Genomic DNA, 72,089 nt, shown 5'->3' with positions numbered 1-72,089 from the left:
CATTTTTTTATTAAGGTTTTTACATTCAAGTTTTTTCAATGTTTTTTTTCCCCAAAAGTCTGGAGAGAGACAATTATTTAAACACCATGTCCCATCCTTTAAATTCCAATTAATTAATGTATTTAATACCCACATGTGGGTTTTCATGATGGTTCTTTGCCCTCTTTTTTCTTTTTTCTTTCAGGTTTTTGATTTTGTTCCCTTCAGTGGGATTTGTAGGGATAAAACATTTCACTCTAGTGTCTTTTGTTCTCTCTTCTCCATCATAAGTTATTTAATTTTTTTCTTTTTTATGTATTTTTTTATATATATATATATATATTTTCGTATTTTTAAATGATTTATTTTTCCTTTTTTATTTTCTTCAATTTTTTGTATCTGTTTTTTTTTGTTACTCTTCTCCATTTTTGCAAACGTTTTTGATGTTCTTTTCATAAGTGAATATATAACTCCTCTGACTGATTTAGGCCGTGCGGACTCAGAGTTCTCAAGTTTAGAATGTGTTGGGACTCTTTTTGCCGCAAAAGCTTCTCTCTGTCTCCTCCTCGAGTATTCCTTGGTATTGTTTCAATTCTGTAGAATTTCATTTGCTTCCAATCTCCATTGTGATATTGCTCCATATGCTTCGCAACAGCATTTGCTCTGTCCTTATGAATTGTTGCTCTCACATTATCCATTATGCGTTTTTTGAGCTCGCATATTGTACTTCCCACGTACAGCAGTGGGCATGGACATTCAATCACGTAGATTGTATATTGCATTTTACATGTAATCAATTGGCGTATCTCCCATCTTTTTTTGTTTAACAAAAATATATTTGGCATATGGTTTATCAAATTTGCTTTTTGGAATCAAATATAAGTGGATTTTTAAAGAAACTTTTTAACATGAATTTTAAATATTGTATTTATACTGATATTTATTTAAATTTCTATGTACAATGCCCGATGTACCTCTAAAAATGACGGGGTCATCAATTGCTACAAGTTAATAGTATTTTTTCCATGTCAATGTCTGCATGTGAATCTGATTAATGGGCATTTTGCACTTTAAATACTGGTCCATACTAACGCAACATGTCATGTGATCAAGCTTCAGGGGAAGCAAAACGCGTTATGGCGGACAGGCTAGGTGAAATAAAAGCACTCTAATTTGCACTATTCTTTGGGTCTGCTCTTCATCATTTGTTGGAGGTGAAGCAACGTTTTGAAGTAACAACTTACTTCATATCGGTGTACCGAACAGCTTCCAAGGTACGAGCAGAACCCCTCCTTGTGTTTTGGGCAGGGCGGCAGGAAGCCTCTTCCTTTCTGGTCACCCGGAACAGGAAATACAAAACTCCAGCTAGGAGCAAGCCGCAAGAGCCCCCGGACATCGCTGATTGAACTGCCTGCATGCTGGAGCCGGCGTGTTCCGTGTCGGCTGAAAGGATGCAACGCCGGTAGTCTGGCTAAGGCAGTTTCATGTGGAAGGTCCGGTAAGGAGTGTGCACGGCGGTTTGACAGTGGACATTTGCATTTGCAGCGTGTCAGTTGCCGTTTATTAAAGTGCCAATCTAGTATTGCTTACAGCCATATTGCCTAAATGTCCGCAAATGTGTTGCGAGACCGGGAGGAGGCGGCAGAAACTATGTTTTTGGACTCCCCAGCGGGGGGGGTCTTTACCCGCAATACACACAAGCACAGTTACTGGCAATCCCACCACTCAGGACCTGTCCAAGAAATTGGAGAAATTAATGCGCTCTGAACAGTCCAAGTCCTTGTCCCGATATCTGCAGGTTGGGAGACTGCCCCGGGGGCTACGAATCACCTTGGCTCCCAGTTATGATAAACCTGACCCAGCAATGTTTATAGAATGGGCGGAATCCAATCTCAATTCTTCTACAAGAGTAATGACGATTTTGATAAAGTATGCAGAGAGTGATCGAGCAAAAATCCAATTGGAAATAGAGTCATTAGAAGCAGAAATTGGGAAATGGAAATGAATGATCAATTGCATAAGTTAAGAGAAGATATGATGGCCAGATCGAAAAAGGATGAGGATGTCATCAAAAAGAGAAAAACTTTTAAGTTTGAGAGAGATCGTCTGGATTACTTAAATGGGCAAATTTTTCCATTTGCGCTTCGCTATGATGCGGTTAAAGCTAGAAACAGTAATTTACAACAGAGAGCCTCAAGGGAAACGACTACCTCATCCATTTCAGCTATAGACCTGAGCTCAGCAGCTTAAAGCGAACCTGAAGGGGAGGCTGCCACGTTACAACAGTTGGGGTTTACCAAGCTTTCACTGGCAGAGGAAGTCAATTGCCTCTGTCAGGATCAGAGAGATATCTTGCGCCCTCGGGTGCAGGCTGGAAACCAAGCCAAAGACAAAACTACAAACGTAGTGAAAGGCGCAGAAGGAGCAAAAGAAGGTGGAATCAGGGGAAAGAAACAGGCAAGAGGATGCTGGAACCGATTCCAAAATCGTTCCCTGGCCACAGTAGCAACCCCAATGCAATAATTAACCTAACGGATGTGAGTTTAAGTCCAGGAGAGAAATCTGTTCTGAACTTAGGACTTTCATATTGTCCCCCATGCAATTTTAATTATGCTGACACAAGAATGGACACCTTCAGGTTCATCAGGAAATTGAAATTAAGTAAATTTCATCGACAGGTGTCTAAGAAAAATATAACTCCGGAGGTTATAAAAAGTCAGTCGCTGTTAAATGTGGGTGACCGAGAAGCTTTTGAAGAGATTTGGCCACTACAAAATAAAAATGGGGAGAATAATCACGTAGCAGGTGACATGAGGATTGAAAAGATGAGCCGTTGTGCAACTCCATTTAAGCCTAAATCAGTTTTCCAGCCAGTAATGTTACATGATAACATTGATGTACATCAGGACTTGGTCATACAGGATCTCAAAAAATTGTATATCTCCACCAATAGAAAAATGTATGCCATCAGCAATCAAAATCGGTGCTATTCTCATCTGGTGGATAAGCTTGAGCAAAATTGTAATATTCTTGTGCGGCAAGCTGACAAGGGTGGAAATATAGTCTTATGGCCATGTCAACTGTATCTGGCAGAAGCTAACTTGCAATTGGGCAATTCCTCTTGTTACAGGAAAAGCAACATATTGATTGTTAAAGCCACGTGGGATGATCAACATGCTAAACTCCAGGCTTGGAGGAGTGGGGGTTTGATATCACAAGATGAATTCCGTTTTTAAAAAAAGAACACCTGGTGATCCCTACCTTTTATCTTATCCCCAAAATTCATAAAGACTCAAAAAATCCCCCTGGGAGACCCATAATCTCAGCCATCAATAGCTCATTAGAGAAAGTATCCAAGTATATTGATTTTTTCCTTCAGGACTGGGTTAGGGGACTGAGATCCTATGTGCAGGATACTTCAGATTTCATCCGGAAGATTGAACATGTGGTGTGGTGCCCAGGGATGTTTTTGATGACACTGGATGTGTCGGCCCTATATACATCTATCAGACATCATGATGGGCTGAAGGCCAATGAACATTTCCTTGACAGACGACCAATGAACTGTGCTGCGCATAACAGGATGTTACTGTCCATGATACAAATGTGCCTAGAAGAGAATTTCTTTATTTTTAACAACCAAATCTTCCAACAAATTAGAGGAGTTGCGATGGGGGCCTGTTTCTCCCCCAGTTACGCGTGCTTGCACATGGGACTGTGGGAGGAACAGGTCCTCATGCAGCAACTCAGGGGCACCATGAAGCAGGACATTGTCCTATACCTCCGTTATATAGATGATTTATTCTTTGTTTGGAGAGGGACGGAGGAGGGAGAAAGAGATTTTGGCAGGAAATTAAATATCAATGGTCTCAATTCGGAGTTTAAATCCAGCATTAATGCAACCTCCATTTGTTTTCTAGATATGCAGGTTTATGTGGATAATAACATCTTGGCCACTAAACTATATAGAAAACCAACGGCTGGGAACACGATCCTGCATGCGGCTAGCCATCATCCGCACCACCTGATTCTCAGCATCCCCTATGGGGAGATGCTGCGAATCAAGAGGATATGCAGGTGGGAGGCCGAATGTGCAGCTGCACAAGAGGCCTGTAGACTGAGATTTTTGATCAGGGGTTACTCTAATGACATTATAGAGTCTGCTATTATTCGGACTCGCAGTATGCCCCGACAACAAGCACTAACATCCAAATCTATGGATAAACGTAATGCCCACAATGCCCACAATAATGAGGATGTACATCACGCATGATTCTTTCTAGGTAGCACGCGGACTTGAGGAGAATTCTATATCGTGTGAGGTATGTTGGTAGTAACAGGTTACCCGTCCACAAACGGATACTCCAGCACATAAGGGCGATAACAGGCAAAGATCAAGCCTATCCGGTGGCCAGACACTTCGAAACAACTCATGAGGCCAATCCACCCCATCTCCAGTACTATGTGATAGATACTGTTTTACCCTTACGGCGTGGAGGAGACAGGGAAGCTAAGCTTCGTCTCCTCGAAACGCGTTATATATCAGAACTGGACAGTAAAAATCCTAATGGGCTAAATGCAAGTGAAGACTTTTACACTTGCTTGTAAATAGGCTAGAATAGAGAAGATTTAGGAGTTCCTTTTAATCTGTGTTTTATCAATGGGGCTGGATTATGTAACTGTGTAACAAATGAAGTAACAGAATGAACAATAATATTCGCAAGTAACTTGATTAATTGCGCCTCTGGGTACTTTTAGGAGTTTTTTAACAAACAAGATGTAATATGCACATACACTTAAATTGCATATTTTTGCACGAGCACTTAGGCACTTTTTTCATATTTAAGATTTCACTAATTGATCTCTTAGGACTGGTTATATTGGCATAGCTCTTTATCAGAGTACAGGATTATGACATTATGCTTTAGCCCACTTGGGCATTATTTACAAACTGGGCATTGAATTGTAAACTATCTACTAAGGCAGAAAACTGGAACAGTATATCTGAATTTTGCAGTAAATTTGCACTGTTCAGGGCGATACAATTCCGAGAGACAATAATATATGTGGCATATGGTTTATCAAATTGTTTTTTGGAATCAAATATAAGTGGTTTTTAATGAAACTTTTTAACATGAATTTTAAATATTGTATTTATACTGATATTTATTTAAATTTCTATGTACAAAGCCCGATGTACCTCTAAAAATGACAGGGTCATCAATTGCTACAAATTAATAGTATTTTTTCCATGTCAATATATATATATATATATATAAATATATTTAATCTTATGCATTATTATTGATAATGAATGTGCAATTTGTTTGCACATAAGTTTTTTCACCTTTTTCAAGACCCTATTTTTGATTGTATTAGGACTCTGACCTGTGATACTACTAATGAGTGCCACAGTGCACATGGCATTGGTAAAAACGGATTTCTCCCAATTGGTTTATTTAACGTTTCTGAAAAGTCACAGTGGATGATGCAAAAAATGCAACAATGGGATGACAGTTAAATGTCATATGTGCTGCAGTATGCAATTACACCACTCACATATATGTAAAAAAAGTTGTGTCTACCTGGAGCAATGCTATTCTTTTGCTGGGTTGCAATTAACAGGCACTGCAGCACCACATGTCAAAAAAACTACCTTCTCCATGTAGGAAAACCTATTTATATATATTAATCATCCACCCCTACAGCATACCGTGGAGGCCCACAATTCAAAGTGCCTAATATATAAAAAATGGCATACTATATTTTTTAAACATTTGTCTTCACAGTGACGTGACTGAAGACCTAAAAATGATCTCACTCTGTAGATTCAGCTCAGTTTCCAAATTGCAGGGCTAGGTCTGATTGAAATGTTCAATTCCATATCTCCATGTGGGAAAATGCTGTCAACGTATTTCAATGTTATCTTCAACTAATTTTAATAACCATGGCTCAAAGGACCATGGCCAGCCTCGGTGCTCTGTGACAGCATCGACTACTTAGCTGTGAGTGAACAGGAACAGTAGCCAGAACAAAGGATAGCCTTGCCTATTTTGACTTGGAGATACCAGGGAGGGTTTCTGGTGTTCATTCCCACAGACTAAGGGCCCACAATTTAGAGTTTGGTGGACAGGGTACTCTGTCACAAATGTAACCTGTCGGCAAAACTCTAGGATCATTTGCCCTATTTAGAGCCAGGCGTACTGACAATATTCCATCTCCATTGGTAGAAAGCTTACTCTGATGGCCTGACGGAGTTCTGGCTGTCAGAGTAGGGGCACCACACTACCTTCCCTAGTAAGGTTTGATGGTCTGATGTATTTTTTCAATGCAACACTGCCAGGTTTTGTCTGGCAGCGTTACATAGAAAAAGGGATATGAAAAGAAAACTTAAACTAAAGACACCAGCATCCAGGGACGAAAATTCCCCTGGTGTCAAGCGTCATTAGTTATTTACTTTATTGGAAAGCCAACAAAACAGACAGCCACAGTCAGATTACTTGCAGTGACAGTGGATCCTCTGAAGGTACAGAGATCACCACTTAGCTAAGTCTAAAGGTAAATACTTTGATCAGGGTGACACAGTTGGTTATCTGACATCCAATTCAAGGCATTTGGCCTGAAATCACAACTTGAGCCTGTCCAACCGTGATCTATAGTTTTCAATGCACAATATTTTTACTATGTGCCTTAAGATTCTTAAAAAGCATGTATCCATAACCAATCATCCAATTTTAGCGATCTTGGTGGCCTTTTGCTCAATAAATTAGTCTATATTTTTGTAAATTGGATTGGGAATTACTACTTTAAAATTGTTGATACTGCTTGAACGTAACATACACTTCTCTGGGGAATGCCTTCTGCTTGTGCCCTCACTACCAAGACTTGAGCAGAGATTCTATCAGAACTAAATTTTGCCATAAACAAGTTGAGTTTATTAAGTTGGTGGGGGTCACCCACTCTCAAATTAGTAAAACAATTGATAGCATATAGATACTGGGAAACAGCGTATGAAATTACAATTCCCCCGCAGAAGGGAGTTTCCGGAATTCAGTTGGGAGTTCAAGATTAACACACCAAGCAAATTGCAATAATTGAATAAAAATGTGTTTATCTCTGTTTAGTAATCTAGAAGTGCACGGCCCCTAGGTTATACTTAAGATCTGAAGGGTCTAGGTGCCATTGAGAAGAAACTATATTTTGCAGTACATTACTTCAACCAAAATTGCAAATTGTGGCCCCAAAGGAAAATAGCTAACAGAAAGACACCAACCCTCTTCTGAAAAGTCAACTGATCCTGTGGTAGGTCCACAGGACGTGCATGTGAACTTTACAAACTTTGGCACCATTGGGTGTTTTTAATACACCTTGAGGCATCTCAAAACCACAGATTTTTAAAAAGCACAAATTTGATACAACAAAAGGGGGAGGTCAAATTCACCCATAATAAAGAGGGCGTAGAGAGTGAAAATGGCATTGCAATAGGGTGAAAATGATTTAGAGCAGCAGACACTGTTATTTTAGTATGCTGGCAACAATTTCCAGCCACCAAAGTGAAACAACAGATAATCATCAAGTGCTATTGATGAAAACACTGTAACTAATGTACAAACTGCTGCAAAGTGAATAAATTCTATGTCTGCAAGGAACATTAATTCTTTACATTTACTTATTACCTTATCTCCTGTGCTAATTGTTTACTCTTTGATCTGTTTTGGAGGATGTCTTGTTTTGAGCAGGCATTCTGACTGTTCCACATTAGGGGGACATTTTCTTGAGTGGGCGGTCTAGCTGGTTGTCCCATGAATTCACGCACAAGCCCTCCTTTTTATAAAAACGGGGTTGATGGGTGGATGCTCAATAGACGTTGTGCAGGCAGTATGCCACTGGCTCACTGAAAGCAAGCACATTTGCAGTTGTCAACACCAGAACAGCTCCAGGGGTCATGGACTCTACCCTTTTTTACAGGGAACATATTCAGTAGACGGCTGAGCAGCTGCCTCTATGTCACTAAAGAAGGCAACGCTTTGCATGCACAGCATTAATTTTTCCAGTATGCCTGTTGGTTGTAATTAATTGCAATATTGGGCTTTAGATTTTGTGGGACTACACTGCCAGGTCAGCGGAGACAGAGAGAGCGAAGTTTCATCTGTTTTGCTTCATGTGCCGCTTTTTGGTCAGGCACAAATTGGAAATATTTTCATATGTTATCGATCACATCTCAGAGACCTGGTCTCTCCCTGAACTTTGTCTTCATAGAAATTTCAGCCCAGACATTTCTTATGCACTCCCTGAAGGTTACCTCTTTAGAAGATATGAATGTTTTGATCGCTGGGGAGACTCACGTCTGCCAATCAGGGGTGACATCACTCCCCCCTCCTCCTGCCACCCTTAACAACAGAAGAGTAAGAGAAAACACATACAGCATGGCAAAAGACAAAGAGCAATGACCGACCAGGCAGGGGAAAATAGACAAATATGTGAAGGTGATGGAAAATGCCCCAGATTCTGAAACGCCGCCGGTGTTCCCAGACAATGCAGCACTCCTGGATGCGATCCAGAAATCCAAATTGACCCTAGAAGTCAAAATAGGTGAAGTACGCTAGGAAGTGTCCCTGCTATGGCAAGATCTCTGAAATGTGGCAGAACGAGTGACAGAGGTTGAGGGATGAGTGGCCGAACTGGATGACAACACAAAATCTATGGGAACAGACACCAAAGAAATGCTAGCAGTCACGAAGGATTTGTTCTGGAGGGTTAATGATGCCGAAAAATGTGCAAGACATAACAACCTGTGGTTTATAGGCTTCTTAGATGAGTGAAGGGAACTGATGCAGTATGCTTTCAGAGAGAGTGGCTCAAAACAATGTTGAGGGAGGAACATTTCTCCGCCTGCTTTGTCATAGACGGAGCACACTGAGCACTGACAGCTCAGCTGCCGCAGGGGGTATTCCCCCAAGAGTGATCAATGTCCATCTCCTCAAGTTTCAAGACCACAACATGATACTCCAGGAAACAAGACAGGTAGGTATACTCAAACATGTATTATCATCTTCCCAGACTATTCCCCAGATGTACCAAATGTTGCATATAGAATATATGTTCCTCAATCCAGCCAAGGTGAAAGTGATCTACTGTTGCAGGGATTCAGCTCAGGAACAGAATTATACTTGGGACCATAGAACATCAGTAGGTAGGAACTGAGTCACCATATCACCACAGTACAATGAGTCAGACTAGCTATAGTGTCTCTCTTGCACTACTACTCATATCCATAGAAACAAGTGAATTGATACCCCAGAACGCAACACTCCCGACCCTCTCAGGGATCGCGGTAACAGGACACCCCTTTCCCTCACATACTCGTACTCATGCAAAATAAGATATGACAGAAACATGAAGGAAGGCTGAAATGTTTATTTAAGCTATAGTGCCCTAAAACGCAGTTTAAATGCCACTATCAGAAAACAACTTGTTAGACCTGGCATCTTTGGCGTGGTTTCCCCCTATCTTTTTGCCTCTACCTCCTCTATTTTTGATGCTGTGCTGGATTTCGTTTTTGCTGGTTTAGATGCTTTGGACACTCTGCCACTGCTGATCAGTGTCAGAGTGTAAGTGCTCCCTGTGTAAATTGTTATTATGATTGGATATACATGTTTGGCATATATGTATCACCAAGAAGTCCCTAGTAAAGTGCACTGGGTGTGCCAGGGCTGGTGATGACAAATGTTACTAGTGGGCCTGCAGCACTGATTGTGCCACCCACATGAGTAGCCCAAAAATGGTGTCTCAGGCCTGCCACCGCAGTGCCTGTATGCAGTCTGTGAACTGCCATGTCCTCCTGGTCAGTGTCCCCACTGACCAGGCCTAACCCTTCCCTTTCTGTGCTCATTGGTCACTTCTTTGGAAGGCCCAAGGTACCCCCTTGGGCAGGGTGCAGTGTATGTGAAAGGTAGAGCATGTACTTGTGCAGGTGACATGCTCTGGTAGTGAATTACAGCCATTTTCATTTTTCACTGCTGCAAGGCTATCTTGCTCCATAGGTTATCATGGGGGATGCTGGCTACAGTGGCTACCAGCATATATTCCAGTAGGAGCAAGATAGAACATAAAAGTCTAGTATCCCGGAACTCAGAATTTAATAACACATCTTTTAGGAAAGGTTGTTTTTAAATCCTGTGTATGAGAACAGCACTTCTAGAAAGTTGCTGTTCTCTTGTCTGACCTTTCTGTGTGCCTTGGACCATTTGTGAATTAACTGTCTGGTTTGAGAGTGACAGGGGCTGGGGATTCCCCAGGAGGCTGGCTGAGTCAGCCCTAGGCTGAATGACTGCATTTGCAACTTGAGTGGTAGGAGGAGATAGCACCTGCGCCTGAATACTGCTGTGCCTGCCTTCCACAATACTGGCTCCACCTCCTGCTGGGCGGCTGACGACCCTGCCCCTCAATCTGAAAGGAAAGGAGAAGCCAGGAAAACAAAGTGCTCAAGGAACATCCAGAACTGGTTCAGACTGGGCTCAGAGACCTCCTGCACAAAGAAAACAAAGACTTTTAGGGGTATAAGTACAGGACCCCTGACTACAGAAAATTAGATCATCCTGGAATCAAGAAGGAACCTCTGCCAAAGAGAAAGCTGAAACTGAAAAAGGAACACTGTCCTGCTGTTGCTCTGCTGGACTGACCTGCTGTTGCTTTGCTGCCAAGGAGAGGGGACGGACTTTGCTTTGTGCTGTGTCCCCTGTTTTGAAGGAATCTTCAACGGCCTGAGAAGAGCTGGCTCCCTGTTATGAAGTCCCAGGAACAAAAGGACTTCACCACCAGCTTTTCTGAACTCTATTGAGAGAGTTCTGTCCTTCCTGGAGTGCGTGGCCCATGTGTGGTGCCTCTGGAAGTTATACCTGTGTTGGGAAGCTGGAAACCAAGTTTTTAAAGACTTTCTTCAAGTTTTGTCGCATCACTCACTTGCGGAGCGCTTCCCCGACAGTGCGAGAAAATTCCTGCGGCTTCGAAGGTCGAGATAGTCGCAGCGCCTGTTGCCGCTGCCAGAGCCATCAAATCCTTAGTTTGCGAGACGCACCAGACCGGTGCGGGAAGATTACCATCGCTGCGAGTGTCGTCGCAGAGCCTGACATCGTTGGGTGAGATCGCCGCACCGCTTGCTTGCGGACCACATCACGTCGCTGCGAGTGTCATCGCAGAAGCCATTGCATCGAGGAGCTGCGAGAGAGAGATCACCGCTGGTCCATGCATCATCGCCCCGGAGATCGTCGCAACTCCAAAGATCATTGCATCGTGCCTTTGCGAGAAAAAACATCCTACGGAACCTACGCACCGGAATCCATACAAGTCCGCCTTCCTCCCCATACGGACAGTATTCGTCGCAACTCGCCCGCTGCTGCAGCGGGGTTGTCGCATCGCCTCCCCAGGGTCTCAGGAGCAACGCATCGCTTGTTTTCCACCGCACTAGCTTCTGCTTTGGAACTTTGTCGCATTTAAAAAGTACTGTTGACTAAATGTGACGCAATTGTGAACTTTTCACGCAACTGTGGATTATTTTATTGCAACCTTAAGAACTCTTTTGCAATCATATTCTTGGACTTTGTATGTTGGATTTTTGTTGTTTTGTTCTTGTGTAGTTTAGATTAAATACCTTTATTTTTCTAAACTGTTGTGGAGTCAGTTTGTGGTGTTTTCACTGTGTTACTGTGAGTGTTGGTACAAATACTTCACACATTGCTTTTGGATAAGCCTGACTGCTTGTGCCAAGCTACCATGGGGGTGAGCGGAGGTTCTCTAAAGAGTGTTTCCTCCTTACCCTAACTAGAAGCAAGGGTCCCTATTTGGACAGTGGTACCTACCTCTGCCAACTAGAGACCCCCAGTTCTAACACAACTGCCTAGCAAAAATACCATCAGCATTGTCCATAAACTGTATATTATGAAACACCCTGTCATATTATAAGACAGAAGAGCCTGACCCTCCTCCTCTTCTACAGAAGGAAACTGATTATACAGCGAATAACTCTGAGTTTAGTAGCAGACCACATAACTTCCTCTCAGATACAGCAGTGATCTTCTCTCAGAAAATATCTGTCTCTCTCCCTGTGTTACATTGCTGCGCATACCTATTTATTTATTTGAAAAGTTTCAAAAACCACGAACATGACCCGTAAGGGTATCAGAGCGCGGTACTAATGAGAGGAAGCAAAAGGAGGTAAAAGCATGAACACAACACCAAAGTACCTGAAACAAGCACAAGCAACAACCCATCTCGTGGTACATGTGAGTTACCAGAAAAGCAACAAGTCTTATGGAGCATGTGGAATACAAAAATTACAACATTAAACATAGGTAACAACCCATCTTGTGTAAAGAACCAGAAGATCAACAATTCTTATAGGGCGCATGGAGAGACAAAATCAAAACTTATGAACAGAGGTATCAAAGAGTGTCAACTAGAAATAAAAGTTAGTTAAGATGGCCTTGAGACTATTGCTGTAGATGGTCATTCAGACGTAACCATTTGACTTGTTTTTTCAATGAGGCGGTAGAGGGGTTTGATCTGATCTCAGGAGGAAGAGCGTTCCATATTCTTGGTGCAAGACCAGAAAATGCATGATTGTAGGTTCTTTTATTTTTGAATTTGGGAGGTTTCAACCGTAGGGTGTTAGACCTTCCTAGGGTCCAATTCGAACGTGATAGTTCAAGTTTTTTGCCAGGTAGATGGAGTTTTGTAGAGAATTTTTGGAGTTTTGGAGAATTACAGCTGGTTTGATGTGGTCATACTTTTTGATCCAGTGATGAGTCTGGCCGCAGAGTTCAGAGTGGCTCTTTGAGGTGCCAATCCAGCGTTAGGTAATCTAGCTAGGGTCACCATTCCATACTCCAAGAGTGAGATAACTAGGGATTGGACTGCAGACTGAATGTCCTCAGAAGGCAAGAATAGCTTGATTTTCCTAAATATGTTATGGTGATTATTGGCTCCCCTTGTAGTTGTACTGATGTGATCTTGCATATTCAGTTATTTGTCCAGAGTTATGCCTAAAGATCTTGCAGAGTCAACAACATGAGGGATGCAGTTGAGAGCTGTAAGTTGTTTGAGCAAGTCTTGAGTAGGTGCAGGGTGATTGTGGTAGGAAATCAGGAGGAATTCTATCTTGAGATTATTTATCAAAAGATGATTATGAGTTAACCATTGGTGAGTTTTTTACAGCGCATAGTTTAGAGGTGTTATGTCATACGGTGAGGACATTTTCAAATACAATTGAGTGTCATTTGCATACATATGGTATTGAATGTGAGAGGGGTTCAGATCTTTGGAGAGTGGTTCCATGAAAAGGTTGAAAAGTGTGGGCGACAATGTGGACCCTTAAGGCACTCCATCGAGACTGAGGTACTGGTTGCATGGGAGTGGTTAACTTTGATTCTTTGTGTTCTATTTTGTAGGAATGAGGCAAACCAATTTAAGTCAGGGCCTGATAGCCTCATCCTTTTTTGAAGAAGATCATCCAGGTTTTCATGTTTGACTGTGTCTAACGCTGTGGACAGATCAACAAGGATCAGTAGACGGTACATTTTAACCAAGAGATCTAAAGGTGCCATCAACGTTGTGTGTTAGGGCTGATCCAGTACTGTGACCCGCTCTGAAACCTATATGACAAGGTTTATATGGTCACAAATAACAGCTGCATTTCTGTGTTGTGTCTAGGTGTGAGTGCCTTGACAGAACAAAACAACAAGGGATATTGTTAATTGACCTTGTCTGCTGTTCAGACTAAATCCCAGGAAAGAACAGAACAAGAAAACAACTGCAGGTTACATGGTGTAGTTGCGCAACAAAGGGACTCATAAATATGTCCCTAAGAATATGAAGACCTCATACTCCCACCATTGAGCCAAATAATTGACCTTCTATAGTTCAATGTACTTCATTTGTTGAGAGCGCCATGCCATGGGTCTTCAACCTTATCTGCAGTGAGAGCTACGTCTGCTCAAGGAATGCCCTCCGGGGCTACTAGCAAATGTTATCACTGCAAAATAGTGACCACAGATATTGACATAACTAATTAAATATCCTAAGCAAGATTACCAGCAGTGACCACCTAAGCAATTCAGATCAGATTTCCAGCAGACATGGAGGAAACATGCTATCAATAATAAATGTCTCCACCTGACTAATGAAATAACAGCCAAAGCATCACATGCCCTCTGGAACAGCACTAGATTTCCCTCACTCAGCTTGAATTATCATTCAACAGTCAACTTCAAATGTGTTTTTTGAATTTCACTTTCGGCTTCATCAGCATATCAGTTTCTGAAAATATATCTTGTTTTCTATCAAAGTACCATTTTCTGTTTTAGAGAAGCAAACTCAACTGTTCAGAATCTTTTTATTTGTTGTAAAAACAGAATGTTTGGCTTCAAAATATCAGTTTTCATTATTACAAACAACACAGTCCTCACAGAATATTCACAGGTACAAATGGCTTACATGGACAGATTGTACTTCATATACCCTGTTAATAATGCCCACCATCATACCACAGCCACAATTTGTGCCACTGCTTGATAACATAATGAAAAAGATGCCCACCATATATCAGGCTTGGCCATTATTATGTGAGGGGTTACCAACATTATGTCAGGGATAGCTAAAAGTAGGACAATCATGCTTTTAATGTGTCAATGATGGCTGCAAGAATGCCACAACTAGGTCAAGAATGCCATGAAATAGTCAAGGTTGACAATTATTATGTCATTTGGCATTATCATGCCATAAAGGAACACAGTCATGACAGAGATGGGCCCCTTATGATGTGGAGGACGGTAACTTACACTACCAGGCATATCTTTCAGGAAGTGACACTGTTCATTAGGGAGGAATACAATGTCACACACATATAAATGTGCACAAATGCATAAACACACACACAGAGATTGATTCATAAGGTGCTCTGTCTCAAGCTCTGTGTCAATATCCTTTTCTCTTCACTTCTTTGAATGATCAGCCTCTTTCTTATGTACCTGCCAGCTGGTTTGGAAAACCTCTCTGCACCTATAGCTGCTGGTCCCCTGTTGAAAGGTTGTGCTGCCGTTGAAGCCCCTGGGCCACCCTGCCGCCCGTGAAGTACATTGAGGGCTAGAACTTGGGGAGGGACTACTTTTCCCAGTTAGCCGAGCGGCGCGCCTGCCATTGACGTCACCGCACGCGCCAGGAGGTGCTTAAGTGCCGGCAAGGGCTCCCGCAGTGAGGGAGCCTCTTTCTTATGTACCTGCCAACTGGTTTGGAAAAACTCTCTGCACCTATAGCTGCTGGTCCCCTGCTGGGAGATTGTGCTGCCGCTGAAGCCCCTAGGCCACCCCGCCGCCCGTGAAGTACATTGAGGGCGAGGACCAGGGAGGGATTACATTTCCCAGTGAGCTGAGCGGCGTGCCTGCCATTGACGTCATCGCACACGCCAGGAGGCACATAAGTGCCGGCAAGGACTCCCGCAGCACGGGCCACTCGTGGGTGCAAGCCTGGGCCAAGGCAGGCCCGTCTGCACCTGTCCACGACAGGTCAAAGCAGGGCTGGGCCACCCCCCTGACATCTGGGTGTCAAGGCAATTACGGAGTTGGACCCAGGCAGGACTTATAAGGTATTGTTTTGTGACACCCTTGTGCATAAGTTTGAGCGCAGAAAGAGTAAGCCCATGTTCTCTGGTGGGTGGCAGGGTTACGGGGACTTTGGATGCTTTTCTGACTAGAGCTGAATCATTGCTGACCAACCAGATTCAACTTACAGAAAAAAATGTTTTCCTGGATACCCTTGTGGCCCAAAAACGTTCATCTTTGGGTAGTATTGCAGTGACCAAATCCCCTAATGGAATGAACCATTCATGTTCGGCCAAGCTTGGTAGTAGCGTAAACAAGGAAAGAGCCATTCTTATCGCCTCGTCACCTTTGTCAGTATGCCCGTCACAAGAACTCATAGAGGCACAAACTGTTTGTATCAGCCTTCCTCTGAATGCTGCAGGGGACATGGACTTGGACACTCCAACAGGGGAGGGGGCAGGGGCCATAGCGTTGACCCGGGTACAACAAGTAATGCAAATGCACCATGCCCAGGTGGGGGGGAGGGTTACCCGCTCAAAGAGGGTCATTAAACTTTGCAGTGTCAGTACTAGTGTCAGTACCGCAAAGTCCTAAAACAGCGATAAGCCGCCAGCAAAGCAAACTAGGGGTGGGTGTCTCTCAAACAACACGTAATAAGAAACAAAAAACAAAGCCAGAGACTCAAGTAACTAGACCCTCTGATACAGCAGGCCTAGATGCCAGTCAAACGTCCCACAGTAGTGAATGTGTCAGTGTAGAGCTGGGGGCTGATCTCAAGTATTGGAAAAGAGCGGAAACATTGATAACTGTCCTTTTGGGGCCTTTATTAGGCAAACTAAGGTCAATAGAGGAAAAACTGTTGTTACTCCTGGCCCAGACTAGTGCACCCACCAATGACGCTAGCCAGTGTGTAGTGGAAGTTACTAAACCCCAAGTTGTACCCGCTGTAGCAGCGGGTGAGGGAGGGGAAAATGGGGCTAACGCACAGCCCACAGGAACACAAGATAGGGACACTAGAGCGCCAAACGCAGTTCCCCCGGCTGACAAACAGAAATAACATAAGTACTACTACCAGGGGACCCAGGGACTTGAAGGTGGGGACCACAGGCAACATCTTAGCAAAACAAACAGTCCCCATCAACAGAGTGGATAGAGCCACCCCACACCAACATCTGAGGGAGATGTCAATACAAAGTGCACAATGTACCATAGACCTGCCAGTTCTAGATTTACCCCCGCCTCATGCCCTTACACTGGTTCTGACGGGTGTCCCAGCCTGTACAAACGATAGAGAAGAATCTAACTTAAAGCTGATTAACAAGACAGCACATTGGTTGTGTAGGAACACAGGGTTCAATATCAATGATTATAGGCACATTCTCATGTCCAGAAGAGTATCTTGGATTGGCAGTACCAGGAAAACTTTCTCAGGGGACTGCATTATTGTGACTTTAAGGTACCCCGAGCTCATGCATAAGCTGCTCTCCCAGAGTGAGGGGCTCTTCCGAGATGAGGGGGGCTTAAGCATTAAAATGCTCCCACTGGGCTATTTTTACAGACACACGATGGTCTTGAATAACCAGCAGGAACGCAAGGGGCATCGGGTGGGAGAGTATGGGGAGGTTTCAGAATCCCAATATACAATTTTTACACCCCCCTTAGTAATGCTAGATATTTAAATGACATTGATTGACTGGGCTTGTCTGGGAAAGTTAAAGGTGTTTATGCCCACGTAATCATCATAGACAAGGGAAGGACAGAAGTGGCGAACACCGCTGGGGGAGTAGCAAGTCAAATCGGTCTAGACCCCAAAGCAGCACGATTACAAGAACATAGTGACCTAAATATGGTAGACCAAGGGCCCCGCACCCGCCTGACATTGGTCAGCGCAGATAGGCAATATGAGAGAGAATTTAAGTTAGTTTCCTGGAATATAGCAGGTTTATCCTCCAAATTTAAGAATGAAGATTGGGTATTTTATATAAAGAAATTTAAAATTTTCTGCTTACAGGAAACATGGGAAGTAGAGAATAGCTCCTTACATATAGAGGGTTACAAAATCTACTTTGTATCGGCCTGCAAGGCACCATCAGGGAGAGCTAGGAGAGGGATGGTCACAAACGTTGATCTCAGGTTACAGGGCAGATAGACTGACCTGGAATGGGATTCAGATATTGTGCAGGGGCTTAGGTTCTAAAACAAAGGTCAAAAGTAAATTTTTATACATTTTTATAATGTAATGCCATTGGGTCAGGGTACTGTCAGCTTGCAAGAGCTAGACAGCAGGCTCACTCACATACAAGAGCGAGGGGCAATGGCACCCCACCTGGTTTTAGCTGGCACTTCAATTGCCACCTATACCCAAATCTGAGAGTCAAGTGTGGGAACTGGTCTACTTGCACCCTGGAAGAGGGCCCGCATATGGAACACACTAAGGAGGGAAAGGCACTAAGTGAACTATCAAATGCACATGCCCTCACACACACCATGGATCTGAAGTTGGTAAGGATAAGAGGATCCACCCCACATTTAAAGGCAGAGGATGCGCTTCATTTATTGATTTTATTTTTGTCTCCATGGCAAATTGGGTGTTAGATTTTAGAATTTGTTTGAGTTTTTTTAGCGACCATAACCCTCTTGTCCTGTCTCTTGCAGAGTTAAATCCCTGTAAGAATCCACCAAATGGAGGGGGGGTACGGTAAGTGCCACAGATCAAGGTAGAAGGTTGAGATAGTCACAGGCCAAAGAGGAAGTCTTTTATAGAACACTCTTGAAAGACGGTGAACAAGCCATTTCAAGCTGCTTAGACCCAGATGTGGAGGGGGTTGAACTAGTCAGGGCCTTTAAGGGTGTCGCCCAATTAATTGACGGTCTGCTTAGATCTTCATCACATAAAGCTAGATCAGAAGAACCAAGGTGGTTTGACCAACAATGCTCCCGCGCCTCGAGAGAGCTGAAAGCTGCTCTAAAATCTACCCCAAGAGATAAGGGTAGGGTGACCCTTTGCAGGGCAGACTATCAGTTAGCTGTTAAAGGCCGCAAAATACAATTTTAACATCAAGCCAGGGAGGATCTAAGAGACGCGATGGAGTTAAAAGATTTTCAACTGCCTTTTGGAAAGTCATAAACAATCCCTGTTTCCAAGAGGCAAATACACCTAAGATAGCCAACAACATTCTGCCAGGGCAATGGCGAGAGCACTTCTTTGGGCTTTACAATCACTGCATAGACAAGACTCAGTCGGAGGGCAACAGGGGGGAACGGAACATCACCGAGATAGGATTTTCCTTGGGTGAGATCAAGGCAGGGATTGAAGGTTTGACCCGAAATAAGGCCCCGGGTCCCGATGGGATTCCACCTGATCTCTTTCTGAGCAAGGTAGGTCTATGGGCGCCCATCCTCACAAGAGTCATCAATGCAGCAGTTGATACAGTAATCTTGGTCCACAGCCACGATTTTCCCCATTTTTAAAAAAGGAAACAAATATAGCCCGCTGTGTTACAGACCAATCTCCCTAATTAATCTGTCAGGAAAGATTTTAGGGAGGGCTATCCTCAGCCGATTAAGGGATTGGGCTGAGGATCAGCACATTATAACTGACACTCAATTTGGTTTTTGGACTGGGAAGTCAACAACCGATCAATGTCTTAATTTATATCTGCTCTCAGCCAAGTATACCATTGCCAGCAAAGGTACTGTGTACCTGGCATTTATGGACTTGATGGCTGCCTTTGACCATGTTAACTGAGGGAATTTAAGGGCAATCATGGGTGACCTTGGTGTGGATTTGGGACTTATTAACAATTTAAAATCCTTGGATGGGAACACCGCTGCCATGGTCAGATATAATCTGGAGGGAAATACTACAGAACCCTTTGCATGTTCCAGTGGGGTCAGGCAAGGCTGCATTCTGGCCCCTTTTTTGATTACATTGTATATAAATAAAATTAATCAGGCACTTAGCACTTTAAAGGTTGACACACCCAGGATTGGCTCTTGAGGGATCCCTGTCCTGCTTTACTCGGCCGATGCGGTCCTCCTGGCCCGTACATATAAATGGCTACAAATGTTGATAGATCGTTTTGTTCTTTTTATTGAGAATTTAGATGTGTCTCCCAACCTGTCAAAATCATATGTTATGGAAGTGGGCACAAAAACAAGTAAAACGTACAATTATACGATTGGTGAACATCGACTGGGCAAATTACATTCTTTCTCTTATCTGGGGATTTTATTTGATGGCCGTCTAAATTTTAGAATCCTACTAGAGGAGAAATGCCTTATTTTACCTAATTGCTCTGGGTGGATCATGAATTTTGCACAAAGGTTAGGTCGTTGATCACCTGAGCAAATTTAGAGATTATATACCTCAATATGCTGCGCCAAAGTCTTGGATGGGGTTTTATTGATGTGAAGCAACTTCAAATAGAGGAAAATACGTATTTTTGGTGTTTGCTCAAAGTACCACAGAGCATGCTTTCCTATATCGTCCATGAAGAACTTGGCGCTCACTACATCAGTGACAGGCTGGGAGTTTAACTCCTAGTCTGCTGGGTCAAAATTTGGGCAAACACGGAGGCATCATTCAGTAGGCAGATCTTAGCAGACTGCCTTGCTCGTGATCAGGGGCTTAATATCCCATGGCTAAAGTACAAAGGACTCCCTTGAAGGAATAGGGTGTGCAGACCTTTTTACTAACTCATCGAAAATATCTATGCAGGATAAGACTGTGGTTAAGGACAGGTTTTTTAAGCATGTCACAACACTCAGGGAAGACAGGGAGTTGACTAAGCCATCAGTAAGAGAACACCTTTTAATTAAAACATCCACAGGCATTGAATCTTATCTGTCTTCTTTTTATAATGCCCACAATAGATTCTTAATGACACGGTTCAGGTTAAATCTTCTGCACCATGTACTAGCTGACCCGGCAGGATATACACTGTCCACAGAGATGAAGGGTCCATGTGGCTGCGACCAACGATCTCCATGGGACACCCTTCACTTTGTTTTACTATGTCCCTTTTATTCTAAACCAAGGAGCCTTTTTTTAAAGAGTATTCTAAAGAAAGCCGGATTTAAACATGCAAGATTAGCCTTGTTATTTTTAAAACTGTCCTCAGACGCTTTGACTCTGTTTTGTACTGTAAATCTTTTTAAGGGTAGTGGCCAGGCTTAGAGCTACAAGGGGCAATTGGGAGAATATAGGCTGACTGGGAAGTCACCCCTTGTTTATGGACCTACCAAGGAATTGGCTGAAGGGAGGGGCACCCTATCTTTGATGTATCGAACGTGTATTCTGGAGAATTTTAGACCGTTGAGCTGGTTTTAACTCGGATGTATTTTATCTGTACTTTTATGATATTTGTTTTATATACCGAATAAAGTTATATGATGATGAATGATCATGCAGCCAGCTAACACACTTTCACTCTGGCTCCTGTGTTGATATTTGTTATTTTACTGGTATAGCAAAGCTGACAACATGTCCAATCTCCATGGGATGTTGCTAAATTTAGAGTTTATACAGATGATCATGCGGCAGATCACATAAGCCGACATCGTTTATATGACGTTGTTATCTTGAGAAACTGCCTTTGGTTTGGCTGGCTGTCACTCCCAGAGTCTTGAGATGACCAGTGCTGCTTTTTTTTGACATGCAAAGTCTCTCTGCATGATGAACTGGGCTCAGTTTCACGTCTAACAGCTACATTGAGGGCTGATGAACTACCAATAGTTCTCTAGCTACTCATTGGAGACCCCTGGTCCAGACAAACTCTTTATTAATCATATCAGTGAGGATCACCATTTTGAGTGGTTTAATATTAAACTCTACACAGAACATAGCTATTTATGTTTTGTTTGGCTACCAGGCCCTTGAGGTGTTGATTGAGTTTTAATTATTTCTGATTTTAGGTTTTTTAATAATAGACACCTAGATTTTTTTTCTTGTCCCGAGGAAGATAAACATTGAATATATCTATACTCATGGTATTGTTTAGTAGACTTACGTGAGGTGAATAATATAAGGCACTTGGGCATTTGCTAAGAGAGCTATAGATATCTAGATAGTTAAACTACCTTTTGGTCTTACGTTTTCTAAATTAGTATCTAGTACACAATAATCTACGTTGCCTTCTACTGCAATTTCTTCAGTTGCCCAGGTTTCTTGAAAATAGCAACTATCAAAGGATTTTATCAAAGAAACACAGTCCCTATTTTCAGTTTTTTTATTTGAACCTGACAATATTCCATCGTATTATAAAGCTTCATCTTAGTATGGGTAAGGTATTTATTTTCCCAACGTCTCAGTTTTCTGGTCCTTGTTAGGGTTGTTGCTATCCCGTCCCAAACATCACTGTTTTGTCCACTTTTACTACACGAGTTGTTTCAATAATTATTAAGCAACATTTACTTCTTTCCTGTCTAACTGTAGGATTTGACCTTCAGATTTAATAGATTATCTCCAGCTCTAAAATATATTTGTTGACCGCATATACTTCTACATTCCACTTGGATGTTTTGTATGTTGGTCTTTGGTTTTCCATTTTATACTTCTTCCAGGGTCCTGGGTTAGGGTTTCTCTAAGCTTGTAGTGATTTTTATTATGTGTCAACCTACCATTATCTATTTACTGGCCATTATTTATGTGTTACTGTAATATGGCTAGGCCATGAGATATCAGTTGACTTTCAATTCTCTCTCTTTGCTTTCATCCGGTAATTATTCTATTATCATTTCTCACCCTGCCACGTTTCAATGTTTCCCCTTTTCAATATATCCTCTAAAAGCATATAATGAGAACAAAATTATGGAATTACTTCAGTTGTTTTCATAACTGTTGCCCCATGCATGCTATATATTTGATCATTGCCAGATGGTATCCTGGTGTATCTCCATGGTCAGACACGTTTTTTGGTATGGCAGAAGATGTTGGTTCATGACCCTGGTTTTGTTTGATACTATACTTACATAATTACCTTCAGCAGTTTCACTACCTTTGTAATTAACGTGAGCTCCCTTATGCCAATTTGAATAGTCCACAGTCAGCTCAGTCCATTGTTGCTTGATATAATCATGTTGAAGAACATCCTCTTCTTGTTTTTGAAATGATGATGTTGCAGTACACTTCTTTTCGTTACATATTTCTGTATATGATGCAGTTCCTGGGAGTTGTCCAGCTCTCCAGCCACAAGCTCCTCTATTGCCTTTAGAGCTTTATTTAGACTTCCGTCTCAGTTTACCTTTGTGAATCGGACCCTTAGTTGGCTATACGATACATAATAGTGATGATGAATCAGATATGCTGTAGTTCTCGCGAGAACACGCTGTAGCTGTCTCTAAAAGGCACCCCAGTCATCATGTAAAGTGGCACTACAGTACATTACAAGCATTAATGCCATGTATGACGTGGATTCAAGCAACTTAATAGCAATCCAGGACGAGCTACACTTCACTATGTGTACCTTACAAAGTAGGCTTCTCCAAATGATCATGGGTAACATATAAAGGTCATATACCTAAGTAATTTTCCTATAATGAGAACATACTGAACTAATAGCACAGACTGGAATACATGCAAATAAAATCCCAGGAGGAGAAGGATTTTCTGAAAAGCAGGTTTAAGAACTGCTTTCAAACATACATTAAAACCACCCACTGCTTCTACAGCTTGAAAGTGAACAGTGAAGTGCATTTTAGTCCATCACTCTGAGAACGCAGATTGTCAAAAGGCAAGCTTGTCTGAAATAGAAAGGGATCATTGAAATGGGCTTTTATAAACTCTTTTCAGCGTTTCCACACAACCATCCTGACTCATGACCATAAACTTTATGAAAAGCTATTATTTCAGAGAGTAGTGAGAAGCGGAAGAAAGAAGGTAATCTATTCTGTTATGACTATGTATGGATTCTGTATGACTATGTCTATGAATTTTATTTATTTGCCAGACGTTTCGTATAGTCCTACCCATCATGTAGGCACATGGGATTGCTTATTCCCCCACTTATCATTCTCTAACCATTTCCTTCTGGGTTGGAGGAACCAACATGATAATATACTGTACTTGAGTCACACCGAAGGCCACATTATAAAAATGGAGCAAATTCAATTTCCCTACGCTGATGTGTTTAAATAGTAGTAGGGGAACACATACACATGAATCCTCTTTCAAAATGTGCAAAATGAAAGCAAGTGTGGGACAGAACCAATGTCCTTGCTTTTCTTTCCAAGGCAGCACAGTAGCTCTGGTGTTTTTTTAATTGGTTTGCATTGATTGACAAATGCAAGCTAAAGGAAATCTGTTTTCTCATTTTCTGCCTTTCTGCTTATGTAATATGAAGAAAATCACTCTTTATTTTCCCCAGTCTCTATTTTGCATGCAACAAAAACAGTAGGTTGAGTCATTTTTGCACTTGTGAAAAGATTTTGTTCCAGAACGCTATAGTTTCCCAAAAATTAATTCTGTAGAAAAATAGTAGAAAACATCAGAAGCATTTCCTTGGTAGCACATGTTCACCTCGTACAAAATCTAGACTTTTTCCAGTGGCAGCCATCACAGGTATGAGTGTTGGGGTGGGGAAAGAAGTCATAAGACGACGGGGTAGGTCAAATTAAATAAAAAATGTAATAAAACCACTTACCTTGCGCTCCCTGCATTGTCGAGTTGGCGATGTGGCAAGCGCAAGGTAAGTGAATGTATTTCTATTTTTATTTAAGTTTACTTACCCTGTTGTCTGTCAGCTTCTACCCCCACCATGTTCCATCCCTTTCCCGCCTGCACCACCATCCTACCGCTCTAACCTGTGCCGGCCCCCACTGGACTTCTGAAACTCTTATGCGGCTGTCATTTATTATCAGTATAAATCTTGTGCATCTGGTAATTTCAGATTTCTTACTTTTTTGTTCATTAGCCCCCCTCCCCCAAGAAAAACTTCACTCCTTCTTGTTGCATACAATTTGCAACATAAATGGATGAGGGCTGGGGTCTCCTTGGTAGAATTGCGTTGCTATTGGTTGAAAGAGAAAGTTCTGTAAGCATAATAGCTCAGGAATGTCTTTAACTTCTTTTAGATGCTAAATAATTTTGTAGTATTTTCTTTTTTTTATTTCAATGTTTTTATTGGTATTTACAGATTACATATAATAAAAGACATATACAATTGTCGTTCTTTGGAGGCTCATCTCATCGGGCATTTGTGATGAGTTTGACGGTTCAACTTTGTTAGCCCAGATGAACTGCCTCACGAGTAACATGTAACACGTATTATTGCCATTGGCGGGTGTCTAGGTAGAACATAAAACATAAAGTGGTGGTGGTTGTTTGTGACAGAAAATAATGACCGAATTTGAGGTTGGGTTATGCTTTGTCTATGGTGGTATGAAGAGTCTATGAATGTATCTAATTTAGACCACATCTCTCTGTTGGGGTGTCTCCCGGGTCTGTTTCTGATAGTGGTGTAGTCTGCTTCTCTGAGGAAGATCACCCAGTTCAGCCACCTTTGAATGTGGCCTTGGAGGTGTCCTTCCAGTTCATGAGTACTATATTTGCTGCTGATGTGAGGAGGAAGTCAAGGAGGTATCTATCCTCTTGAGTGGAAATGTCTAGTGAGATATGTGCAGTGACGATTGTGGCGAATGTTTGCCTTAGGCTGCTGTTAAGCGTTCTGTTTGTGAAGTCTAGCACCTGTTTCCAGAGGTTTTTGACTTTTGTGCAACTGAAGATGAGGTGTTCTAGGTCCCCCCTCTCTATTTCACAGTTCAAGCAGGTATTGTTGTCCTTAGACCTATTGAGGCTAGGCGGGCTGGTGTCCAATGAGCTTGGTGGAGTAGCCAGAATTAAGTCTGTGCTAACGCTAGAGATATAATATTTTTATATGGGGATGCCCACAGTGTTTGTAGTTCTTGTTCGGTAAGTTTGGATTCTGTCTGGGTTTCCCAGTAGGCCGTCTTTTTGGCGTTAAGTTTGGATGTGACGGGTCGGAGTAGTTTGTATAAAAGTGAGACTTGGTACCCTGTCTTGTTTATGTTATCCATAAACTGGAAGATGGATGGGGTCTGTCTATCTAGTTTTGATTTTGCTAAGACTGTTTTGATAGCTAGGAAATTGTAGAGTTCTATTTCCGGGAGGTTATGTATTTTTTTCAGATTGTTGAAAGTGTATGGCTTCCCTTCCGTTTCCAGTTGAGCTGGGAACTGAATTCCTATCTTCCTCCATGTATTCATGTCTAGTGTTTTCCGCCTGTATTTAATCTTGGGTTTAGACCGGAGTATCTCCCACTGCGAGTTCTTGATGCTGATTTCTAGGTTACGGTCTACCTTCAGTAGCGCATGTTTTGTGATCTTTAGGATCGGATTTTTGTTGAGTGCTTGTTTGTTGGATGTAAGCAGTGTGATTGGCTCGGTGTCGTTCAGCATGGCTTTCTCTATGGCCAGCCATGTTTTCATGTATTTTTGTACAGGGAGCAGCCAGTGCATCCCTTGTCTCGGGATGTATGACGTTATAACGCATACCATTACAACTACCTACCATTACAACGCGACCATTACAACGCATACCATTACAACGCATAGCGCTTAGAGGTGCTGGATAGTGGTAAGTATAATTTACTATTCCAACTCCAGTCCCCGTGGACACTAGGGAAGGTGTTGGATAGTAAATTAAACTTATTCCCTATCCTAGAGCGCCCCCCAGCGCAATGCGTTGTAATGGTATGCGTTGTAAAAGTTGCGTTGTAATGGTAGGTAGTTGTAAAAGTTGCGTTGTAACAGGTGTATACCCTTGTCTCGCTATGAATGCTAGTTGAAACGTTTTCAGATCTGCTATATTGAGCCCGCCCAATTTTTTTTCCTAGCCTCAGCTGTTGGAGGGCTATTCTGGCTTTTTTCCTCTCCATATGAATTTGTTGATCATATGGTCTCTTTTCCTGTGGAAGTTTTCTGTCAGTGGCAGGGGAAACATGTCTCCCAGGTTGTTGATTATAGGTGTTACCATCCTTTTGATGGTGTCTATTCTACCCCACCATGTGATGAACTTGGGTGACCACGTATCTAGTAGCTCTTTTATCTTTTCCAGCGTGAGCTTCTCGTTTAGTTCTAGGGTGCATCTCAGGCTTCTTTTAAATTGGATGCCCAGATATTTGACAGCCTTTGGTTGCCAAGATAGGCCTGAGTCTTCTATTACTTCCCTGGTTGTGTGTATATTGAGAGGCATACATTCTGATTTGTCTTTATTGAGTTTGTAGCCTGAGTGTTTGGCGTATGTTTCGATTGTACGCATGAGTGCTGGTATAGAGTGAGCTGGGTTGCTCGTTATTATAAGTAGATCGTCCGCGTAGGCGGCGATCTTGGCTGTGGTATTGTTAATTGTTATCCCTGTAATGTCTCTGTTCACTATGGTGTCTGTAATCAGGGGTTCAAGGGCTAGTAGAAACAGTAGCGGGGACAGCGGGCACCCTTGTCTTGTTCCTCTCTCTAGTTCGAATGGGGTTGATGAGTCTCCATTTATGGCAATTTGCGCTTTCGTCTTTTTTGTATAGCTCCATGACTTTCTTTGTGTACTCGTCCCCTAAGTTGTACGCCTGCATGCATTTCTCAAGGAAGTGCCAGGAAACTCTGTCAAATGCCTTTTCGGCGTCTAGTGTTATTGCGACAGCCGGGCGGAGTGAGTTTGAAGAGTGTTCTATGACTTGGTATAGGAGTCTCGTATTGTCGTGTGACATGCAAGATTTCATGTAGCCTACCTGCGTGTTTCCAATCAGCTGGGGTAGTATCTTGTTTAATCTTGTGGCCAGTACTTTTGCGTATATCTTGCAGTCTAGGTTAATTAGCGATATGGGGCGGTAATTTTTGGGCCATTGTGGATCTTTACCCTCTTTTGGGATGACAATTATGTTGGCTTGTGCCATTGTTTCTGTTATTGTCCCTTCTTCTGCGTAGTGGTTTGAAAGTTTTGGTCAGAAGTGGGAGAAGGAGTTCTTTGAACTTTTTGTAAAAGGGTGCTGTATAACCGTCTGGGCCTGGTGCTTTGTTATCTTTTAGTGAGTTTATGGCTATTGCTATCTAGGTCTCCTTGAAGTCTTGGACCAGTGTTTTCGCTTCCTCCTTCAATATCTTGGGTAGGTTAAGTCTGTTCAAAAACGCCATCCAAACTGGGAAAGCTGTCTTCTATGAAAATAAAATAACATCTGCGTACAACACGCAAAAAGAAACATTCAAAGTCCTGAAAGAACTTAGACAGATTAAGGAACAGAAACCTTCCTTTGGCATAGAAGACTGTGATAAATTCCAAACATTATTTACCACCAAAGTGGAGGACCTTTTCACCACAATTGAAGACACCCCTCGGCTCTCATGCCCACTAGATCCAATACTTATATGCCCCCCTGTTGAGCAAACCCTCTCTTCATTACCCCCGCTTGCGCATGAAGCCCTTGCCTTACTTATAGGACGCGTAAAGTCTGCTCACCAGCAGACCCCTGTCCGTCAAGAACCTACAAGATGGCCCTCCCTGTGATTGAAGCCGAGATTCTTTCACTTCTGAACTCCTCCCTCAAAACTGGAGTAGTCCCGAGAAACTTCAAGGAGGCGCGCGTGACTCCTCTCTTGAAAAAGCCTGGGGCGAATATTAAAACCTTGAAGAATTTTCGGCCAATCTCCCAGCTCCCATTCCTCTCTAAAGTCCTTGAACAGCATGTGCTCGCCTCACTTTCACACCATCTGGAGGCTAATCACTTCTTACAATTCAATAAGGCTGGCTTCCTAGCACACCATAGTACAGAACTAGTAATTCTATCTGTACTAGACGCACTGAGACTGCGGGCCGACTCCAAGAAACCCTGTGCCCTGATCCTCCTAGACTTATCCGCGGCTTTTGATACCATAAATCACGAGCTCCTTGTGTCGCGGATGTCTGATTTCGGGGTGCTTGGCATAGCTCTGACATGGCTCACATCTTTCTTGAAAGAACGCTCTAAGAGAGTGCAGATGGGTGATGCAATGTCTAGCCCAGGCATACTTCCATGTGGAGTCCCGCAGGGATCTGCACTGTCACCCCTCCTGTTTAATGCATAACTCCAACCTTTGATAGCTGCACTGAACCAGCTGGAGTGCCAAATTTATAACTAAGCAGATGACACCCAAATTATCATCCAGATAAATAACTCTCCATCTGCCCACACCCGAGTTTAGAACATTCTTAAATTCACAATCAACTGGATGTTAGCCAACTCCCTTAAAATCAATCCTGATAAGACTGAGGTGTTGGCCATCCCCACCGACACCAACCCATGGAGTAGCCTTTTTTGGCAACAAGAGTTGGGCAACTACCCCGAGCCAGCCACGGTAGTTAAAAGCTTGGGCATCAAGATTGATAATAAACTGACCATGGCCTTGCAAGTATCAACAATAGTGGGCGTCTGCTCGAACCTACTAAGGCAATTGCGGAAATTGGCCCCTCTGCTCACCTTCAATACCCTCAAACGAGTGGTAGTAGCACTTATTATATCCAGGTTGGACTACGGAAATTCGCTCTTCTTAGGACTCCCAGAACACCAACTGGCCAGACTCCAGATCATTATGAATGACGTGGCCCGACTAGTGTTCAAGGTCCCACGTCGCACCATGCCTCCCCCCTGTTGCACCAACTTCACTGGCTCCCGATCAGGCAAAGGATAAAATTCAAAGGCCTCTGTATTGTACACAAAGCCATCTTTGGCCAGGCACCGAAATACATCAAAGATAGTCTAGCCAACTATGCCTCTATCAGAGCACTCCAATCCTCAGAGGCTAGCCGGCTAGGTCCCTAGTCTACCCCGTGCCCGTCTGGTTTCCCTTGGTCGTAGAGCCTTCTCCACTATCATCCCACAGATCTGGAATAAATTACCCGATGTTATCCGAAAGGAACACTCCCTGCTTCCTTTTAGGAAACAACTAAAGACCATACTCTTTAAGGAAGCCTGGGGCACACAGTAAAGTACCCTCTCCCCACCATCAACCCAAAGCAGGTTCACATTTTAGGTAGTCTGTGGTGCCTGCCTTGTCGATGTTGTCGTCTTTTGTGTATAGGTCTTTATAGAACTCCATGAAAGTGTGTAGGAATTCTTTGTGACAGGTATGTGTTTTTTAGTGCTGATCTGTGATTGTGGATATGCAGTGCTGTCTCTGCTTGCGTTTGAGTTATTTCACTAGTATTTTCCCTGCCTTGTTTGCTTCGCAGAGGTTGATCTGTTTATACTTTCTTATCCACAGGCCCGCCGTCTCACTGAGGATTCTGTTAAATTTGTATTTCTTCCCTGTAAGTGCTAGAAGGAGCTCTGAGTTTGAGGTGTTGTCTATGTGTTGGGTTTCTAGTTGTTTTATGTCCTTTTCTAATTTGTCTAGCTGTGCTTTTGCTTCTCTGTCTCTTCTGGCTTTGAATTCTATCAGATTCCCTCTGATGGTTGTTTGAGGGCCTCCCACAGGCATTTTGGGTCGGTGTCTGGTGTGTGTCGTTCTCATTTATGTAGTTTTTGATTGCTCTCTCAATTGTGTCTTTGTCCTCCTGCTTTGCAATCGCTATGTTGTTGAACCGCCATCTGCGGGAATTGTGGTCATTGTGTCTGCCTGCTAGGTGTAGATTGATGCAATAGTGGTCTGAGTCCGTTCTTGCTGCGATATCTGTGTGTTCTATTAGGTGCGTGTGCGTTCCTGAGATGAGTATGTAGTCGATTCTGGTATATGTGTTGTGTGGGTTGGAGTAGAAGGTGTAATCCCTGGTGTCTGGGTGCTGTAGTCTCCATGGGCCTTGTAGCTCAAATCTGTTGCAGATATTTTTCAGGACGTTGTAGGAGGCTAGGGGTCTCGTTTGGGAGCTTGATTGTCTGTCTAGGGTGTGGTCTAGGACTAGATTTAAATCCCCTGCTACGATGTTCAAGTTGTGCGTTTGTTTTTTTTCCAATTTCCTTGTTAGCCCCTCCCAGAATGTTGTGTCATCTGTGTTTGGTGCATAAATGTTGGTTACAGATATTGTTTCTTCTCCTCTTTTGAGTTGAGTGCACAGAAGTCTGCCTTCATCATCTTGCTTTACGCTTTCAATTGTTCTTTTGGACTTAGAGGTAACTATGGTGATTACTCCTCTCTTTCTCCCCACAGCTGGAAAGCTGGCTAGCTGGCCAATCCATCTCGCTTTATTCTTATTCGCGTCTTCTAATGATAGTTTTGTTTTGTGCATGAGGATGATATCCCCTTTGATTTTTGCTAGGTAGTCTAATATTTTTTTCCTTTTTACTGGGTGGTTCAGACCTTTGACATTCAAGGATATAACCTTGAGGTCAGACTACAGTGTGTCTGTTTTACTCATTGTGGTGGTGTGTTTGCTGTGGTCTTACCAGCTTGTGAGTGCAGTAGTAGTTGTTGGGTGTGTAAGGTCTACCTGTGAGAGTGGCTGATGTGCTGCTAGATGGATCGTGTTTCTGTCTGAGGGTACGTTAAGGTTCTGGACATGACTAACTTGACAAACGTGATGGACAGGATGGATATAACAAACAGGACGCAACAAAACCCCCCCTCTTCTTACACTTCCCTTTCCTCCCATCCCTCCCCCCCTGCTAACGTGTTGTGCTGAAAGCATGCAACAGCAAGGTCCCCTTCGCCCCCACCCCCCAGGACGTAGTATAGTCTGGTTATATTTCTTGTTACATAGACCGCACCTTCGCTGGTGGCTTTTTTCCCTTCTTCGCACGCTGTAGGCCTCACCCGTCTTGCCCCTCTCAAGATGGTGGCGCCCAGGAGGCTACTTGGTTTCACTATCACTCAGGAGACTCCGGTGGATTAATGCAATTGTCGGTAGGTGGGAGAGTAGGTAGCGCATACAACCCCCCTGTAGGAAGTTATATAGTTTTAGATGGACAAGATCCCTCTATAGCCCCGTCGTTAAAAGGATAACTTTGTTCTTTTGTAGTTCGTCGCTTTCTGCTCAAGGGCTTGTGCTGGCACTTGTGGTTGTTCTGTTCTCAAGTTTTCTATTGTTCGTTGCTTGTTCTCCAGTTTAAGGTAATCTTGTGTTGGCCTTATATGAGGTAGGTAGATACGCTGCTAATTGTGCTCACGTACTATTTTCGTTTCCTTATTTTTGTGCCTCTCTTTTGTCTCTGCTTCGAGTCAGTACTTTCAGGTTGAGGTACTTTAGTGTTGACCTTATATGAGGTAGATATGTTGCTAATTGTGCTCACTTTCCGTGTTAGTTCCTTTATTTTTTGCCACTTCTTTTATGTCATCTGCAAGTCTATTCTGCTTCATTGTCCTGTGACGCTCTTCTTTTTGATGTTGTGGTCGTCATTTCCAATTCTTGCGGCTCGGTTGTTGCCAAGTATCGCGATAGGTCTGCAGGGTCATCGAAGATTTTTTTTTGTTGTTTACTCTAAACCTCGTTGGGCCAACGAAAGAGTAAATTATGTTTTTTTTCCTTAGTTTGTCTCTTTGCGTCAGGAAGCCCTTCCTGATGTCTGCTGTTGTTTTCGAGTAGTCCTGCGTGAGGATGATCTTGTTGCCATTCCATTGCAGGTTCGAGTTTTTCCTCGCTACTTCGAAGATGGCTTCTGTTTGATGCGAGTGCAATGGTTTGCATATTATTGGTCTTGGTGCCTGTCTGTTGCTTTGTTTGTACGCTGGTACTCTGTAGGCTTTGTCTAGCTCAAATGGGTTATCGAATTTGAGATTTGTGAGTTTTGGTATGAGGTCTTGTATCATAGCCACACAAGATCCTGCTTTGCCCTCTTCTCCTTCTGGTATGTCCAGTTTTCTTATGCTCCCCTTTCTTTGTCGGTCTTCGAACTCTGCAGCTTGCTTGTGCAGGTCTGTTGTAGATCTAGCAATATTTCCCATTGCCTTGCTCGTGAGCTGTGCATTGTCTTCTATGTCGCTCACTCTTTGCTCCACCGACGATAATCTATTGTTAGCTGCGTGGATGTCAGCTCTGCATGCTGCTAGTTCGAGTTGTATGGTGTCAGTAGTTTTTTTCGTTGATTTGGCCAAGTCGTGCACTTCGGCTAATTTTTTGAGTATGCTTTCTAGCGTGCTACTTATGTCCGATTTCTGTTTGAAGGGAGAGTTTGGAATGCCTTCAGATTTCGACTTTTTTGGTAGTTGTGTCACCTTTCTATCGCTTCCTGCCATTTTACCTATTCCTCTTTTGTTCTGTATGAGTTCAAATCTCCTGCTGTTGCACGGGGGGGTCAATAAGGTAGTTTCCTTTTTTTGTGGATTGCACCCTCCTCGTTTGACGTTGAGTTTGGCTTTCCTTTTTGCTGCCACTTGCTGCCCCTGATGCTCTTGGAGCTCTACTGGGCATTTTGGGCTCCTTGTCTTTCGATTGCCTTTTCGCCGTTGTGATGGTGACTGCTGTTCTCTTACTGTTATTTTATTTGTGTTTTAAGGTGAGAGTCTTGGCTTCTTCTTTGGAGCGTCAACTGTTGTCTGTTTGTTCTCTTTCTTTCTGCTTTCCAAAGCAGGGATGTTCGTATTTCTTGGCTGGAGCTCCTCTATTCTACTCTCGCTCTGGGAGGCGCGATGGCTGCCTGCTTGGTTTCCTGGTTACGGTTTTTACTTTCGTTCTGATGCGGTAGTGGCAATGCCGGGCGGGCTGTTGTTAATTATGTTATGTTTATGTTTTTATGTTTCCCGTTGTTGGACTGGGCGGCCCTGAATGTGCTGGTCTAACTTTGTTGCACCCCCGCCTTGTATTGATGCTGACGACCCACCCTGCTCTCCTTTCATTTTCGGTCTCATCTCGTGCGTTATCTTCTTATGATGGCAACTTCTTGCTGTTGCGGCGGCTTCGCTCTTGCTCTTTTGGCGGTAGTGGAGGGCAGTGTGTGCCTATGATTACTGCCAGGGCACAGAGGCAAGGAGGTACTGGTGGCGCAGGATTTTGTTTGTATTGTTTGCTCGCTCTTGGTCCGTCTTGTCGCTCACTCCTTTTCTTAGCTCTTCGTTATTGTTGTATCCTTTTTGTTATTATTGTTTTTCTTTTTCTTTCCCCTGTGTTTTGCATTGAGGTGTGGCGGGTGGTGTCTCAGGTGGCTTCTGCACTTGATGACAGAGAGATTGATGTCTTGGTTACCAAGCCTATTTTTGCCTTCCTCCGTGGTTCGATCGCGTCTCTCAAGAGATGGCCTCCTTCGTTTGCTATACTCTCCGCCCTGCGTGGGGGATGTAGTGATCTCTCTGAGGTGATCACGTGGGTTTCAGCTACTTGCACCATCCTTCGTGAAATGGCCGCGGTTTCGGTGCTTTCGGTGCAATCAGCTCTTCTTCCGCTGTTCACTCGGAGGTTCCCTCAGGGGGCCTAGCCGTCCCTGCTCGACTGCCGCCGTTGCTCTCCTGAAGGGCTGGTAGACCGCACCTTCGCTGGTGGCTTTTTTCCCTTCTTCGCGCGCTGTAGGCCTCACCCGTCTTGTCCCTCTCAAGATGGTGGCGCCCAGGAGGCTACTTGGTTTCACTATCACTCGGGAGGCTCCGGTGGATTAATGCGATTGTCGGTAGGTGGGAGAGTAGGTAGCGCAGCAGCTTGTTGTTTACTGACCTCCCTGGTGGATTTCAGCTCTTCTGCAGTCCCTTTGTTTGTGTTTTCCGTTATTGTGAGGGTTCCACTCTCTTCGGTGCCATCTTGCCGACCTTGTTTTTGGTTCTTGCAGTCTCAGCTATGTTGTTTTTTGACACTTCTGGGTCTTCTCTGTTGCGTCCAATTATGTCGGCCCGTTCCTGCCGCCTTCCGATTTTGGCCGGTGTAGCTGTGTCTTGCCTATGATGTAGGCGTCTTGCTGTTTGTCTCGTTGGAATCCCAGGGGATGGGGAATGATCACTTTCATTCGGATAGTTATTGAGATAGTTTGGTGATCCATATCATTGTGGCTGTCTAATGACAACACGCTTCTTAAAGCACAGCTCCTAATACAGTGTTTTATCACATGGAAGTAAATGTTGGCTCTTAAGAAAAGCAGGTGCAGCTAGCTGGAGAGGCTAAAAGAATTCAAGAGAATGTGTGAGGAGATCATAAATAGCTACAATGTCAATGCGGAAGCTGGAACACTAAAAGAAGATATCAACATGCTAGTCTACCAAAGTAAAAGAAATCAAATTTGTTGCATGTCTTTCAGTTTTACAATCTAGTACAATGTCAATGTGGTTTTAGTTTGAAATCAAGGATATGGAAATGAGCATGCTTTTAGGTAGCTCGCTCAATATATAAGGGGTACCATGGTCTTTGTCGTTAGCTTTCAATCTGGAATCTGCAATGAGTTATTTCGTTTCCATTAACCAACAATTTGAATAACAAGGATATGTAAAGGGAACGTCCAGGAGTGGCTGCACATGGGTCACAAAGTTGTTTGCAAGTGTATCTATGCAAAAAGTTTTGTTTATGAGTGCAAAACCTCTTTACAATTCAGGAACTTTAGTTTTACACTTATTGCAATATTCACTCGTACAAATGTTTCTGTTTGAATAAATATATTTCAATGGGTGTGAAGTAGATATTTCAGGATGAGAATGCTCTGAAACTTTCTGTGGGTTTTACAAACGAATTTCCAACCCATTTCCATCCAGGAAGCTGTTGATGATTTACACGTGGCAAGGGCATGCGTGCATCCTTTTCCAGGAAGGGAAGAGAAAAGAAATACTCCCAAAAAATATGGTGGTGCATGGCGATGTGTTCCTCCATGTAGTAATACGGGGACAGATTTATGAAGGGCTTGCATTGCCTTTGTGTCACACAAGGTAATGCAAGGGCAACAAACTGCCTTAAGTGAGATTTACTCGGCCACACAGAGCCACTTTATGTGCCTCTGTGTGTGGTAAATCTGGAGTAACTCAGGGGCATATTAACAAGGGTTTTAACTCCGCTTTTTTGGCTTTATAAGCTAAAGAAGTGGAGATAAAAATATCGCCCTATCAACAACAGGGTGCTAACTTGCAAAATCGCATGTTAGCACCCTTTTTCACTATGCTTCCCTTTGTATCTCTAATGGGATGCAAAGTGGGCATTCCAGAGCAAAATAATAATTTCTCCTGTTATCAAGCTTCACGCTAACCCTGTTAGAGACAAAAAAAGCAGCACTAACCACGGTTAAGGCTGCTTTTTTACGTCTGCTAATTTTCAGATTTAGCCATGTAATCCAATGGGAGGTGGATTACATGGCTAAATCCACCATGGGCTACCAACAAAGATATCCCTATCCTTGTAGTTTTATCACTGCATTACCAGCGATACCCTCCCAAAATGCAGCTATCGCTGGATTTTCATTGCCTAGGCTGTTAGCATTGTTAATAACGTGATAACCAGGCGATATTATCTAGCGGTAGCGGGAGTTAAAAAAATTCACGCTAAGCACCCTTAGCTTTAATTTTCCCTGTACCTTGTTAATATGCCCCTCAGAGTCTTTGTTTTACGTAACTCTGTCCTGGGAAGACGTTCCATGAGTGGACCATTAATGTTCCCATGCATCCACCCATGGATTTTGGCACATTCCCAGATTTACTAATACTAGTAAAGCTGGGAAGGTGTAATGAGGAGAAATATGTTTTTTTCTCCTCGTTTTTTCCTCTTTGTATGTGTACTGTATTGTGCAGGACACATAGAAAGATGAGAGAGCCCCAGAGGATTGTTTTTGTGTGGGAGGGTATCCCTTCCTGCAAAACAACAGCCCAGCCTGTTACACAGGCACCCTTACCCCATAGTGCAAGGGCGCCTATGTTGGCGCTTGGCAGCCACAAGGGCCCCATTCCTGATGGAGAGTAGGAATGCACCATATCTTGGTACCCAGGGATCATTCCTGCCCTCTCCATTTGATACAGTGCAGCAGGATGTATTGCTGCATTGCACTTTGCCAGATATTAGTAAATCTGCCCCATGGTGTCCAAAGGAGAAAAAAATAATTGCACTGGTGCTGCTGATTTTCTGATGTGAAAGTGTGTTTTTGTTTTATAAAACTGAAATTTCAAACATTTTCCATGAGTACTGCTAGCATTCTCACCTTTATTCACTGCAGTACACGGAAAGTAAGCTTAAGGATAAACGTTTTGTTTACGATTCCGTTACATATGTCCTGGCATATGTTCACAAGAAGTGACTTTCTACTTACTATTGAAGCTCCCAAGTTCACTTCCCAGCAGCCTAACACATGCTCACTATTAGTTGGAGCAAAGTCACCAAATCTAACAGCATGCATCGTTTTTGTGTTTACAGTTTGTTTTTCAAATAACTTTATTGCATTTTTACTTTATTTGCAGGTATAACAGAACCGCATCTGGCGTACAGTAACACCACTCACAGCATGCATAGTTAATAGGCTTGATCACAGCCAGCTCTCATTTTGCTTGACAACTCTCATTATATTTCACAGTTTTCGCACAGTAGACACCAGGATTGTTTTGCATATGAGTGACTCTGACAACAATCCCATTTGATTGGACACTCTGGGAAAATCCCTCTTTTAGCATCTCCGCTCCCATTTTTTGCTGACGTGTATTGCTAGTTTTTAAACTCTTCACACTGTGCCACTGTTGTCCAGCCCTCAGAGTACGTGTTCTGACCCTTAATACCATGTACAATTGGCAAATCCCCAAGTGGAATATTTAACCCTCAGTAACACCGCAGTATATGGTGCAGGACATACACCAAACGGCATGGGCAGTTAAATGTCACAAGAGGACTGCAGCATATGTTGTGCCTTCCACTAGACTAACAAAAACATGACTTCAGGGCTACCTGAGTAGGCTGACTACTGCATCTTATCAATCTGAAGGCAAACCTTACAAAATAGCCCTTTTGATGGAAAAGGACTCTGGGGCATATTATCAAGGGGGTTTATCTCCGCTTTTTTGGCTTTAAAAGCCAAGAAAGCGGAGATAATTTTATCTCCCTATCACCTAGCTGCCGCTAACACCAGTTAGCGACAGCTAGTAGGAGATAGCGACCATCTTGGGCCCCACTTTGCATGTCAGTGATATTTATCACTAATGAGATGCAAAGTGGGCGTGCCAAGATGTTAGCGACTGAAAACAGTCGCTAACATCGCTATCTCCTATTACCAACTTTTGGAGATATTCGCGCTAAGCGGGAATATCTCCAAAAGCTAACACCTGCCCTGAGCAGTTCTTAGCCATGTTATCCAATGGGAGGTGGATAACATGGCTAAGAGCATTAGCTCGCTAATGCATGAATATCGCTGACTTTTCAGCGATATTCATGCTTTGCGGCGATTTTTACCGCATTTGCGTTAAACCTTGGTAATACCAAGGTTTGTTTGCGGTAAAAATCGCCGCAGCGCTGCGGTAAATTTTTGTCTCTAACCAAGCAATAGCGATAATTATCGCTATTGCTTGGTAATATGCCCCTCTATTTTTAAATATTAAATAAGCAGCCCCTAAGTAGGCTTTTGTAAGAAGGGGAATTGTTAATTTGGTTGAAGGGTAGTCCATCATTAACCTGTTAGGTACAGGCAAAGATTTCAATAATTTAAACGTGGGGTCATCCTGGAGGTGAGGCACAAAGAAGACAGAATGAACTTAGAGAAAACATGCATAGCATTTGGAAGCACCAAAGCAATTAAAAATACAAGTCAAAAGCACAACACAATTAAAGCCCAATTTACCAAAATAAGGAAAATAAAGAAAAATACTCAAAAATGGCAAAAATCCAATAAGGTGAACCAAAGATGTGAACTTTTAAAGTGTAAAAGGAAAGAAAAGAGATAGTACTGCTTGCACATGACCAGTACCTAGGTGCAATTTCCGACTGACATTGATGGAACACACGTAGGATACACTAAGCAGGTTCATAACAGCTGATATTTTACCTTCTGACCTCATCTCTGAAATGAAGTCAACATTCTACAGCAGGACAAGGTTGCAGGCTGTATCCGAGAAAGCCCTCTTGAAACCAGATAGCCTTTTGGTGAGGTCCCACTGAAGCTGTTGGGTTTGGTGGGAAAAGCTGTGAGCAGAAAAAGTTCAAATTTTGTACTCAGGCAAGTCGTCTCATCGTTATGATACTTTTCGAGCCTTTGCCTTGTCAAAATTTCTTTGTATGATGTAGTTTTTTTTTGGGAGCTCAGAATCCTTCAGTGGGGCAAGGCTACAGGCTGCATAAAGGAAGGTCCCAGTGAAGTCAGATAGATTTGCTGTGAGGGACTGCTGAACAAGCATTTCGAGCAGCAAAATACTCAGAGCAAGAATAGCTAGATTTTCTTGCTCCAGCAACGTCCCTTGGATGGATTGACTTTGGTGGTGCGTTCTTGTGTTTTGGAGATCTGGAGTTCTGGCATATTTACCTAACTCCTCCTTTCCAGAGATTGTTAAAGAAGTCCAGAAAGACACACTAAAGGATTACAGGATCTCAGGGATAGCACTTAGGGGTAAGAACTTACTTCTGTACTGCAGAGATCACCAGCAGGGTCGAGCCTGGTCTAGTTAGAACTGGTCTGGTGGTCATCTCTTTAAGCTTATTGTATCTTTGCAGCTACAGAGTAGGCCAGACAGTTGACCCTAGTAGCCCACTTCTTTGTTCTGGGTACAGGTGGGAGCAGGTCCAGCCTATCAGGTCTCCTCACATGCCCAGAAAGTGTTTGAGGAGCAGTAGGTGAGGTATCTTCTTTGTAGGTTTCACTAGCCAGTGGTTCATGAGTGATTCATGGACACCCTGGAAACCATGAGATTAATGTCCCGGGGTCAACCATTCACACTTTTTCAACTTATCTTATTTGCTTTCCTGCAATCTATCCCAAGGTGCACTTTTCCAAGAGAACTCTAATATGGTGTAGACCTTCGTACCGTCAAGGAAGCCAGTGTACTAGCTAGGGTTATGTTTAGAGAAATGAGAAGTTCCCTCATCCTCAACTACACTAAACGGGTTCTGGTATTATCTCTCTTCTCACTGGGCTATGCCAAATTGGCTACATAGAGCCCAAACACCAAAGGCTTCCCATCCTCAGGCTTCCCCTTACATTGGATTGTGAATGAGCATCGCACCCCTGTCCTTTTGCTGTAAAGCAAAAATCCTGCTCCATTCAGATGTGCTTTATGGGATGACAGATGTCACATACCTAAATCACAGCCTATCCTGTCCCCAAGCCAACATCATTGTCTCGGATCTGAGAACAGTTTTCCCATCTCATTAGTGTCAGGCACCGGCAGCTGATGGCAGACTAGTGAACATTAGCCTCTAGGAGCTTCAGGCATGAAAAAGGTAACCTTCTAAAAGTTCCTTTTCGAAAATAGTTATCAAAATTCAACAATTGCATTGGATTTTTTTTATAAATCTGGAAATTCTGGACAGCCAGTGGCCTCCAAAATCAATATAGCTTTCGCAAGCTTGTTACTGTGGTAACATGGCAACATTTTTACATGTCCCAATTTTGAATATTAAGCACCCTACCTTGTGCGCTACAAGGCCTACTTATGGGTGGGTGATCAAAATTTAGGAGGAAGAATTCTTCCCTATCTGGAGGCTTATCATGAAATGTCCGATTTCAGGTTTAAGCTGCAAATTTCAAGCTACAGTAGTAGGGCTGAATCCATGTTTTCCTTATCACACTAGCAGATGGCATAATATGTGTTGCAGTCCATGGGTGACAATTACCTTTATGTGTCATGGCTGTAATTTGTACATCATATGCTGTTTCCTTACAGTAGATTTTGACATGCCTGTCAGGGATTAGACAATGTGTACATTTTTTAATGGGCAGAGCACATACACAGGGCACTATACAGCAGTGCCTCCGTGGGCAGTGTCTAAAAACCAGCAATAACATTCAAAACAATATGGGTGGCCATGCAAACGGGTCATTTTCTCACACACTGTAGCCCATAAATTAGTGTGCCTCGCATTTAAAAGTTGTTTAAGCAGGAATATAATATTGGCATATACCCATATTGGCTCCCAAAAATGATTTTTTACTGTAAAGGATGTAGCTCTCACTATGAGAAAAACTAAAGTTCAGGATAAAATAGTATTTCTACTAACTCAGGTTTGGAACACGCTACAGAAATGATTCAACCACTATTTCTAATGTTAATGAAAATATCAAGTCACCCTCTCCTCCTCACCAAACTGGACAACTTTGCTGGGATCTCCACACTTAGACTAACTGGGAAAAGTCTGAATGGTTTTGTAAGTGCATGGATCTTCTTCTCCACCAATTTGGGGACTGAGTACGAAGCCAAGACCTTCGGATGCCTAGGAATCCAGGTCTCCAATAACCCTGAGGCTTAATATACACTCAACATGGGGAGTGTCCTTAAAGGGTTTCACCAGTCTGTGAAATTTTGAAATATGCTATCTCTAGTGATTATAAAATGAATATCCCTGATGAAAATGGCCTTGCTCCCTGGATGTCTTTATATTTAGCAGAATTGCATGTGCCCTTTGCCTGTTAGTCTTTGCGGATGTGCTAATTTGCATGGGGTTTTAATTATAGCTAGGTTAAATTGGACACAATAAAACTACCATGATCAAGGAGAAAACCTGGCACCCCAGTTCTCTTCCTGTATTACTCTGTGGCAGAGATACAGTATGCTGTGCAATGGCCTTGTAATAATAATAACTGGGAGAAAAACCTCCTGGTCTGATCACCCATACGGTGCATTTTACCAGATGCCTTTGTATTCGAAAATAATCTCCCATAATATTGCCCTTATTTGATGAGACAAGTGGCAAAGGTTTAGCCGAAGGTGGCTATATCAGCACTTAAAAATCCCTGCTTGCCTTTGACATGCTACTGTAGTTCTGTTATGCATCAAGGCTTTAAAAAGATATGACTAAAACATATCAATGATTAGTGAGTCTGTGTATCAATAGGGGATTTATTGACTGCCTCAAACTAGTAAGAAGCCTGCAAACTAATTAGTAAAATATCAATGATTAGTGAGTCTGTGTATCAATAGGGGATTTATTGACTGCCTCAAACTAGTAAGAAGCCTGCAAACTAATTAGGAAAATATCCCTCAATGTATGTTAGAAGATTATATAATTTAATTGTCCACACCAAACGTACATTAACCCAACAAAATCTGCCACTGATCTACCCATGTAGGGCTTCTGCCTGCAATAGGTGCAGTGCTCGAAATTATGATTTTTTTTATAGGTGGTCTGTGATTAACATATAGTGTATAGATTTTGGGAAGAGGTGATGAAAAACCTGAAAGTTGCAACTGGCTGGTTGTCCACAAAATGAATTAAACAATGTTTGCTGTTGGTTCTCCCCATTAAGAAAATTATAAAATAAAAATAGAATTTGCATCCCTTGGTACTGTGTTGTTTGAACATTGTATAGCCATACACTAGTTAAATCCTTCCAGAGAGTACACATATTGGAAAATATGGATGTGGTAGGCATACTAGAAATGAGACGCAGATGAGGTACACATGAAAACCTCAAGGCAGGATGATACACTTACCTAAGATTATGTAGAATTGGGGAGAAATGTTAACCAAAATAACCAACCCTCCAAATAGTAGACCACCTTAAATGTTGAATAATAATACTCAATGAAATATGAGCAGTAGAAACTGTGCTTTTTCTGTGTGATGGGTGGGTTAGCCTGAATTTGCTGCTTCTGACTGTGGTGGAGGAAAAGGACTGACTCTTTTTGCCCTGAGGTGGTATCCTGCTTGTGGAGAATCTCCAAAGACTTGTGTGTGCTTGCCTCCTGTTGGAAGACTCTGGGATACAAAAGACTTCAGGAAAGATCCTTGCTGGATCTAAACATAACCTGCATGGAAGGAGGGCTGAGAACTGTGTGAGGAGTGCTGCCCCTGTTGTAGGTGGGATCGGACTGCCTGCAGTTGCTTCTTCTAGCTGGATCAGACAAAGGACTGGACTATTCTTAACCTTAGTAAAGGAAAAGTGCAGGGTGAGCACTTTACTAATGCCTTCCCAAAGTGCGTGTGAAGCACTGGATTTCCAAGTCTCAGCTGACGAAGTGCTTAAACAATTAACAAGCCATGGTGAGCACTTCTATTCTTTTTGAAGAAGTGTCCAGCGCAGGGTGTTGTGTCCCTTCATTTCTTTTCTTTTAAAGCGCATAAGGAGTGCTTTCGTCTGCCCTGCAGCGCGTGCAGCACTGTACTTTCGAAATAGTCCTGGAGGGGAATGCCTAAAAATTAACCAGCCCTTGCTGCTGCTGGTTCTCAAAATCCGGGCTGAGCCCTACCCACTGCTGCCCTTGCCATGAGGAGGTGAAAATCGGAGGCAGCGCATCCTCAGCAGGGTGTTGTATTGACAAGAGAGCCGCAAAGGAGACTGACCCCACCCTCTGGTTGCTGGAGCAACCCCTAAGGTGGATGAGGCCAGGGCTCAGCAAAAGGAGAGCTGAGCGTCATCGTTTGCCGGATCCTACAAAGACCGGCACCTCAGACTGCTCCCTGAAACAGGTTGGGCCTGTGAGGGTAAGGATGCCCGCAATCTAACTGCTCACTCGGGAGGAGCTGAGGTTGCACAGTTCCATTTGTCTGGGGTAGCAGCAGCCCCGCTTGGGAGAGGGCAGATTCCCTGAACAGACAGAATGGTTCTGGCTACCCACAGGAGACCCAGAGAGGTTGCCCCTCCCCCCTGTCCTGACATGTACCTTGGGGGCATTGGGTGGAGTGTGCCACACTGGGTCACCGTATTTCTGATGCCAGGAGTACTGATCCTTCTCCTAGTACATCTGGGACATGACTTGATGACCGGCAGATCTTACACAGCCTATGGGGGAGTAGGGTTGCGGAGGATTGACAACTACTGTCAGGCTCGGAATTTGCATGCAGGAGCTAGTAAGCCCTGCTATTGAAAACCTAGGGGCATATTATCAAGCCTGTGCGCTAAAATTATCGCCGCTTTATCGGCCGAAAACGGCCGATAAAGCGGCGATAATGGGCTTGATAATATGCTCTATGGAATTCCAATCGAAGCACATGTTAGATGTGAAGACATCTAACATGGGCTTCGATTGGAATTCCACAGAGCATATTATCAAGCCCATTATCGCCGCTTTATCGGCCGTTTTCGGCCGATAAAGCGGCGATAATTTTAGCGCACAGGCTTGATAATATGCCCCTCGTTACCCCGTGTCCGTGGTAGGAGTGCAGGTGCCCCTCATCCTATGTGTGGTGGTGATTGTGTGTTTTACTCACCACAGGCCGCATCTAGTAGCTGACCCCAGTTGGTGATAAGGGGTTTCATTCAGCCATGATCGATGTATGACCTAGATTTCAGTTTATGCCCTGATGTGGAGATGTATGTTATGATTAAGCCTTATACCTACAGGACGGCAAATACATTTCCAGGACCTGCATAAATGTGCACTGTGATGGTGTAAGGTGGTGTTCATAGGTTTTATGGCATGTCCCCCATATAAGTCAAGACTTTAGTGCACTAACTATGATATTATGTCTACTGTTTCCTAACGTGTGCAATCTATTAGTATTTACCCTATTGCACTACCTATGCTGTTATGACCGTTGCCTAGAGGTAAAGTGATTTTATGATCTATATGACGTCATGACAAGTGCCCGGTGGCACAGTGGCACAATGATTTATGTGATTATGGCCTAATGTATTTTACGTATAATTCAAAGTGTATTTTTATATAACCTTGTGTGGAGTCTCTTTTTGTGGTGAGCCTAGTTTGTCACTGGTGGGAAACAGCTTTTACATTGCAGGCGATACATCGCATGCCATTACAATGCGGTTGTTACAAAAACCACCTTGTTACATCGTGAACCATTACATCGCAAGTTGTTACAACGACTTGCTATAGGGGGCAGAAGGTGCTGGATTTACAATCCAACACCTTCCCTGCTGTTGCACAAACTGGAGTATGAATAGTAAAGTATACTATTCCAAAATCCAGCGCACCCCTTACAGCAAGTCGTTGTAACAACTGCCAATGTAATGGTTCGCGATATAATAACGTGGTTATTGTAACGACCGCGTTGTAATGGCATGCAATGTATCGCATGCATAGTAAAGTGATATATTCGTCACTGGTATGTGTGTATGCTGTGCAAACGCTTTACACATCGCCTATGGGATAAGCCTAACTGCTCTGTCGAACTACCAAAGGAGAGAGCAGGGTGTTTTCTTGACTGTGTAACTCCCTTTCACTAACTAGAGTGGTGGGTTCTTCCTGGCTTAGTAGTAAGAACCAGTGAGACATTTGAACAGTGACAGATCATTCGGCAAAAGTTGTGTGCATGACAAACCTCGTTCATGGGCTTTGCCTTTTCTGGTCCGAAATATCTAAATTTTAGCCTAGCTGATTGTGGACGAATATTAAAATAATGAACTATTAAAACGTTTTGAGACAGTAACCTCAGGCCTGTATACATATAAACTGCAATATGTTTGGTCAGTATCTGGCTGTCATTAATGCACTAATGTATTACTTGTACTGACACACTGCAACCAACATGTATAGCTACATTCTGCTAGCAAAGTAAGTTAAACGGGAAGTGAATGAGTCTTCAGCAATACTGAGCCTGAAGATTCGGTACAAACTTGATCAGATATTATAAGATTGCTCAGAAGAATATAATGACTTTTTAATCTGTAGAAAAATAATATTATTCCTTCCAAAGAAACCAGAGATTGTCACATTCTTGGAAAATGTCACCAAAAGATGAAAAATAAGATTAAGTAACACAATCTATACTACCGACGACTGCTGGAAAACACTGTGAAGAGACAACAAAATACATATTGATGCACTCCAGAAAATCAAAATGCACAGATTAGCAACTGCTTGGAATTGAGCCACATTGTTTTCATTCAATTTGACCTTCAATATCTCTGAAAAAGCATGGTTTAAAGAAATAGCTACTCTTAGATGTGTCCCTTGAGAATGTTAATTATGCATGGCTTGCAGCGAAACTAAATGGTAATACAGAGAACTGAGGGAAAACATTGATGACACTAAAACCAGAGAGGAACAAATTAGTCTCGTAATGCATTTTTCTATCAGTGAATTACATCAAAATATTTTTTTTTCATTTGCAGTGCATTGGAGAATTAGTCTTGTGATATGAATGACTCTTGTTGCCTAATAGCCTTAGGGATTGTAAACTTTGATTATCAAACGTTGGGTGCAGCCTGTAAAAAAAAAAAAAAAGTATAGTCCATTGTGAGTAAAGCACTCTGCAGGGAAGTTCTATCCTAATATCAAGAAAAAGTAAAATAAGTGCATTAGAGGAAAAAAGTCCCTTTCTGGTCCTTTCATATTCTGACAAATACCATTTGCACCAGATGACTCAGTGACTTCAGTTGTTTCTGTGGTGATCTTCAAGACAAAATTAAGAAGCCACCTCCATTCCATCGTACTGAAAAGTGAAAAATTAGTATCTGAATATCTTTAATCTGCATATTAATAGCACCTGTTATTTTCAGTGCTTAAATGCTGTATGACGTGCAATGTTTGAATGAATTTATTATTTCGTGCTGTCATTCACCAAGAAGGCAGGAGAATCTTGCTTGGATGTGCCTTCTGCTCTAGAGCCATTGTTCTGTACTTTATGTCAGGGCCAGGAGAGAGATGTGGAAGAGACAGAGAACTATATAACTGCATACAGCTGTAACATTATTTGCAAATTTGGGGCTAGCAAGGTATCCTTTTACCCAAGACATATAAGTGAAACACTTACGGCCTGATTACAATGCAGTTTGGACCGCAACCGACGGCTTGTTAGTTGTGGTCCAAACAGCATCTACTGCTGGGGTCCGACCGACGCATTACGTGTTGGCGGAGACAGCAGTCAGAGGGACCGGCCAGCACAATCCGTCGGGCCCATGGAGCCCATTGGTCGGTCGGAAAGGCCTCATAATTCCTTAAGGACGGTGTTTCCGCCACCGGGATTTGATGTCAGTTTTGACAGCCTTTTCATGTTGGCCTTTCCGACAAGCAAAGGCTGTCAGAAAGCACATCTCTGCTGAACATCCCTGCACCATGTGGCAGGCACCTCACGGTGCCTGTCACACGGTGCACAGATGTTCACAAACTCCCATTTCTCAATGGGAGTTTGTGCTGCCGGCAGTTGTGCCCGCTGCGCAAGTTCCCATTAAGAGATGGGAGTTTAAGCCGGTGACATCATAATCAGGCACTAAGAATCATGAATGTCCAGACAAACTTCCCAAGGTGCAGACATCATTCAATCAGGAGGAAGAATGTTGGAAGACCACACCAGCGTAATAAAGCATTTTCACAAATAATTCTGTCATCACTATAGTGAGACAGATAATACAATCAGAGTAGTCAGATGTCTCACAGTTCCTTTGCACTTTTATTAGGCCACATCTATGCCTGGATACAATGCATGAGGTTAGCAAAAATGGAGAATGTTAATCCCCTCTCACTTGTTGATCAATTGTACCTCACTATGTTTTTCTTATTATGAATTAAATCTCATTAGTGGTATGAAAGAGAAACCACATAATCAAAGTCAAAAATACCAAACATGACACACAATCATTAAAAGTCTCAGAGCAGTTGTTGATTTTAATAATGTATAAAATCCTTTACTGGGGTCTTAATAATCTTTAGATACAGTGCTAAAAATCCAAACTATTGTTTATGTGATTTTGCACAGATTTGTTTATATTTACAGAAATAGTACTGATGGAGCAAGGTTTTACTCGCAAAGTGACTTGCTCGTACTCAACCTTCTCATAATAACATTAATGTACTAATTAACATGCTTTTGTCTTATTAATATTGCATTACATGACATAATAGGTATCTAAGGGAAGCTTGTTAATGTGCTTTTACTAATAATAATCCGCTTGCACTAAAATGGCTGCTGCTACGCGGGATTTTCTACTGTGCATGCGTCTGTCATGCCCACGTGATGTGCTTGGAGAGAAATCTTCTGCTTCTGCGCAGTAGAACTAAAATGGCCGTTATGTGTCTTAACGTGCAAGAAGCTTGCACCGCTGCCTTGCTAAGCTGTCTGTTTCGCATAATCTCTAATGCAATAGTATAAAATAAAATAATAGGAGTAGAGTAGAAAGAAGTGGTATACAGTGTATCAATTTATTCTTTGTCTCTAAAACTGTCATTTTCTATTTTTACATGATAAATTGAATAAGCCTAAATGATTTGCTGAACTTCATCTTTGGAGAGACTGTGCCTGTGCGACAAATGTCCTCAAGCCACAGAAGCTGTAGCCTTGAATCATGGCCGAGGCGGAGAAGATTGAATTTCTTGCCCTGATAGAGAAATCTGAATTGATAAAATTGTTTACTGAAATAAAAACATTTGATACATTTCAATACTGGGAGGAATAAACAGAACATGGGTTGATAAAGTTATGAGAGGGGATGTCATGAATAAATGATTGACAAGTTGCCTCTTGAAAAATATGGTGTGATGACTACTCCTCGTTCTTGTCCAATAAAATTGTGGGATTAACACATTTGCAACTTTTGGGGTGGTACACTGACCTGAAAAATAGTAGAACTAGGGTAGGCTTAGCTGCCTAAATTCTCTGACTTGTCCGAATAGTTGACCTGTCACTGACCTAACGCACTCAATAGGTGACCGGGAGCAGAGTTGCTGGCGGAGCACTCTGTCAGAAGATTAGATAACTCAATCGGGGTTCTGGGGAGGAGATCGATGACCCAATCGGGGTTCGACTGATAGCTGCAGAGAGAGTTTACAACGCTGGCGTTTTGAACTTTAACTCTGGTGTGAGTCTTAGCCTGTGGTGGTCCTATCCTGATCCAATTTGGTCCATAACGTGTCCTGATTCTGGCTTACACCTGTTCTTTTCTGCTGGCACCTGTACTTTGGGATTCTTTTTTCTTGACTCAGTCTATGACCAGGGTTGGTCATCACACCGAAATAGGTAACTATTAAGTATGGTTTTGTCATTGTATTGTTTTCCCTTTTCTCTTACCCACCCTCTGTTTAAATGATTAACAACATTTTCTCTCCAAATCATTTGAAATGTTTATGTTCTAAAAATCTGCATTAGTCTAAAAAACATAATAAGAAATTATTTGAGTTTTCATGTTTATAAATTGTAATAGATTTTACTTAGATAAAGATTTTAAACCTTTCTCGAGTTTGTGGTTATTTATGAAATGTTAAATGTTATTATTTTTATCTATTTCTCTCTAAGGGCTATATGTATCAAGGCAAAATGGGTTCGCAAACGCCGAAATTCGCAGAACTCCTGCATTTGCGAACCCATTTTCGCTAAATGGTATGTGTGAAACATTTTTGTTGCAAAATAAGGAATCTCTGAATTTGCCATTCCTTATTTTGCAATTGCATTTAAGGAATTGCAAATTTAGCGATCCCTTAAATGCAATGTATCAAGGAAAAAAACATTCCAAAATGCCATTGAGGAATTGCAAATTACCACCAACTTCTAGTTGGTGGTAAGTTGCAAATTCTTTCAAAAAAGCATTATTTTAAAAATCAAAAGATGCCATGTGACGCTCATACATGCCCTTAGGCTGGTCCTCAACCTGCCAAAACACTGCCACATCTCCCAGCACCTGCGCACACTCCACTGGCTCCCCGTCGAGGCGAGAATCACCTTTAAGATGCTCACCCACGCACACAAGGCCCTCCACGGCACCGGACCAGCATACCTGAACAGCCGACTCAAATTCCATGCACCCCAAAGGACCCTACGATCAGCCCAGGTTTCCTACGCCGTGGTCCCCCGCACCAGAAAGACCAGATCGGGAGGCCGCTCCTTCTCCTTCCTCGCGGCCAAAGCATGGAACGCCCTTCCGCTCCACCTCAGACAGACAACATCGCTCCCCATCTTCGCAAGAAACCTCAAAACCTGGCTCTTCGACAGACCCCGTCCTTGATGGAATGGAACCTGCACCCCCCCACCCCTCCCACCCCTAGCGCCTTGAGACCCTTACGGGTGAGTAGTCGCGCTTTAACAAACTCCTGATTGATTGATTGATTGAGGGCATGTATGTGCGCCATGTCATTTTCAGGGGTGCAGCAGGGTGTTCTTGAGACACTCCGGCACCCTTGAAAATATTCACAATTTGCGATTAGCAAATTGCGATTTGCAATTTCCCCTTCATTCCTATGGGCCTCCTGACCCATAGAAATGAATGGGAAATGATTCCTTAATTGCGATTAGCAATTTGCTAATCGCAATTATGGAATTTGAAGGAATCGCTAAAAAGAAGCGATTTTCTACATACATACCATTTTGCGATTTCTAAATAGCGATTCCTTAAAAATCGCTATTTAGGAATCGCAAAACGGAATGTTGATACATATGGCCCAAACTCCCTTGATCCTTTCGGACTTTAGGTATCGGTGACTTGGATTAGTAATATAAATGGTATAAAATCCAAATGATAAAAAAAACAATTGATTAGAGTGTGTAGGTTTACCTGTTTAATATATATTTAGATATATGGGCCCAGGTGAGTATGTTGAGCAGGTGAGCCCGCGCTCTATCAGTACCAACGAGACAGAATCATCGCAGGGATAATCAGCTAAAAATGATACAATATATTTGTACACAGAATATGAGTTAGGATTATACAATGCAACCAGTCGCGGCTGACACAGGACAGGTAAGAGCAGAGGGGTGGTGGGGCTGGGAGGGGTGGGGGTTGGAGAAGTCATCATATGATGGGATAAGTTAAATTAAATTTTTAAAAAACACTTACCTTGCGCTAGCTGCATTGCCAAGTTGGGAATGCAGTGAGTTCAAGGTGTGTGGTTTTATTTATTTTTTAATTTAATTTAACTTATTCCGTCATATGTCGACTTGCCCAACACCCACCCTGCCCCGACCCTGCCCCGCCCCGCCACACTGCTCTACCGCTCTTACCTGTGGCAGCCGCCAATTAATGCAACATGATGTGAAATAAAGGCTTCAATTTGTTTTTCCTCTGACAACATAGCATATGTCCGATGACATACTATAGCAGTATACAGTTTACTCCAGATTTGAAATATGCCCCAATCTAATTGACATAAACCTCCTTTTTCGGAATGGGATCTGAAAAGAAATCATTAGGGTCTATTCACATGGGCATCATTTAAGGATCGTCAAGGGTCGCAGCTGCCACCCCGGCTTGGTCCTTGCATCGCCTGCCACTGTTTTGTGACCCCCTGGCCTCAGAGGTTGCAAAATCGGTGCCAAGAACACAGGGGAGACTCACCCTTATAGGTGGCAAGTTCCACTCTCCATTTTGGCCCATTTCATATTATGTTAATATAAAATATTATAAAATAATAGTGTGTTCTTCACTGTTGGCATAATAAAAAATAAAGCAGCAGAAGCTGGAGCAGGTCCTTCTCTGCAGCTATGGTAATTAAATCAAAATGCTTTTAAGTGTAAATTGTGTGCATGCATATGAGAATGTGTTTGGGTGAGACATCGTGTGCATGTGTGAGTGTGTGCCTGTGTGTGTCTGAGCATGTTTTTGAGGTGCATGAAAGTGAGTGGGGTACCCCCAAGGGGGTAGATTTATCAAGACTTTGTGCTATTGCAAAGTTACACAAAGTGACACACTTTGTCACAAAGACATGATAAACTATGCACTTTTTGGCGCAAATATTTGTTACATTGGAAAGTAGCCTTTAAAAAGTGCAAAGAATGTGTGTGTGTCAAGACTTGCCTAGCCACTAGTCAACGTAGTGGGAAAACCTCTAAAATCAGGTCAGGAGGTCAGACGCAATGTAAACATACGCGTTTGAAAAGACGTCATGTGGTTCCAATAATATTCCTTAAGCGGTGTTTGATTGAACTCCAAAATAGCAGCGGCCACATGGCGGAAGGAACGGGACGCGGCAGAGTGCAAGGTTGCCGGTCTAGTGTTTCTTCGCCCGCAACTGATGCTGCAGGTGAGGCGCGCATTCTGATAACGAACTGCGCACTTCAACTGGAATCGTCCACGAAGTCAGAGTGAAGTTCCGGAGTTCCGAGTTTTCCTTTGAAATCTTCGATTTCATTATCCAAAGATATTCAACATTCGCATGCGCAACGAGGGACAAGAAGTAAGAACCTTCAAGCCTCCTTCTAGACTGTATTGAATCAAATTTTGACGCGCCTTGCGTCCTCAATTTAAGGCGTTTACAAGTGACTGAACTTATACGCTGGAAGCTGTTTTTCTTTCCTCATAGTTTACTCATAGCTAGGGTTTGTGTCTTCTTGGAACTATATATTTATGTTGTGAACTACGGAAAACTACATTTATGGACTACGTTTACAGAGCACACCTCAACCCTGTCAGGTACACCCTTATATAAGAAAAAGCATAGAGTCACGGTAAATAATTCCATAGAGTATTCTTGATAGCTAATGATACTGTGTTTTACGTAGGTCAATAGAAAACCTGGTTTCAGTTGAAAATTAGTGAGAGAGAAACAATTGCCTGTGGTCTATGGGTAAGCGTTTTGATAGTGTAAAATATGACTCTGAATGTTAAACAAATTGCATGAAATTAAATAGGGTTTCCTTGCAGGTGATACCAGAAGACCCAGAAGACCAATTCAACGAGTGTACTCCATCACTCGAGGGCAGTCTCTCTTCTCTTTTGTTATTTTATCCACTTCCCCTTTCCCTTCTGTTTTAGGGGTTACCTTGATATTGCAGTGTCGGGTGGCTTCTGAGGCAGAGGGGCGTTGGGACTAAGCGTCGACTCCTGTGGATCCAGCAGGCCTTCCTGACAGTGTGCTGCTTAGTGCTACTTTGCATCATGGGGACATGCTATAGATTTTATTTTGTCAGTCCCACGCTACAACTCAGGGGTCTTGATGAAAAGTTCTATCTACTTAGCACATTCTTGAGGCAATCATTAAATTGGAGAATTGCTTTAATTTCTACTAACGTTTCACACATTGCTTGTGTGTTGCAATATACAACATGCATCCAATGTGTGAAAGGCTTTAAGTTATTATTTTTTACTAGAAGGCTAACCTTCAAGTACAAAATCTATGCCTATATATCATTCACACTCATTTGCATCATGGAGCAAAGGAATGTGTGCATGGTGCTAGATAGCCTTCTAGTGCAGCAAGGCTGGGGAAGAGAGCTGCAGTGCCATAAGCTAGTAGATTTGGCTCTGCAATGATCTCTTTCTCTAGTGCAAGGCAGTGTAGCACCTTTGGTTGCTGCATTGCTTAGTGGTCTGTTTCTGGTAATTGTGCCCCTATGTGTCAGTGAGTATGAGTGACTCAGGGGCAGATGTATCAAGTGTTTTGCATGTCGCAAAAGCTGCGAATCGCTATTTCGCAGCGTTTGCGACATGCAAAAAAGAAATTGGCATGTATGAAAGAAATCGCTTCGCACAATAAGAATTTGCATGATTGCGAATTCCTAATGTGCGAGAATTGAAAAATCGCAGAATAATTAGCGAATCCCGATTTTGCATTGTCGCATAATTGCGAAAATCGCAATTATGCGATTCGCTCATTATTCGCATTAATTTCTGCGAATTTTTAGAAATCGCTATTTTCTCGCATTATTTTTGTTACATTCCATTTTGCGATTCCGAAATTGCGATTCGCTACAAATCGCTATTACGGACTCGCAAAATGGTTTTTTGATACATCTGCCCCTCAGTGAGTGGGAGAAAGAGTGACTGCACAAATGTGAGAGCATGTGGGTGAGAATGAATGAGTATGATTGTAAGGGAGTGTTAGAGAGTGTGAGGGAGTGTATTCAAGGATTAATGAGAGTAAGTGGCAGTGAGCAAGTGTAACTTTGAGTGAGAATGAATGAGTGGGTGCAAGTGAGTGAGAATAAGTGAGTGTGTGTGTGAAAGAGTTAATATAGGTGAGCATGAGTGAGAATGTAGTGTGTTGCTTGTGAGTGTGTCCTTGACTGCATACTGTTGGTAATTCTAGCCTTTAAGAGGCACACATGGTAACATTTTGGCACTGGTATCCTGGAGGCAGTTCTTTGCATGACAGGCAACTGTGACAAAATGCTGGCAAAAGATGCCACACAAGAGGTTACACTTAGCATTTGGGAACATTCATGACAAAATGCTGGCACTGGCATAGTGGATGTATTCCTGGCATTGGCCACCTGTAGAAACCTGATAGTGCATGCATACTGGAGGAAATTCTTTGCATGGGAGGCCCCTATGTTAAATGCTGGTGCCGGCACACTGACTGCAGTTTTTGTCATATGGGAGGATAATTGTGTTATACAGTGGGGGGTCATCATGACAAAATGCTGGCCCTTAGATACTAGAGATAATTTTTGACATAAGGGTCATTACTGGTTTATGGCAACACTAATGGCAACATTCCGGTGATGGCATGTTGTTATTAATTTTGGAACTAAAGGGGCACCCTTGGCACATGTGTAGCACCCATGAAAATATACTGGACCTAGCACAATGGAAGTTATTTTTGACACGTGAGGGAACTCCTAGCAGATTTTGGAAAAAAATGGGTCATCTGTTGGGGAGAGTTATGTTAAATTGGCCTGGCACACTGTGAACAAACTGAATATTCAATTAGTGTTTTTTCAGTGCATGTGGTTTGTTTTAGCAAATGTATGTGAAACTGCGTTTAAAATGCACTCTTGGATCCTATTTTTTCAAATATTTCCTGGGAGAAGACCCGCTCTCAATCAGAACCCCCCCTAGAATATATCAGGCTCACCCTCGTCACTCCCTTCAAGTCTGGGTCAGTATTATGTCCCACCACTTTCAAAAACATCAGTTGCCCCACCAAGAACAGAAGCTAAACAGTGTCTTGAGGATCACTATTTGCCTTCTGCAGCTTCCACTGTGACTGCAACTAGGACATTACACGCTTCGTTTTGTAAGATTAATAAATTCAGCAGCGCATTGTGTACTTTTCTGATTAAATAGAAAATGGGATAAAATTATATTTGTGAATACATGAAAAATTGAGAGTCTGACTAAAACCTTCACCTCTGTGCTTCATACAAGTGATAGAGCCTTCTAATGATCTAAAATCAGAATGTATTACAGTAGGAATAATTTAAGCCACTCATTTAGTTAATATTCAATATAAGGGCTACATCAATTAATACAGGTGGACATAATAACTGTTTATCTATTTTAATCTCTATTTCTCTCTGTGATTTCTGAACACATTTCTCGTTGGAGTATACAGTAGGGGAACGATTAAATCATGGCAGTTTGTAGGAGGATAAAAAAATGTGGTTCTCAGTAACATTTGTGTGCTTTGGGGCACTATACCCTCTTCAAATGAACTCATTGTACATGTAATAGTAATAGCTTCATTTATTGACCCCCTTGCACATCATGCCAGTACCCTTACAAAGGTTGTATCTAAAGAAAACGTGTTTATGTTGTTGTATCATATTATTCATGCATTTATAATGGAACTTCAACAATGTTAATTATTCTGACCTCATCAGGGTTGAGAGCATGTGACATGACTTCCTGGGAAGAATGAGGGTCAAAAGTCATGTGATTTCACTGCCTGGGATGTTATTAGGGCCAATGGTGTGTGATGTCACCGCTACCACTGGCATTTTCAAGAATCGACACCCATGCTAATTCACAAAGGCATTTTATAGAATGAAAATGTAGTACTCCTGAAGTACTCTTGTCCATACTCTTATATACCTTGTGCATTAGCCCCAATATATCTAAAATGGGAATACAATGAAAATATTAAAGAAATATTCATATGCAAGTAGTACAAATAGATAGGATTGTGCTCTCTTTCCATTAGACATCTTGGGGCCAATTTCCAAAGGCAAGTAAATGTATGGAAAGGGTTACTCCTGCTATTCTACTTCCCATACTCAGAAATGTGTTTGTGAATGAGCCCCAATGAATTCCCCATTCAATCATGCCAACCTAATGGGCCAATTCAGAAAGGCATCTGGAGTATGTAATGAGGTACCCATAATGTACTCTTTTATGTACACTTATATGCCTTTTGCAGATTTGATCCAAGCATCTAAAATGGGAATAAAAGGGAACCAACCAGGTCATATATACAAATGCAGTTAGTACAATGAAAAATGAGTTTGCCCTCTTTGCACTATTGGTAACAGGGAATTGGATGTTTCAGTGCCGATTTACAGAAGTATGTAAGAACAAGTAAAAGTATGCTCTCAAAGTACCATTCCCTATATTCATACATGATTTGGGAAATGAGTCCCAAGGAGTGTATCCACTAAAGGAGCAGATTCACAAAATCATTTATGAGTATAGGGAAGTAGAGCTACAGGAGTAGCCTTGAACATACTCTTCCATTCCTTTGTGAATCCTCTCCAATTCCCTTTTAGTGAAAGTGGAAAGGCAACTGAGTCCTTTATATTTGTACTAACTTTATAAAAATATGAGTTGGCTGGTCCTATTTTATTACCAGTTTAGATGTTTTTATGGTAAATTCACAAAGCGTATCTAAAATAGCACTACATTAATACTTGTGCATACCTTTTGGACTCAGACTCTACAACACTCTTGGCAGGGTAGGTCAACTATGGCAAGTTAATTCCTGGGTTACAGAGAATGACTTTATCCTGCAAATCCAAATGGGTTTTGAAATGGAAATTCAGTGACTCACAAAGCAGTGCATCTGCTGTGGTTATTAATATGCTTCAATGCATTTGATGAGGTCAACAAATGCTTGCTCTGGAACAAGTGTTTACAATACAGAGATCCATGTAGTTTGGCTAGAATAACCAAACCTCAGGTTCATAGGTCACTCTTAGGTTTGCTTCTTGTAACTCTAAAATGGCTAGTTTAGACAATAGGGTAGCAAAATTACAACTTTCTAAAAGTGGCATTTTAAAAATAGTCATTAAAAATACAGCTTGACGATCAGATTGGAGTTTAAATTTCTGTTACTTTGAGTAATTGAAACATAATTCTAGCTATTCCCAAACTTAAGTTATGTGCTATAGGGTGTAATAATATAACCACAGTGTTGCTCTATGGGAGAGCCTGCCTTGCCACAGTCAAAAACAACTTTGGGGATTTTTCTTTGGCAGGACATGTAAAACGCAAGAACACATGTCCTACTTTTTAAATACCATGCTCCCTGCCCTACGGCATACCATAGATGTGACATATAAGTATTCAAATGGAAGGTTTAGGCCTGTTAAAAGGGTAATTTTAACAGGCAAAGATGGCAGTTCTACAACTGTCATGCTTGGCTGCTGCAGGCCTAGAGTCATATTTTACATGGTCACTTTACAGGTGGCAAAGTAGGTTCTCCTACCCATTAATCCCAAATAACTTACAGGCCATGGACATTCGAGGTAACATATACTTTGGACCTACAGCTAAGTGAAATATTTTAATCAGAGATGACCCACACATATTTCAGGGGTCAGAGCACAAGCACAGTATCCTGGTTAGCAGGGCCCCAATCCAACAGTGTCACAATACAAACAACAACAATCCAAAAACTCAGGGTGATAATGTAGAAAAGGGCCTTTCCTTACCACCAGCCTTCTTCTTCTTTTGCACACAGATCAGATTCAGACTACATAATGCAAAGGTACAAAAATAGCTGTATATAACCTTAATAAAATCAACGGATACAAAAGGAGAACACCACATAGTGCTTCCTTACACCATAGTATGACAGTGATATTTCACTTGCCTCCAACATTTTTCTCAAGGTGACATACATCTGTACACTAATGTAAAACTCTGTAACAAATCACAACTAATAACAAATATCCTACACGTGGATGGTTCCAATAGCAAGTAATGTATCTGTTGTAGATTATTAATTTCCGTGTACAACCCATTATTTATCAAACTGCTTCAAGATGCCTGTCGATCTGTGGTACCAATGTCACAAAGTCATAAACATATGTAATGAAAGATGCTAGGCAGAATACTGCAATGATAACTGTATAATATTAGTTTCAATGCAAAAACATCCATTATATCATGCATAATTGCAGACCTAAACAGAATATTAAAGGTACCAATGCAGCAATATACAATTTGCTGATCATCTTCATAAATTCATCATATGGGTTAGTGCTGGTATTCAGATTGAGAAGCATACTATAAATCATCAACATAATTATCATACATTTGCACAAATTATATGGACAATGATGGTGTGCATCGGAAAATAACAGAGTTATTATTCAATGTTTAGTCCCTCTGGATATATAGGTGATAGCAGTATAATTATAGTTGTTTCCAATTGACTCACATGTGGTTTCCTGTTTCCATGATGGTATTATTTCAACCTTCTATATAGTCCAGTAAATTTAAGTGAGATGCAACACCAGGTCCGGTTTTATGTAATGTGCTTGGCAATAATGGGTTGAGTGATGAATAACTTTAACCTTCGGTGGTACCACCAATACATAACATAATCTACTAGCATTGTAAAATCATTTAGAATTAGTCGAGTAGTTAATGAAAGATCCAATTTCAAAGGTCTTTCTATTTGGATTCTGAATAGTTTTTTATTTATCTACTGAATGCATACACATATTAAACAAGGCATAGAATCTATAGACAGCCAATGTTCTCTTCTCATACATGATTGAATAGACTTGGCCTTAGCATTCAGACCAAATACTCTCTTATGTGTAATATCAACTTTATCAGACAACGTCTTACCTAGTCAAGGACCACTTTTAGTAAAGGCCAGTATGAATTATTAATTTGATTTAGTTTACTACTCAAAGGGACGTACTCTGTCAATAACCTGCGATGACCCCACTCTGTATCTTCTAATTGATTACTTTGAGCACTATCTATCTAGAGACATACTTCACAATTCTGTCAACTTTCTCCTATGGCAGGTAGGAATTTTTGCACTTATAACCTTGACTCTTTTAAGTATGTCTTATGTCTTTTGACCTTCGCCACGTACAATTCAACAAATAACACATTTGTATGTAATTAATATAAAATATGTTATTTATGTTATGCTCTTACATGTGACAGATACCAATTCTCACAAACGAAAAGCACACTTAGGTGCAGTATTGTCATTTTTTTTGTTAAATTACTCACCATTAAAAAGGCCTATTAGACCTCGCATCTTTGTCGTGGTTTCCCCCTAACGTTTTGCCTCTACATCCTGTATTTTTGATGCTGTGCTCGATTTAGTTTTTGCTGGTTTAGATGCTTTGGGCACTTTGCCACTGCTGTTCAGTGTCAAAGTGCAAGTGCTCCCTGTGTAAATTGATATTGTAATTCGTTATCCATGATTGGCATATTTGTGTCACCAAGAAGTCCCTAGTAAAGCGCACTGAGTGTGCCAGGCCTGGTGATAACAAATGCTACTAGTGGGCCTGCAGCACTGATTGTGCCACCCACATGAGTAGCCCTAACATGGTGTCTCAGGCCTGCCACCTCAGGGCCTGTGTGCAGTCTGTGAACTGCTATGTCCTCCTGGTCAGTGCCCCCACTGGCCAGGCCTAACCCTTCCCTTTCTGTACACATTGGTCACCCGTATGGAAGGCCCAAGGTACCCCCTTGGGCAGGGTGCAGTGTATATGAAAGGTAGAGCATGTACTTGTGCAGGTGACATGCTCTGCTAGTGAATTACAGCCATTTTCGTTTTTCACTATTGTAAGGCTATCTTGCCCCATAGGCTATCATAGGGGCTGCAGGCCACAGTGGCTACCAGCATATCTTCCCATATGAGCAAGATGGGACATAAAAGTCTGGTATCCCTGAACTTAGGATTTAATAACACATCTTTTAGGAAAGGTTGTTTTTAAATCCTGTGTTTGAGAACAGCACTTTTAGAAAGTTGTTGTTCTCTTGTCTGACCTTTCTGTGTGCCTTGGCCTGTTTGTGAATTGGCTGTCTGGCTTGAGAGTGGCAGGGGCTGGGAGCCCCCAGGAGGCTGACTGCATCTGCATCTTGAGTGGTGGTAAGGATAGCACCTGGGCGGAAGCCGGGAGAACGATCGCTGCAGTGGGATACAAAATATTCTTGCCGTCATTACCTGATAGCCCTCAGGCCACGCCCACTATCGTTAGGCCACGCCCCCCCGCCGAAGGTATTTAAGACGCGCTGAATACAAGCGCGAGTCAGAGACAACTATCTCGTGAGGCGGAAGCCGGGAGAACGATCGTTAGCATTTAAAAAAATTTGAGTGTGATATTGTGATTTTACCAACCTAATCTCTTCTCCCTGGGCACTTATTCTTTGTTTATCACGAACTGGGCACCCCCGTGCAGTGGATCTTAGCGCTGCAGCGGGATACAAAATATTCTTGCCGCCATTACCTGAGAGCCCTCAGGCCACGCCCACTATCGTTAGGCCACGCCCCCTGCTGAAGGTATTTAAGACGCGCTGAATACAAGCGCGAGTCAGAGACAACTTTCTCCTGAGGCGGAACCCGGGAGAACGATCGTTAGCATTTTAAAAATTTTGAGTGTGATATTGTGATTTTACCTACCTAATCTCTTCTCCCTGGGCACTTATTCTTTGTTTATCACAAACTGGGCACCCCCGCGCAGCGGATCTTAGCGCTGCAGTGGGATACAAAATATTTTTGCCGCCATTACCTGATAGCCCTCAGGCCACGCCCACTATCGTTAGGCCACGCCCCCGCCAAAGGTATTTAAGACGCGCTGAATACAAGCTCGAGTCAGAGACAACTATCTCCTGAGGCGGAAGCCGGGAGAATGATCGTTAGCATTTAAAAAAAATTTAGTGTGATATTGTGATTTTACCTACCTAATCTCTTCTCCCTGGGCACTTATTCTTTGTTTATCACGAACTGGGCACCCCCGGGCAGCGGATCTTAGCGCTGCAGCGGGATACAAAATATTCTTGCCGCCATTACCTGAGAGCCCTCAGGCCACGCCCACTATTGTTAGGCCATGCCCCCCACCCACGCCCCCTCTCTCCTATAAATTATGTGCAATTCCCAGATGCTCAGCGGACGAGCGCAGCGTGCGCGCCGTCTGAGCGCCGAAGGCGCACCTAAGGCAAGCCCGTCTGCGCCCGTCCGCACCGGGACCGGTCCCAGGGCCTTACCCCCTGACCAAAATTATACCGATAGAAGAACGTGGACTTATTCCAGCTAGGAGCTCCTATCACTAAGACCCTGTGTCACATGTACTCCGATCGATTTACATAAGGAAGGTAAGATTTGTCCATCTTGCTCACAAGTATTTGCTTTCTCACGGATTAGAGCTCTTAATATGACCCACAACCAACCTAAAATACCAATCTATAGAAATTCAACTACTAAAGCAGGTCTAATTAATGTTAGATCTTTGGTCAAACATAATGTCCACACAGCAGAGTTATTTGAAAGCCAAAATATAGATCTTTTATTCGTTACTGAAGCGTGGGCAGACAAAGCATCTGACGCTGATCTGACCCTGGTGATTCCAGAGGGTTTCTCCATCTTCAGAGCCGACAGAAAAATGAAATGCGGGGGAGGATTAGCAATTATAACTAAGGAGGAATTTAAGATCAAAAGTTCAGATAAAGGAAGCAACCCAGATTGTGAAACGTTAACTTTTCAAATAAAGATTACCAACAATTATACGTTTAATGGCCTACTGATCTATAGACCACCTAATGCTAAGACGCCTTTAATTGAGCTTTTAAGTCCATTTCTAGAATCAAGCGTGACGAGTCTTGACTATACAATTCTAGGAGACTTTAATATACACCTGAAGAAAACGTCTGACCCCAAGGTAATTTCATTTAAAGATGAAATGGCAAACTTTGATTTAGAAAAAAAAGTACATTTAGATACGCACTGCGCCGGCAATACTCTGGATGGTATTTTTACCTCATGTCAGAACATAAATAAAATGGATACGCTCATGATCCCATGGTCAGATCACAAGATGGTCTCCTTCTTATTAGAAATTGCACAAGATACAGGAAGACCGGTCGAAGCCATAAAAAAAACACATATCCTGACTGGTCCAAAATCCAGCCCCAAGCCTTTATGGACACTCTCTGCTCATCTTATCCAACTCTAGATGTAGACAGCAATAAAGCCTGTAAACAATTCAATAAGTGGCTGGAGAACGCAGTCCGACTCACAGTTCCACAAAAGAAAGTTACATTTAAAAGAAAGACCCCTTCACAACCATGGTTCTCAGAAGCTTTGAAGGAACAAAAACAACTGTGTAGAAGAGCAGAAAAAAAGTGGAGAACTAACTACGACGCAGAGCAAACTGTTAAAAAACTTTCAAAAATTGAAAATAATACTTTAGAAGAAATGTCATCAGAATTCTGTAACACTCTAGGTGAATTCTTTGTAAAAAAAGTTTCCTCAGTTTATGACTCTTTTAAAAGCCATAATACACACAGGGCAAACCAGGCAGATCAGGCTACCTCACAATCAACAAATTCAGTGGAACAATCAGTCCAACCCACACTGTTCCAATGTATTCCTCCAACAAAGGATCACATTCAGAAAGAATTACTCACTATTAACTCAGGTAGTCCAATGGGCCCTTTTCCACCCAAAACAATGCAAATCTGTTCAGAACAACTGAGCCTGGTATTAGAAAAAATATTTGGTCAAATACTCTGAACTAATACCTTTCCAGATGACTGGAAAAGGATATCAATGAGACCATTACTAAAAAAATCAAATCTAGACTGTGAAGAACCAAGTAATTACAGACCAATAGCCAGGATCCCTTTCACCGCAAAATTATTAAAGAAACTCTGAAACAAACAGCTATCCCGTTATCTGATGGACGGTAACTGGCTGGACCACTCTCAGTTTGGTTTCCGCGAAGGACACGGAACAGAAACTGCTTTAATTACAGCTGTGGAGGAACTTAGGAAGGTGATGGATAACGGAGCGAAGGCCGCCTTGATACTACTCGACCTATTGGCGGCCTTCGATACGGTCAGTCATGAGATTCTCCTAAATCGTTTAAAAACAGTAGAAATACATGATTCGGCATGTACCCTCATCGCATCCTACCTAGCTAACAGAACTTTCTCAGTAGAAGTAGGAGGAGCGAAATCCAAATCTTTTAATCTACCATGCGGGGTCCCGCAGGGATTCTCGCTGAGTCCCACCCTTTTTAACTTATACGTGGCCCCCCTTGCAGAAATAATAAGAAACTGTGGTTTCACCCCAATATCCTACGCTGACGACACCCAAATTGTGGTGACCATCAGCAAGGATGTAGAGGAAACAGCGGAAAAATTCCAACTTTGTATGACACAGGTCAGTCAATGGATGGAAAGGATATGCCTAAAGCTCAACGGAGATAAAAGTGAAGTGATGACACTAGGGGGTGACACAAACATCTGGTCCCCCGCCTGGTGGCCCAAGGACTTGGGTAGATGCCCAGGATCATCAGAAAAAGTGAAGAATCTGGGATTCACTCTTGACATCAATTTATCATTTGAAGCCCAAGCCAGCAAGCAGTCATCAACACTTTGGTATATTCTAAAAATGATAAAAAAGTTACTTCCTTATCTACCACAGGATTCACGTAAAACAGTAGTGACAGCATTAGCCTTGGCGAGACTGGACTACGGGAATGGTTTATATGTCGGAGCTAGGACAAAAGTTATAGATAAACTACAACGTTTGCAAAACGCAGCAGCCAGACTGGTTCTAGGCATACTTAAGTTTGAGCCAATCAGTCACAAACTAAAAACTTTGCACTGGCTGCCAATTGCAAAGAGGGTGACATTTAAATCACTCTGCCTGGCCTACAAGGCATTTCAGGGAAAAGGATCACAATTTTTGAGGTCTCATCTGAAACAATATGAACCAACCAGACCTCTGAGATCCGGTCAATTGAAACTAATTACCGTTCCCAGATTTAGACGAGCCAGCTGGGGCGGTAGAAGCTTCCTTGTACATGCAGCACGAAATTGGAATCAGCTGCCTCTTGCCATAAAAACCTGCCCATCTTTGGTATCCTTTAGAAAGGAAGTAAAAACATGGCTGTTCTCTGCATAACTTTAGACACCGTTCAGGAGATAGGAGGATCTATCATAGCGCCAAGACGCGCACGGGCATTTGTGCGCTCTACAAGTTGACCAATCAATCAATCAATCAATCGATAGGGCTGTGCCTGCCTTCCACAATGCTGGCTCCACCTCCTGCTGGGCGGCTGATGACCCTGCCCATATCCCTGAAAGGAAAGGAGAGGCCAGGAAAACAAAGTGCTCAAGGAACACCCAGAACTGGTTCAGACCGGGCTCAGAGCCCTCCTGCACAAAGGGATCAAAGACTTTTAGGGGTATAAGTGCAGGACCCCTGACTACAGAAAATTAGATCATCCTGGAAAGAAGAAGGAACCTCTGCCAAGGAGAAATCTGGAAGACTGAAGATGAAGGACTGCCCTGCTGTGTGATGCTGGACTGACCTGCAGTTGCCTTGCTGCCTAGGAGAGGGAAAGGACTTTGTTGTTGCTTTGTCCCCTTACTTGAAGGAATCTCCAAGCGTCTGTTGTGAGCTGGCTCCCTGTTTTGAAGTCCCAGGAACAAAAAAACATCACCCCCAGCTTCCCTGAGCTCTGCCGAGAGAGCTCTGGCCTTCCTAGAGTACCTGGGCCAGTTGTGGTGCCTCTGGAAGTTTTATCTGTGCTGGGAAGCTGGAAACCAAGATTTGGGAGACTTTGCTACCGAAAAAAGTCAACGCATTGCTCGCTTGCGGAGCACATCCCCGACAGCGCGAAGATGTTCCCGCCGCTACGAAGGCCGAGATCGCCGCAGCGCCTTTTGCCACTGCGGGAGAAGTTGCATCCTTCGTTTGCGGGAAGATCACCATCTCTCCGAGCATTGTGGCAGAGCCTTTCAGTGCTGGGTGAGATCGCCGCACAGCGTGCTTGCGGCTCGCATCACGTCGCTGCGAACATCGTCGCAGAGCCATTACATCGAGGAGCTGTGAGAGGAAGATCGCCGCTGGATCATGCAACTTCACCCAGGAGATCGTCGCAACCCCTACAGATCATCGCATTGAGCCTTTGCGAAACCAAACTTCCTATGGAACCTACGCACCGGAATCCATACAAGTAATCGCCTTCCTCCCCATAAAGACCGGATTCGTCGCAACACGCCCGCTGCTGCAGCAGGACTGTTGCCAACGCCTCCCCATGGTCTCAGGAACAATGCATCACTTGTTTTCCACCGCACCAGCTTCTGCTTTGGAACTTTGTTGCACTTAAAGGTACTGTTGGCTAAACGTGACTCAACTGTGAACTTTTCACACAACTGTGGATTATTATTATCACAACTTTAAGAACTCTTTCGCAACAATATTCTTGAACTGTGTATGTTGGATTTTTGTCATTTTGGTCTTTTAGATTAAATACCTTTATTTTTCTAAACTATAGTGGAGTCACTTTGAGGTGTTTTCACTGTGTTACTGTGAGTGTTGATACAAATACTTTACACATTGCCTTGGATAAGCCTGACTGCTTGTGCCAAGCTACCAAGGGGGTGAGCAGAGGTTATCTAAAGAGTTTTTCCTCATTACTCTGACTAGAAGCAAGGGTCCCTATTTGGACAGTGGTATCTACCTCTGCCAACTAGAGACACCCAGTTCTAACATTGTTGGTCAGTGGTGGGATTTGAAATTGTATTTGTACTAGACCCACAGTGATTGGTGTACATCACTAGTGAGTGCAGACCACTACGCCACCGCATACTACTGTTTTTTTTGGTTGGTTCTATTTTTGAGTAACTCTTCAAAGCATCATGTCTGTGAGTGGAAAGGCACCCAGTGTGGAGGCAGAATTAGAATTGGAATTTGTCGTTGAGGATTTGTATTCCTACAGAGCAAAAGATCTTAGGCAATTCTGCCAACAGTTTGAGTGTCCCATAAAAAGCGGCTACTGGAAGGAGGAGCTGCAGAGAATCTTGAAGGCCTATTGGGAGGCACAAGAGGGAAATGATGCGAATACAGGGAATGGTTTTCAAACCACAGATCTGCCTGTGAGCAGAACAGGCTCAAGGCCTGACAGCAACTATTCCAGTAGGGGCTTCACCCAAGAAGAGTTACAAGAAAATCAAAGAGTGAGAGAATATGACTTGGAATCATGAGGATGAAAATGAAGCAATTAGAAGTAGTGAGGGCGGCGGAGGAGAGCAAAAATGCCCGTGCCCTGGAGGAAAAGAAATTGCTTCTGGCTCATGAGTTGAACATGAGAGAACTAGATCTGAAAGCCAAGGAGGTGGATTCCAGTTCAAATGGTGGCAGCGCACAGCCAGTGCAGGGGGGTAAAATATATATTCCCAAGGACCTAGTACAGAATTAGAATAGGAGTGAGGATAACTATGCCTGGTTTATTTCTTATCAAATTGCATTATGAATGAATGGTGTGCCTGAACAGCATTAGGGGGCATGCCTCTGGAAACATTTTGAGGCTTCTGGGAGGAGTGCTCTAGAGCCTTTAGAGTTAGCAGGTGCCATGACCTACCCCGATATGAAGGCGGCCCTATGTTTCAGGTATGGACTTACTCCAGATTGTACAGACTGCAGTTTAGAAACTCCAAGAAGAGAGTCTGGACTTGGATGGAATGTGTGAATTTTTACTCACGTGCACTGGAAGGTTGGATGAAGGGCAGCAAGGTAACTGATTTTAAGGGGTTATTGCATTTAATCAGTTGGGAGCACTTGAGTAGTCTTTGTGTTCCAGAGCTGCACCAGCATCTTTTAGACAGCAAGCTGACAGATGCCATTGAGCTTGCTAATGAGGCGGACCGCTGGACCAGTACCAGGGTCCACAGAGGAATTGTGGGTACCACCGCAAAAGGTGGGCAGGGTCCCCAGCATAAGAGTTGGGGGGACAAGGGTAACCGAAATTAGTTCTCTAAAGGACCCCAAAATAGTTCCCAGGGAAAGGAGTCCCAACCCCCCAGACCTAGACAGCCATGGCCCCTTGGGGCAGAGGGGATAACCAAGGGCCCTCTGCATGCTATCACTACAACAAGATGGGCTACTGTTCATCCAGGTGTCCCAAGAAAAACCCAGCACCCAGTAATGCTCCCGCCCCATTGTTAGCAAGTGTAGCTTTGGGAAGGGATTTGGTTTCCAGTGGATGGGGGAGCTAGCAGTTATGACCCTTGTCTCTTTAGGAGACCAAGAGGTGGTCCAAGAAACCTCACTGCCCCCTAACACTAAGAAATACGGGCAGAAGGTGACCATCAATGGGATGGAGATAGAGGCTCTGAGACACACAGGAGACAGGGTGACATCCGTGAGGTGCCAGTGGGCGTCTGAAGAGCAGTGTATCCACAATGTACTCCGCCCGGTGGTTCCAGCTGATAGCACAGTGCGCCACTGCAAAGTGGCGCGTGTTCCCTTTGAGTGGGGGGGGGAGTCTCTGGTCTCTTGGAAGTTGTTGTCAGTGATGCCTTGTCTGTAGACTGTCTGCTAGGTAATGACCTGGAGAGTTCTCCATGGAAGGATGTAGAGCACCGAACTCATCTAGGTTTTCCTGCGTGGATCTGTGTGACCACGCGTGCTATGGCAGCCAGTAGGGGTGATTCAGCAGTACTATACCCTGAAACAGTGGCCCAGAGACCTGCCAAGAACAGAGGAGGCAGGAGGCATGCAAATCCCACCCCATGGTTCCCACTGCCCAGGAGGAAGCAGAACCTGATGGGGATACCCTGGAGCCTACCCGGGTACAAGTGGCAGAACTGGAGGAACTGCCTGAGCTGACCCTTTGGCAGCAAGAAGGTGGCCCCTCCAGGGAGGAGTTCTGCAAGGCACAGAAGGAGTGCTGGGGGTCTCTAGTTGGCAGAGGTAGGTACCACTGTCCAAATAGAGACCCTTGCTTCTAATCAGGGTAAGGAGGAAACACTCTTAGATAACCTCTGCTCACCCTCTGGGTAGCTTGGCAAGAGCAGGCAAGGTTTATCGAAGGCAATGTGTAAAGTATGTGTACCAACACTCACAGTAACACAGTGAAAACACCACAAACTGACTCCACAACAGTTTAGAAAAATAATGGTATTTAATCTAAGCTACAAAAGACCAAAACGACAGAAATCCAACTTACACAGTTCAAGAATATGGTTGCAAAAGAGTTCTTAAAGTTGTGATAAAATAATCTACAGTTGCGTGAAAAGGTCACAGTTGCGTCACGTTTAGCCAACAGTATCTTTAAATGTGACAAAGTTCCAAAGCAGAAGCTGGAGCGCTGGAAAACAAGAGATGCATTGCTCCTGAAACCATGGGGAGGCGTTGGCAACACCACTGCTGCAGCAGCGGGCGTGTTGCGACAAATCCAGTCTTTATGGGGAGGAAGGCGATGACTTGTATGGATTCCGGAGCATAGGTTACGTAGGAAGTTGGGTCTCGCAAAGGCTCGATGCGATGATCTGTAGGGGCTGCGGCAATCTCCTGGGCAACAATGCGTGATCCAGCGGCTATCTTCCTCTCGCAGCTCCTCGATGTGATGGCTCTGCGACGATGTTCGCAGCGATGTGATGCGAGCTGCAAGCAGGCGGTGCGGCGTTCTCACCCAGCGATGACAGGCTCTGCCACGATGCTCGCAGCGATGGTGATCTTTCTGCAAACAAAGGATGCAATGTCTCCGGCAGAGGCAACATGCGCTGCAACGATCTCGGCCTTCGTAGCGGCGGGAATTTCCTCCGCTGTCGGGGATGTGCTCCGCAAGCGAGCGATGCGTTGACTTTTCGGTAGCAAAGTCTCTCAAATCTTGGTTTCTAGCTTCCCAGCACAGGTACAACTTCCAGAGGCACCACAACTGGCCCAGGTACTCTAGGAAGGCCAGAGCTCTCTCAGCAGAGCTCAGTGAAGCTGGGGGTGAAGTGCTTTTGTTCCTGGGACTTCAAAACAGAAAGCCAGCTCACAACAGGTCCATGGAGATTCCTTCAAGCAAGGGGATAAAGCAACAACAACGTCCTTCCCCTCTCCTAGGTAGGAAAGCAACTGCAGGTCAGTCCAGCATCACACAGCAGAGAAGTCCTTCTTCTTCAGTCTTCCAGCTTTCTCCTTGGCAAAGGTTCCTTCTTGTTTCCAGGATGATCTAATTTTCAGTAGTCAGTGGTCCTGTACTTATACCCTTCAAAGTATTTGATCCCTTTGTGCAGGAGGGCCCGGGCCCGGACTGAACCAGTTCTGGGTATTCCTTGAGCACTTTGGTTTCCTGGCCTCTCCTTTCCTTTCAGAGAGAGGGGCAGGGTCGGCAGCCACCCAGCAGGAGGTGGAGCCAGCATTGTGGAAGGCAGGCACAGACCTAATCAGGCCCAGGTGCCACCCCCTCCCATCACTCTAGATGCAGATGGAGCTATTCAGCCCAGGGATGGCCCACTCAGACTCTGGGAGCCACCCATCCCCCGTCACTCACAAACCAGACAGTCAATTCACAAACAGGCCAAGGCACACAGAATGGTCAGACAAGAGAACAGCAATTTTCTAAAAGTTCTGTTCTCAAACACAGGATTTAAAAACAACCTCTCCTAAAAGATGTGTTATTAAATTCTGATTTCAGGGATACCAGACTTTTATGTCCTTTCCTGCTCCTATGGGAAGATATCCTGGTAGCCACTGTAGCCAGAATCCCCCATGATAGCCTATGGGGCAAGATAGCCTTACAATTGTGAAAAACGAAAATGGCTGTAATTCACTACCAGAGCATGTCACCTGCACAAGTACATGCTCTACCTTTCATATACACTGCACCCTGTCCAAGGGGGTACCTTGGGCCTTCCATAGGGGTGACCAATATATACAGAAAGGGAAGGGTTAGGCCTGGCCAGTGGGGACACTGACCAGGAGGACATGGCAATGCACAGACTGCACACAGGCACCTCTGTGGCAGGCCTGAGACACCATTTTAGGGCTACTCATGTGGGTGGCCAACTAGTAGCATTTGTTATCACCAGCCCTGGCACACTCAGTGCACTTTACTTGGGACTTCTTGGTGACACAAATATGCCAATCATGGATAACCAATCTCAATAACAATTTACACAGGGAGCACTTGCACGTGGACACTGAACAGCAGTGGCAAAGTGCCCAAAGCATCTAAACCAGCAAAAACTAAATCCGGCACAGCATCAAAAATACAGGAGGTAGAGGCAAAAAGATAGGGGGAAACCATGTCAACGATGCCAGGTCTAACAATATCTGTTCGTGATTATGCACATGTGAAAATGCTTGATGCTCCTGTTTTACAAACTAATGTATTCCAACAGTTCCATTTAAGTAGAACTCCAAATTATAAAGAGGTCATCAATGTATCTCAACCGAATATCCACTTGTGGAATGAACTCCTCAGATGCTGGTCCTCATGCACTTTATTTTTCCTAATACCTTATTGCAGGATTGCCTTATGAAAGGGCAGAAACAGAACCCATTGCTGTTTCTCAACACTAATACAAATTCTTTAACAAAGAACAATTAATCTCCAACATGTTTGGCCATGTGAATCAACATTTTCATATGTATTGTATTGATCATGATAGACTAAAGCTGCTACTTTTTAAGAATTGATCTCAAACTGAGAATTGTATTTAAGTATACAATCAGGGATATTTTATGATTGGAAAGAAAGTTGGATGAAATGGGTTACTTTCAGGAAATGTTTTGTTTTGCTAATGTTTCTAAGTGGAACAATATATTGGGAAATGTTCTAAATATGTACTTGATAAACTACATAGTAGGATATACTTAAACACTCAATACTCTATAGATTATTTAAGGTTTGACAAAAATGAAACATTTGTTGTAAAACTGCTGATGTCCCACTCTACCAGCCTATGCTTCCCCAACCAATTTTAGAGGTAGGGGAATGCTTGGTTTCTGTTGAAAGAGCCTCAACTGTTTCCGCAAAAAGAAACCTCTTGCTGGCAGAGCATATATTATAGGCCCACCGATCAATAGGACTGTCATGTATAGGTTAGGCATTTAAATGCTGATTTTTCCTGCCTCGGTCAACTGTCAAACCAGAGCTGACTTTAATGGGAAACAAGAATAATGTCATGCCCTTAGAAGACTCCCTGTGCATCAGGTAGGTTTCTGTTGTTATTTCGAAACAAACTCCCACTTCAGGTGTTTAGTTAAAAAAATACCAAAAACTGATGCTATGAAGTGGGAGAATGTGTGGAAAATAGGCCCTGTTAAAGTGGTGGGTAAGCCATAACATGAGGGCAGTTCACCGCCAGGCATTTCACCACCCAAGCCAAGCAGAATAACAGATTGAATCAAGCATCCCTTTGTACATAAAGAAACAGGGTGTGGATCCATTCATATACCCATAGGCAAACAAATTGATTAATTTCTGCAACCCATATTCCAACAGAGTAACTCATTTAGTAAGGGGAAAAAGTATCTAATCTGTGCATCAAGGAAGAAAAAGGAGCAATACCAAGTGTCATAGATGTAAATGCTTTATACACATCAATAACTCACCAAGAAGGTTTAGAAGCAACTGAGTACGCATTACTATGAAATGAAGGTGAAGGAGTGAACAATGTCTTTTTAATTGAGCTATTTCAATTTGCTTTGAACCATCTCATTTCAGGCTGGTAGACTGCTACTTCCTACAGAGAAACTGAAGAATTGAGAGTTTTTGGGACACACCTAGTTATGCAAACCTTTTCATGTTATTAGTTAAGGATACATATATATACAAAAAAGATGAATGGCAAAGTGGAATAAATACGCAAAGGAGATTTATTGAAGATACATTCATCATATTTTAGCATGGATTGAAAGAAGGATTGTTTAGGAAAATCATGGAGCGCAATAACAAAAATTATCCCACCAAGTTCAGTTATATCAAGGATTACAACAGAATCTCCTTTCAGGATGTAAGTATTTTCATTGTTAACAAGGAATTGCAAACAAGGATATATGTAAAAAAGAGAGAAACTATTTGCTGCATTACCAGTGTTACGTGAGCAGCACCTTCCTTATTCACTGTTAACAAAGTTGAAGAGAATAACATCCAAAAAACTGTTATGAACAAGGAGTAAATGAGCTTTGTAAGAGATGTTTAGAGCAAGGGATCACTCAAGCAAAAGATTGAATAAGCAAGAATTGTAGATTGGATATAATGACACAGGGTAAATAAAAAGACAAGGAAACAATCATATTTGTGTCAAAATGTTTCACATTTAGCAGGAAAATGTGAAGGAAGACAAACATTTAACAGTGGGAAGGTTGCAACCAGAATTGGACTTCATCGGAATATTCGCAAAGAGACCTCTCTTCTTTCCAGACTCAGAGATTCCTCAGAGAATGCTCAGTGCTAAAATGTCCTCCTCCAGGCACCACCAAGTGTGAATGCTATTATGGCACAGACTGTTGGAGCGGCTTGGCAGGGAAAGGGTTGTTGGGGTAGGAACTGTGGGAGGGAGAGCTGTAGGGGAACAGAACAGAGTCCTAACGAATCCTACCTGAACCCCCCTCCTAACTCTCCTTATATATGTAAGCCCTCTGGTAATCACCTTAGGGTTTCTCTGCAGTTTCCCACTAAGTGGATGGAGGTGACATGTCAGACTCTGCTCTTTAGAAGCTTTGAGTGGGTCTTGCTGTTGCACTCTGTAAAACAGTTAGCAGCTTTGTTACCTCTGCTTCATGCACATTTGTTCACATGTGTTAACAGTTTGGTATTTCTTCCCAAAAGTCACA

Source organism: Lissotriton vulgaris, chromosome 8 (genome assembly GCF_964263255.1).
Source record: "Lissotriton vulgaris chromosome 8, aLisVul1.2, whole genome shotgun sequence".
NCBI classification, from domain to species: Eukaryota; Metazoa; Chordata; class Amphibia; order Caudata; family Salamandridae; genus Lissotriton; species Lissotriton vulgaris.
This window is presented reverse-complemented; position numbering follows the sequence as displayed.